General features: G+C 35.5%; 2 protein-coding genes across 2 annotated transcripts; both read left to right on the top strand.

The window, feature by feature from the left end:
• The first annotated feature begins 4,764 nt into the window (after positions 1–4,764).
• LOC115066083 (uncharacterized) lies at positions 4,765–5,463 on the top strand. Its single transcript, XM_029549779.2, has 2 exons — positions 4,765–5,151; positions 5,209–5,463. The coding sequence occupies exons 1-2, from the start codon at positions 4,765–4,767 to the stop codon at positions 5,359–5,361; spliced, it is 540 nt and encodes a 179-aa protein (XP_029405639.2). The 3' UTR covers positions 5,362–5,463.
• A 27,988-nt stretch (positions 5,464–33,451) lies between these two features.
• LOC105225230 (chitin deacetylase 1) lies at positions 33,452–49,137 on the top strand. The gene is made up of 5 exons (XM_011203602.4): positions 33,452–34,413; positions 39,674–39,834; positions 40,720–40,969; positions 46,916–47,234; positions 47,396–49,137. Exons 1-5 carry the CDS (start codon positions 34,362–34,364, stop codon positions 48,222–48,224), a joined length of 1,611 nt encoding a protein of 536 aa, XP_011201904.2. The 5' UTR covers positions 33,452–34,361; the 3' UTR covers positions 48,225–49,137.
• Positions 49,138–70,593: the final 21,456 nt, after the last annotated feature.

The following is a 70,593-nucleotide window of genomic DNA, read 5'->3' as shown; positions in this document are numbered from 1 at the left end:
ATATATGTATGTATACAAATGAAGAAGAAATTAATATAACGGTATAAAACTTTGCACCTGCCACTTGGAGATAACCGCAAATTGTACAAATCGAACCAAAATTGTTCAAGCCCCTCGGTACTAAATATTTGGGCCCCAGTACCAATAGTTAACTTTTTACCGAAAATATCGGTTAATTTGTGAGATATATAATTGAAATTCCAAGAGAATTCTTTCCTGACAATATTAATCCTGAATGGGATCAATACTACTCTTAGATGCCATATACTTTTAAAAAGATTTCCGAACATCCGGCTGACTTTACTCCATAAGACTGTTGATTATATGTGAAGTATGTACCTGGGTGAAACCGTGGAAGCATTTTATGAGTTTGTGGAATGTATGTAAAAGTTATTTTATGTTGCTAATAGGCGGGAATATATACCCGTCTTACAATTATTTTTGTTTTAATTTACCTGTGTTTTGAACAGGGTTTTTTGTATATTGCCTGTTTTGTAAATACAGGACTTTTTAATTTGGCCGAGCTCCTAATCTGGCTCGAAGGACCAAAAATGTTTGATTTGTGGTGTCAAACATTGACCTCAAAAAAGAATTTATCATTCCTTACCACTGGTGGGGGGAAATGGAAAGTCTTATTTCGAGGGAGAATTTATTCATTCTGAATTTATTTCTAAAATGTAAACCTTATATACTATTTTTAAGACTATCTTAAATAACTAAATATATGTGTATGTGTGTATGTTTGTACGTATTGCAGCATTTATAATGATTTTCGTTATTCTAACAAGTTTCATGGTAAATATGTCGGCTAAATAGTATATATAAAATTGTTTCAAAATATATTCTCGAGTATACCTGTGCAATGTTAAAATGTATGCAATCAGGACGTCCCTTTCTCTATCTCTAATATTCCCCACAAAATGATCTCTACCTATATTAAGCCGTACAGATTGGTCAAAATGTCTGAAATTTTATAGAAATTATTTGTTTTAGCGCTGAACTATAATGGAATTGATCTAAACCTTTTGTCTAAACTTTATATTTCGAATATAAAGAATTTGATCCTTTGTTTAACGTTTTCTATATGATAATATATTAAAAATCGCCTCTTCGGTTGAGTTAATATCACATAAAACACATATGTATCTTATTTGAAAATGTTTTTAAAGTAATTATAGCTGACGCGATCCAAAAAATAGCAAATTGAACTAAGTTCAAGTTTATGGCTTTCAATATAAGTCAAGAAAATACAAAATTTATTCCCGATTTCATCCAATAATTGATGTTTAATTCTTTCGCAACATTTCTTTATATAAAGTTTTGCTAGCACCTGAAGGAAGTTGCAAGAGTATAAAAAGTTGTCAAGCCGATACGGTGATGGCAGCGACGTGCATTGCCCAGCTTGCACCCACATGGATGGCACAGCTAAAATAATTTCAATTTTAGTGTTATAAAAAATCTCCAGTATTTTTCAATGGAGTGCTGTAATGGTATGCGGAATTTCTTTAGATGCACTATGGTTAATTTTGATATATTCTAAGACCCCATGACATACATTCTCTCTGCTCCATGCAGTTGTACATTACATAAGCACGTGCGATCCCTAATATGATAGAAAGTGAAGTACCACAGATTATTTAACGCTTAAATTGTTTCCAGCAGTTTTGTGATTACTTAGCCTACAACCAATGTGAAGAGAGAACACAAAGAGAAGTTTTGTTATGCTTCGAAAGTAGTTTATTTCAAATTTTTTGCCGCAGCAACAACACTAGCGAAAGTGTTCACAGTGCCTTTTAACACCTATTCGCTGCAATTGACGCCTGCAGCGGCTTTCAATTTGTTTATTTATTTTATTTTATTTCATTTTGGGCTCTTGTGCAAATATATATAACAAATACAGTTATAACGGGTGATTTTTTGAGGTTAGGATTTTCATGCATTAGTATTTGACAGATCACGTGGGATTTCAGACATGGTGTCAAAGAGAAAGATGCTCAGTATGCTTTGACATTTCATCATGAATAGACTTACTAACGAGCAACGCTTGCAAATCATTGAATTTTATTACCAAAATCAGTGTTCGGTTCGAAATGTGTTTTATCGACAAATTTTGTTCAGCGATGAGGCTCATTTCTGGTTGAATGGCTACGTAAATAAGCAAAATTGCCGCATTTGGGGTGAAGAGCAACCAGAAGCCGTTCAAGAACTGCCCATGCATCCCGAAAAATGCACTGTTTGGTGTGGTTTGTACGCTGGTGGAATCATTGGACCGTATTTTTTCAAAGATGCTGTTGGACGCAACGTTACGGTGAATGGCGATCGCTATCGTTCGATGCTAACAAACTTTTTGTTGCCAAAAATGGAAGAACTGAACTTGGTTGACATGTGGTTTCAACAAGATGGCGCTACATGCCACACAGCTCGCGATTCTATGGCCATTTTGAGGGAAAACTACGGACAACAATTCATCTCAAGAAATGGACCCGTAAGTTGGCCACCAAGATCATGCGATTTAACGCCTTTAGACTATTTTTTGTGGGGCTACGTCAAGTCTAAAGTCTACAGAAATAAGCCAGCAACTATTCCAGCTTTGGAAGACAACATTTCCGAAGAAATTCGGGCTATTCCGGCCGAAATGCTCGAAAAAGTTGCCCAAAATTGGACTTTCCGAATGGACCACCTAAGACGCAGCCGCGGTCAACATTTAAATGAAATTATCTTCAAAAAGTAAATGTCATGAACCAATCTAACGTTTCAAATAAAGAACCGATGAGATTTTGCAAATTTTATGCGTTTTTTTTTTTTAAAAAGTTATCAAGCTCTTAAAAAATCACCCTTTATATATCTTAACTCCGTGATCTTTTCGCCAGCATACAAATGTAGCGTTGGCCGTCCGCAAAATTTTTAGCCACAGTTGCTTAACCGAAACCCCATTGTTCGATTGTCTCAGCTCTCTGCTGCACTTTTACCTTTTGCTGTGGCGTGTTTTTAGGCGCTGAAAAGCAATTCCTGGTATTAGTTATTTTCATCTCATTTTCCATACATCTGACATCTCCATTTCCCTGCTTTTGTGTCGTCTACCGTGCAACGGTATTTGATACTTTTGTCGCTAATTTAGCCTCAGGACATTGTCGCCAGACCGGCTTTGTTATTGTTGACATATTTCTGCTTTTTTATTTTTGTTGTTGTTGCTGCTGTTTGAGACCTGAGCTTTTGTGTGTGCAATGTTTCAGTTGGCAAAATTATTTTCGTTTGCTGCCGCCGGCTCAACACTAATTGGTAATACTGTTGCTAGTGTTGTTGCTGCCACTGCACTCTTTGTCTCTGCCTGTGTGTGATGTGTATATCGCTTTCGTTTTACGTGCTTTCAGTCTGTCTCTTTGGCTGCAGGTGGATTTATGTAATTCTGCTCCAATTTCACCCTGTCGAGCAAAACAGACAAAAGTGTCAATCATGCTTATAACAGCAACAACAAAATATGTTAAATGCCACAAATTGAGGGTGCCTGACCTAAAGGACAAGGTATATGAGCTTAATTTTCTATGGAACCGCAGAATGCAGTGCATTTTTAGAATTACAAAAGGAACAAAACATCTTAGCTGTTACAAAAATAATTATTATATTATTTATCTTTTTCTAATAAATTCAATAAAATATCGAACTGTGAAATAGATTTTAACTTGAAAAGAGATTTAGGTAGATAATTGTAGAAAACTTCATGAAAGCTAAATTTTTCAGGATGAACACAGACTCGTTATTATATTTTTTCTGTAATGTGAATATTAAATTTCCAAAGAACAAAGAGCAAAGCGAACTGTGATCTAATAACGCACATTTATAATATATTTTCATATTAAGTGTCTTCGATTTGCCATTTTTCTGCTCTCGACGTATGCGCGATGTTCCCGTCTAAAAGAATTAGCTTAACTGTTTATTTTACTCACTTTAGAGCAGAATTACCATAGTGAATGGCTCAAGTGACAAATTACTCTAAAATATGAAAATATTAACATTTTTTTAATGCTTTTAAAATTGGAAAAATTTAAAAAAATATATAAAATATTACTAAAATTTTTCAATCGAAGAGAAAAGCGAAACATATTTCACATTCGCTGGCCAGTTTGGAACCAGTTTTGAAGTGCAATTGGTTCGATTCACCATTGGACGACAATCTCAACATCGGAATTAAAAAATGAAAATTAAAGTTTATCCCCATTCATTTTTTTGAACATAACGCAGCTCTCATTTTTATTACGTAAAGGTTTGTATCAAAATTTCAAGAACTAAGTAGCGAGATAGCGATCTCCGATTAAAAAAATATTATAAATGCATGCGCAGCAAATAATATTATTCACTTTCGACAGTGAAAACTTATTATAAAACAATTAGAATTATCAAAATTTAATTAATTATAATTGCATCGGTGAGTACGTAAACAAATACAGTTCCTACCGCTTAATTCGTACCAAGTATTACCGAAATTGCTTGATTTACTTCAAAAGTGTCAACTACACTTGAACATCTCCGATATTTTTCAATGTATTTCTACAATAAAATGATTAATTCAAATAAAATCACTTTAATAACTAATAATGATTAAAATCATTTGATTGTTTGACCAAAAGTTTTTATGTAGGCTGCAAGTATGATTTTTTTTAGTTAGGGGGTTGACTGTGTTGATACGTGAACTAAAATGCTTTATGGAAGATCTACAACCGCAACTTTTTGTCAAATCAGTGTTTCGTTCTATTCGTTGCAGTCAAAATGAGATTGAAAGCACAAATTTTTAAATACATTGTAGCCTTTACTATTTTGATTCAACCTGCGATTTTTGCCTATATAAAATTTATAAATTTGAAGTGTGTTACGTACGACAAACCCTTCGCCGATTTCCGACAGTGCAATCTTAAGGCTTTGTCTCGCAATGCGGTCGCGCTTTCCTTGCATGTGCGACTTTTCCAAGTGCCAGTAAATAATGTCAGCGTTAATTTGGATGTTTATAAAAAGGCGAACGGCTATCGTCCTTTCATGTTTAACATAACAGCGGATTTTTGTCAGTTCCTAAAAAATAAAAAGCGTATACCATTCGGCAAATTGTTAATGGATACCGTGGAGGCCTATTCAAATATTAATCACACTTGCCCATTTGACGTAAGTGGCGTGACATTAAAGATATGCAAAAGTTTATAGAAACACTATAAATTTCAGAATGACATTATTGTCAGGGATATGGTGTTAAAACCAGAACAAATGCAGTTACTTCCTGTGCCAATGGGTGAATACATGTTGAGAATTTCCGTTGCAGCATACAATGACTACAAGGCAACAATCAAAGCTTATATACAAGTAATGGAGGATTAGGCAGTCTACCGATTTGTCATTCGAATAAGTTGTTTAGCTCCATGTCAGGGGGAGCAGAATAAAACTTATTAATATTTAAATAAAATACATAACCGTTCAAACCATAACTTAATTAAAAGTGGTACATCTCAATATAGCTTGGTCTAAGAGATCCTAGGAATCCTGAGGTTGCAGAAGGAAGGAAGTGATAATAAACTAACTGAACAAAAACAAGAAAAAAATCGGATTAAAACTAGAGCCTAAAGCTGACTTTTTATGGAAAATGTCAGTCTCTGAGTTATCTATATGAAATTCAGAATGCAAAAGCTTAGGGCCCTTATAACTTACATTCTTCCAAAAAAACCCACGCACTTTACAGACTGGCTAAATATGGCGCAAAACTTAGGTTCATGTTACCTTAAGTTAAACAATTTTTTTTTTTTAAAGTCAACCATTTTTATTTACTTAATGCTTAAGCATATTTATATAATAAACTTTTTTTAACTCTGGCTTTAGTAAGGAATGCAAGCACACACATATAGGAAACTTTAGAACTAAATTTTTTATGAAAAAAAAATATATTTTTAAACAAATTATTTACATATTTTACTTTTTATATGATCTGTATTTAACAAAAGAATACATGGCAATGCAAAATACTTATAATTATTTGTTTAAAAAGTCCTATTATTTTGCAGAACACCTCCTCCTCCTAATAGCATCGGCTATTTGTTCAGGCATGGATTCAAACAAGCGCTGAAGATAATTTTATTAATTTCTTCATTCCACACGGCTTCTATAACTTTTTTTCAATTTATTTTAGCCTTTTTGGAGGGGTTTTTTCCCTCTTGCAACCAGTTGCTATAAAATATTATAGTTTTGCCCATCTAACGGTTGAACGTATCACCTAAAACTAATCGAAATAGATATAGGGTTTTATATGTATATAAATGATCAGGATGACGAGAAAAGTTGAAATCCGGTTGACTGTCAAATGCCACGCCCACAAACCGCCATTAACCGAAAACCTATAAAGTGCCATAACTAAGCACTAAAGTAAGATATAAAATTGTTATTTGGCACAGGGAATCGCAGTACCAAGAGGAACTTGTGAATAAAAATTGTTGAAAAAGTGGGCGTGGCCTTGTCCCCTAATATGTTTAATGTTTATATCTCCTAAACTACTTAACCTACAATAACCAAATTCGCCCACCACGAATATTATAACAACTTTTACCTATAGTGTGAAAATGGATGAAATCGGATGAAAACCCCGCTCACTACCCATATAACGGTACTATTCAAAACTACTAAAAGCGCGATAAATTCACCGGGACAGTATGGCAAAGCTTTATTTGGAACGTGACATTCCTTTCATATTCTTATGTCACTCTGTGAAAACGAGTCAAATCGGACAATAATCACGCCTATTTCCCATATAGCACAATTTTCAATTTCACTTGGTTCGTTCAGTTTCCAGTACACAAATCAAGAACTTTGCACGAATAATGCCTTTAGTGTATGCCACCTTATGACAAAAAATTATTCAAATCCAACCAAAACTCTTCAAGACCCTAGGTACCGAATATATGGACCCCAGTACCAACAGTTGACTTTTGTTTGAAAATTTCGGTCAATGTGTGAGATATGCAATAGAAATTCAGATAAAATTCTTTTCCTGCAGTAGTAATTCTGTTTATCCAAAATGGGTGGAATCGGGTCAATACTTCCCTGAGCCCCCATATCTTCTTTTTTACTGGCGTAGGCACCGCTTATGCGATTGTAGCCGAGTTAACAACAGCGCGCCAGTCGTTTCTCCTTTTCGCTACGTGGCGCCAATTGGATATTTCAAGCGAAGCCAGGTTCTTTCCACTTGGTCCTTCCAACGGAGTGGAGGTCTTCCTCTTTCTCTGCTTCCCCCGGCGGGTACTGCGTCGAATACTTTCAGAGCTGGAGTATTTTCGTCCATTCGGACAACATGACCTAGCCAGCATAGCCACTGTCTTTTAATTCGCTGAACTATGTCAATGTCGTCGTATATCTCGTACAGCTCATCGTTCCATCGAATGTGGTATTCGCCGTGGCCAATGCGCAAAGGACCATAAATCTTTCTCAGAACCTTTTTCTCGAAAACTCGCAACGTCGACTCATCCGCTGTTGACATCGTCCAAGCCTCTGCATCATATAGCAGGACGGGAATTATGAGCGACTTATAGAGTTTGGCTTTTGTTCGTCGAGAGAGGACTTTACTTTTCAATTGCCTAATCAGTCCAAAGTAGCATCTGTTGGCTAGAGTTAAGCCCCCATATACTTAATGTAAATATGTATTTTTGTATTTTCGAACTGCCTGTTGACTTTATGCTGGATATATCGGCGATTATTTGAGTTATCTCAATGAAAATTTCAGAACGTATTTTAAATAACAGTAACAGTCATTGAGCCTAAAATGGATACAATTGGGCGAAAACTTGACCTAGCCCGATATAACTATGTATTACCAGGATTTTTAACCATCTGGCTGATTTTGTATGGATAATGACAAAATGGTTTTTGTAACAAATCTTATGCCGAATAAATAATATATGTAGGTCAGTTTATGAGTTATATATGGGGTATATATATATAAAGCTGCTTATCGCTAAATAGTAAGGTATTGTCATGGATTTGATTCCTGCAAGTTGTAGAAAATAAGTATAATTTGGTTGCACCCAAACTTAGCCTTTTCTTACTTGTTTAAATCTTTTTTTTATTCAAGGGTGTTTTCACGCACCGAATGGAATTTTTCAAAGGAAAACAGCAGTTTTCACTTTGAATGACCGCCAAATTTTTTAAATGAAGAAAAAAATTATGCAAGAACGATGGGGGGAGATTTGATTATAACTTGACTAATTTTTTTTGGTTTTTATTTTCGAATAATTTTCAGCCGAGTTATGGTGAACACCGCAAAGTGTTTTTTCTCAAGACGTTCTGGGTTAAGCTCTGTTAGCGGCATATGCTTCAATATTCTTGCATAAAAAATTACCCTAGATTGACAATGTACAAAAGGTCCGAATAAAATTACTCACTCCATATTTAAGAAATAAATTCGCAAAAAATTTCGGCTGCATGGGTTTTTTCTGGTTGTAATTTACTATAGGTGGAAATATGTTCTCAATATGTCATTACTTTGTGTTTGGCAGCTGTTTCCTTATGCCGAAAGTTTGATGATTTCATGTATTATTTTATTAATATTAACCAAAATGTTGAGCAGGATATCATAGGAGATGTTTTTTTCAAGCACTATTTCTTTAATTTTGTCGATATTATAGTAATTAAAAGAGGTAAATGACTACACGATCTTCACTGAATGCTTTGTGCAACTCAAAAACTTCGTGTTCGTGGGAAAATGGACTCCTCGAAACACTTCTGAAAAACTTTCAATAAATACGTAGCCAAAAGCTCATTTTCTATTTTTTTTTGTCATGGTGAAAATCGACAAATAAACTTTTCGCGTCGTAAACAAACAACTGTCAAAAAACACACACTAATTAACATAAACAGTGTAAACATACAAAAGGTTGTCATAATCTAGGAATAAATTTTTAATAGTCCGAAATGAGCCCTTTATTAAAAAGAGTTTTTTAAAAGAAATAATATATATATTGTCTAATATATGAATACCAATAGAATATACATACGTATAAGTTAAATATTAAATACAAAAAACAGCAATTGAATAGAGATTATTTAAATTTTTTTGTCACTTTTTCTTAATGTCATTCGCTTATCTAACATTAACACATTTATTTACATACACACTCATAAATTACACGGAACCGAGTTCGAACATAAATTTCGAAATTCAATTTCCCGCTAAAACTTTTTATGCCTTCACATTACAAAATATTGCTTCTGTCAGCTATGCCCCTGCCAGCCCTTCAACTCAATTATTGTCACACCTTGACAGAGAGATATTTAATTTTCGTGACAAGCGATTTTCCACCACACCGTTATAAAGGAAGGTGTAACGAAATGTATGGCATTGCACCGGCATTGTAAAGACCATAAATGTGGCATTGGCACTGGTACTAGCAGTGTTGTGAAATCGTACTGGTCACCAATGACACTCGACATGACCGTTACAATGAGTTTCTTTTTCGCCTTCTCCTGTTTGTCGGTGTTGTTGTTACCGTTATACTCTACCCTGGCGTGGCATCTTCGATGGCATTCCGCTAAGCAGCAAGCAGCTAACAGCGATGACAGGCCATGAAACGATATGCAACGGACAGCGAGTCCAGCCGACAGGAGGTGTACACAGCAAGCAGCAAAGAACTTGACTTCAGACTGACTTCGACCATGAACTGAAATATCGATTAACAATTTAAAAGCGACAGTATGTATTGACAATGGTAAACGTTTGTGGAGGAAAAGCAATCACAAAATATTATACATTCATGTCGGTATGTACAAGTATGTGGAAATCAGAGAACAACATTGGTGGAGTGTCAGGATAGCGATGGTAATGATTAAGTCGGATTTCTTTAAATATCAAACCAAAAAGTACAGAATTATCAGCAACAAGTTTACTCTATTTGTTTTGCTTGTTTGATTTTCTATATTAATCTTTTAGTTTGAATCATTAGCCATTTTTTAGAAAAAAGAATAAAATCTATTAAATAACGGCAACTCCAAAAAAATTAAAAAAGGTTCATGTCCGTAAATCAAATCACCATAACTGAAATTTGCGATGGTTAATATGTTTAATTGAAATATGTATTTACTCTCGATGTGATAGGAAACAGGCAATTAAAATTGTACAGTTAAAATTTACCGCCGTTGACTTTGACGGTTTTGACATAATGCAATCTGTGGCTTTGTCCGTATTAGGCTGACGTAATACTTACGCATGTCACCAATTTTTTGTTTGAATATACAAATATATGATAAGTGCTCAGTTTTTAAAAATTTCACAGTTAATTTAACAAACAAAGGCACTTTTCAACTTTTATAAATAACGAATGCAAAATTTATTTCTGTTAACTACGTGAGTCAATTTTGCATTTTGAGGAATAAATACACCGAGCCTCCTAGTATCCACAGTGTAATACAGAGAAATTTCATCTATCATCATCTATCAGATATTTCCATAACTCAGATGATAAATTTTAAGTCATGTTTCGCTATTAGCTCTCGTCATCTCTTTTTCAAATACAATTCTTCAATTTCAACCAGGGCGAGAGCCTTTGAAGTTGGTTCAAAGTGAAAGAAATTCATAGTCTGTTGAAACCCATTGGAAACGAAATGTAAAATATCAAAAATTTAAGGTACAAACAAGAAAACCGTTAAATTCGGGTATAACCTAACATTTTATATTCTTTCAACGTGCAAAGGTCAAAGTCCGGGAAGTACCTTCAGGTACATAAGGCTTGTTTGTTATATCATGTTTAGGGCGAGTTTTCACCCGATTTTATTCATTGTAGACACAAATAGGCACCGCTCTCTCAAGTTTATTAAGATAATTCACATATTAGTCGATACATGTCGAAATCAGGAAGGAAGTAATGACTCCATTCAACCTTTTTGTAGAACAAAAGCATACTATTTTAAGGATTCTCTCTGAATTTCAATTGTCTACCTCACACTGACCGATATTTTCGGTAAAAAGTCAACTATAAGCACTGGGTCCATGTCTATGGTGTATTTGGATATTAATTTATCGCGCTTTTTATAGTTTTTATCAGAACCGCTATGACGGTAGGATTTATTATATTATAATATTAGCCCTGGGCGAATTTTGTTGTTGTAGTTTAGTGGTTTAGGAGATGTATACATTAAACTTATTAGAAAGTGGAGCCCCGCCCACTTTTTAATTTTTTTTTCATTATTTCATTATTTATTGGATCTGCCTTTTTTAAGCCTAACAATAGGCAATATAGGTAAAATCATAAATTTATTTAAAAACTAGACAAGCTCAAGCAAGTGATTGAGTTGTTTGATCAAGCAGGCATATCGCTTTTTTTTAGGCGTGTTTGATCGCAGAAGTGTACTAAAGCATTAGCCAAAGGTTTTGGGTTATCTCGAAGTTTATATGAAATATATATTTAATTCTGCTATCTTCTACTTCGTTCATTTTCTGCTATCTTCTACTTCATATTTTCAATGCGCATGTACCATGGTGAACACGTGATCGTTATATGCATTTTCGATTGGAACCTTTGTTTTATATCAATATTAGTTCCACAGGTTCCACAGTTGAATGCCATACATCCAAATTGGCTTATGGCCGCATTATAGTTATAAAATAACTTTGTTGTTCAGGCTAAGTTCAAAGTGTTTATTTAAAAGCCACTATTTGTATCAAAGCTATTTCTTAAAAAACCAATAAAACCAACGGTAAATGCATTTTTGCTCTATCCCATTTGTTCGCGCCTCGAAAAGCGAGAGCAGTGAGACAATAAAAACACGCGGACGCAGTGAAAAAAGCTTAAAAATTATCTCTTATAACAAATTAAATTGCAATATAGAATCATATTTAATCGCCATAAATCAAAAGGAATATTGAGAACAAAGGTATATATTATACAACAAAGTGGTTTTTATGTAATAATATGTTGTTTTATTATTTTAAAACTATTGTTTTATAAGTGCCCTTTTGAGTGATATGTTTTTATTTATATGTACAAGTACATCGATTTAAGGTATATAAAAAGTTGTGATCCCTGTCTCGCCCTCAAATGTGTTTACACCAATATGATGTGCCCGCCTATATATTTATACTCTCGCAACAAAGTTGCTAAAGAGAGTATTATAGTTTTGTTCACATAACGGTTATTTGTAAGTCCTAAAACTAAAAGAGTCAGATATAGGGTTATATATACCAAAGTGATCAGGGTGACGAGTAGAGTTGAAATCCGGATGTCTGTCTGTCCGTCCGTCCGTCCGTGCAAGCTGTAACTTGAGTAAAAATTGAGATATCATGATGAAACTTGGAACACGTATTTCTTGGCTCCATAAATAAAGATATTAAAATGAAATTTGGCACAAAGGATCACATTAGGGAGGGGCATATTTGGATGTAATTTTTTTGGAAAAGTGGGCGTAGCCCCGCCCCCTAAAAAGTTTTTTGTACATATCTCGGAAACTACTATAGCTATGTCAACCAAACTCTACAAAATCGTTTCCTTCAGGCACCTCCATATACAGTTCAAAAATGGAAGAAATCGGATAATAACCACGCCCACCTCCCATCCAAAGGTTATGTTGAAAATCTCTAAAAGTGCGTTAACCGACTAACAAAAAACGTCAGAAACACTAAATTTTACGGAAGAAATGGCAGAAGGAAGCTGCACCCAGGCTTTTTTTAAAAATTGAAAATGGGCGTGGCGTCGCCCACTTATGGACCAAAAACCATATCTCAGGAACTACTCGACCGATTTCAATGAAATTCGGTATATAATATTTCCTTGATACCTTGATGACATGTACGAAATATGGGTGAAATCGGTTCACAACCACGCCTTCTTCCAATATAACGCTATTTTGAATTCCATCTGATGCCTTCTCTTTATAATATACACATTAGGAACAAATGATGATAGCGGAATAAAACTTTACACATACATATATATAACTTTTCAAGGTCCCTTATATCGAACACGAAGAACTCAGTGCCTAACCTAACCTAACCTAACCTAATTTTTCACCGAAAATATCGGTAAATCTCTCAGAATTTAATTCTAATTAATTTTACAGCTGAATAAAAAAATATGAAAATGACGGATAATGAAATCTCGATTATCACTTTATCATGCGAGAGTATAAAATGTTCGGTGACACCCGAACTTAGCCCTTCCTTACTTGTTTTGAATTGTGATGTTTACAAAATCTGTGAAGTAATACCACTTATCACCGAAGCAAATTTAATAAAGCATCAGTATCTCTTATTAGAAGCTTCGTTAACAAAAGACTTGATATTAACTTTTTACCTTCTATGATGACATTTTAAAAGAAAAACAGATATCCTGAGCGAATAAGGGTCTCAGAATTTGATACTGAAGTTGAAATAAAAAATTGCGTCACGAATGTAATTAATGAACGCAATGAGTCCTCTCATTGCCTATTATTAATAGGAAAATGTGGCTTTGATTTCAGTTCTTCTGGGTAGAGCGACTATAAACAGAAATTTGAAAATAATAATTTGAAAGACAATAATTGATTTGTCACGACATATGTATGTCGCTCTACATCTGATAATAAAATCGCAAAATGATGAAGAGCACAAACAAATTTGGAAAAACTACAAACCTTCGTCCACCACCCGCTATTGCTAGATTAACTAAATTAACTAGATTTACGCTAGATTCTGTAAGGGAATTAACTTCAAAATATTCCTGATATTACCTTCCTTCATCAGTCTATAAAATTTTAATTAACGCTCCCGATTTTAATCAATATGCACCAGTTTCAATTGGAAAGCTCTCAGAAGAATCTGCCGAGGCAAGCAATAAGGGCGTTAAGATGTATCAACGTCATCATACACGAAATAACTAACGGGTCGCTACAAATCAGGACTTGCTAAACCGATTACTTTTGACCCTTAATCATTTCATCACCAGTCAAAGAAAACTATCATGCAAAAGTAAATCAATTTTATTAAAATCGGTTTTTGATTTAGTCGAATAATATTCAAAAAATTCCTTTTTTCGTTCATCAACTTTTTTAATATAATATAATTAATTATAATTCGTTACCATCGGGGTGTGGCGGTGTGGGAAACGGGATATGGAGATTTTGAAAAGTATTGACAAAAGTTTCACTTTTATTTAGGCAGTGGAAGTATCTTTGGCCTCTGTTTCCATACAAGACCGACCAATGTGCGATCGTACAAATTTTTTAAAATTTTTCCCACGCTAAGGATACGAGTTCGAATCTTATTTTCGTTGTTCTTCTTGCTGCTCTTGTTTATTAATTTAGGTTTATTTCTAAAGAATTTTCAATCACTGGGCCTTCTGGCTTAGTATAATATTTTCTAGTTACCTTTTTGTTAGTTCTAGCAGAAAGGTTTTGTATATAAAAGGTTATGATATCGAAATATCTCACACAATGTCGATGCTAATGGCCAAATATTAAGAGTAATATGGAAGTTTTAAAAATCCAATCGGGTTTATTTGGATCAAGCCACATCAAGTAGCAGTTTAAATTTTAGTTAGTTAGTTAGTTGTTAGGAAATAATCGCATTTTTAATGTTATTGTTTATAGAACCATTGACAATCTTAAGACGGAATTCAGATTCGATATTTCCAAGGCTACCTATACTCTTCGCTGGTATTGTCATTTTCTCATAAGAAAAAAATTAATATTTCAGCTTGAATGCTAAAGAGTTATGGGCTTATAGCACGAACCTTCGTTCAGCGGTAGTACAAAGTATATGCCAAATTTTAAAAAAAATTTCACACATACTATTGCAAAAGAAATAGTGGACCAACTCAAAAATCAATTATTTTATTGATTCTTTCTAATACTGAGATCATTGTTACCCCCATATATCTCTTCTTCGTTTCAACGTTGGGTGAATGAAACTTCCAAACAGAATAGTTCAACCCCTGCTTCTTCTTTGGGGAAAATGCCACCCACTGTGGTGGCAATGTGAATGAGTAACAAAAACTGCGGAAACGCAAGACATTGTTTTGATATCCTGTCAACACAGTAAAATTTATTGGAAGAGAATTTCGCTTTCTTTCGCGTTCGCTTTTTTAAAGATAAAGTGTAAATTGTGAAACAAACAATTCGCTGCCAAAAACTCCATAGATTAACGGCAAACTACGAGTAGGTGCGGCGCTAAAACAGCAACAACAAATGTCGTCATCTCTGCGCTCAAACACGAATTTGGAAAATTCAAGGTCCCCCAGCCGGCAATATTGTTTTATATATTTACAGCATATGTATATTCGTATTATATAACCAAAGAGCTCTACAGCGTCTACTTCAAGTAAATGAATCTCCAAGGCTCCGCCACAATAATTTTGTTCCTAAAGGTGTATGTTTATTTTTACTTCACTACATACTAAATTTCCATATGCATGTACACTAGAGTGGGTCGATCTTTTTACTATAAAATCACGTAAGCGGGAAATGTTCCACGGATCACTCTAAACAACTTTTCTTAAGATACTATAGATATCAAGACGGTTTCGTATCATCAATTTTTAAGGTGAAGCTAAAAATATCTGTATGAAAGGTATGTTATATACAAAGTTGCCCGATGTTGCCGATTCATGATCAATAGAATATAAAAATTCACCTACGTATTAAATTAGAATTGGATACTTAAAACACTGACGAACAAATTGTTATAATCCCTGAAAAACTTTGCCTTGTTCGAAACCGATTTTAGACCCAATAGTGTCTTAAAAAAGACAGTTCTTCTGAATGATCAGTAGAACATTTCCCTCAACACGATTTTTTTGTTTTTTTGACGCCTTGTAAATCGACCCGCTCTAAGGTACATACATGCATACCGAGCACTTTCTCTTGCTTATAGTGTTATTATACTACCGCGCAAATCTAAAAATCGTAAACTTTCAATGTCAACCTATGTCGCTGCCACACTACGACTTGAGCAGGTGGTCGAAGCTACTTAGTGCACATACAGGCAAGTACATATGTAGGTATGTACTCGTAATTCAACTGCGGAATATCGGAAAGTGTCGCCGCTACCGCTTTCTTGTTCGGGCGGAAGAAAGAGCAGAGCTAGACGTAGGATAATGGCAACCTGTTACAAGGCGAAAACAGTAAAAAGGTAGGGAAAGCACACCAAAAATACATATTCACACTCACATACATACATATGTAACTCATTTGTCACTGTAACAGGTAGTTTGGCACGACACGACTCAGCTTGAGTGCTGCTTGGTTGCTTGCTTCTTTGTGCGAAAAAATCGCCGACCGTTGCTGGTCGCGTGCAATGAATCATTTGTCGTAGAGCTTTTAAAAGTTTGAATAATAGAAAATGAGAACAAGAGAAATGTGGTAATGAAGCTTTTCAATTTTCAACAGAGAGCGAGAGAATGCACGAAGTGCAAACATAGCCGAAGAGAGCCGATCTGACTTCCTCTCCTAGAATTCGGTAGCTCGTAAAATAAAGAGAAATAATAAATATTGTATTGTCTCTTTGGGATGGGTGTCAAACTGAAGAGGCTGAATAAAACAAAAAGCTGGAAAGATTTAGGACGAGCCATATGTATACCCTTAAAACATGTTGCTACAGAGTATAATAGTGTTGTTCACCTAACGGTTAAAAATAATGAAGTTAGATATAGGGTCCGTCTCTCTGCGATAACTTAAGTAAAAATTAAGATATCTTAATGAAACTTGGTGCACGTGTTCCTAGGCAAAAAAGTGAAAACAAGTTCGATGGGCGTAATGGGACGCTGCCTCGCCTAAAAACCGCCATAAAATGGAAATCTATAACTAAGCACTAAATTAAGATATCTAACTGTAATTTGGTACAGGGGATCGCAGTACTAAGGGGCACCTGTGGGTTACAAACTAAAAAAAAAACGGACCCCGTCCTCTAAGAGGTTTAATTTACATATCTCCCAAACCACTTATAATACAATATCCGTTTTCGCTCAGAACAAATCACTTAAGTACCCCAACCGACACTGTACGTATATAAGTGGCTGTAAACCCGACATTATTAAGCTGTCCATATAACGGTTCCGTTAAAAACTACTAAAAGCGTGATATATAAGAACCGAGGTCAAAATTGGACGATGAGCTTGGCGGAGCTCACATCTGGTCGGGCGCTCAGGACCTACTCAGCCAAACCGACTCTATTTGGTACATTATATTACCTTGAAATTCCTAAGTTCCAGTGTGAAAACAAACGAAATCGGTATACAAGTACGCCTACTCAACTTTAAGATTAATCAGAACCTTTCACTTTCCAGTACGTATATCAAGCACGAATGAATATATCGCTTTAAAAGTAGGCCATCTTATAACCAAAAAATGTCCAAATCGGAACAAAACTAGTCAAACCCTCAGACATCGATATGTGGATCAAAGTTCCAATTGCGAACTTTTTATAAAAAATATTGGTCAATCTGTGAGATATATACATATTTGAAATTCGGAGAGAGTCCTTTCCTGATAATAGTTTGTCCGTATGTTAAAATGGATCTATAACTTCTTTAGCCCCCATATACCTGATAGAAGGTTTTTTAAACTTCCTATGAAATATGCGGTTAAACCCGAACTTAGCCCTTCCTTACTTGTTTAATTCAATATTTATTTAATTTCTATATAATGGGAAAACAACAGATCTGATAGACTCCATAAATGATTGCAAAATAATTAGTTCAAGTGTCAGCAGACATGCAAAAGAATTATCAAATTATGGGCCGAACCCATTAATCCAATACACACATGTGGCTTCGTTTGGTGGGCAATGTTCAAACTTTTGTATTTTGTAACTTGACCCTATTACAATTCTTGGCCGTGAAAATTAAATCAGAAAAGGTAAATACGCAATTATAAACGATTTTAGATAGGACAAATAATGAAAGTATTTTGATCTATCTGTATAGATGTGTTATGTTCACCTAACCTCCAAGTCCATCCAAACATTTTTTTCTAGGTTGGTATGACTGCCAGTGACATCTGTGCTAAGGGTTTCTTCAAAATAATCATTAGTATTTATATACGATTTCTTTCTTTCTGAACATAAAGAAAGTGAATTCAACAAAAAAGTTCCATTAAATTTTCTGTGCAAAATCTAATTTCTGGTGTCGAAACGTTCAGAATGTTGGAAAATTTAATTGTTTTTCGCGAGCTAGTGTTCTTGATTGGCACAAATCATTCAAGTGCTGATAATGCGTTGACGACAAACCACGTCCAAGACGTCAATTAACATTATGATCACCACTTCAATAAAACAAAGGAATTGGTGCTTAAAAATCGACGATTAACATTCAGTGATTTTCTGGCACCGTTGGAATATCGGAAGAATCAGTGAATACCATTTTGAAAAAGGCTCAAATAGCCTAAGCAAAGTGAAAACACGATTGGTTCCATAATTGTTGGTGCATATTGTGGGGTCTATCTTTTTGTAGATTGGGCAGAGCACACATAAAGTCCAATTGTCTGGCATGCTTTCGTCTGACCAAATCGCTATTCAAACTTCTTTAACCATCTCCTGGTGTTATACTTTCAGCAGAAGATTGAAGCATTCCCTCCATAATTTCCCTTTTTTTTTGAGCATTAGTCACAAGGTTTCTACAAGAGTATCTCCCACTGCGTCACGGCACTCCTCATCATACCAGCTGGTAAGGAGCTTGAATTGTAATTGGTGATGAAAAATAACGATATCGATAAAAATCGATTTTTTATTTATGAAGTAGAATATGTATATGATGGTTTACCATCATTTTTTAGTAAATTCGGTCAAAACATTAAATTAAAACTACATCGATTCAGCATTTTCATGGGTATTGTACAAACTCAATTTATTCAAACGATTGAGTTGACGGTTCGTCGTTTTTTTTTTTGTTTCAATGATGAATAGCATTTCCGGTTAATTACATATTTTTCGGATATATAGCATTTTATAGGACAGCTGTTGCAAGGTTTCAAAGTCTAAAGTTGTATATGTATGAATAATTTTCTCGTCTCAAAATATTTATGTTGGTTTTAATAAGGTTAACCGTAGCTCAGAACAGAACAGCATTGACATAACATAGCCCATAATAACAGAGTCTGACTCTGTTAGCACAATTGGCAATGACCAATTGGCAAACCCACTTCTTGAAATAGTTCAGATACCAAACAAGCGTGCATGTATTTGCTTTGAATTTTTATTTTTCCTATTTTATTATTCGAAAATAATTTTTTTATTTAATGAAAAGATCGATTTCTAAATGTTCGAATTTAATGTCAGTTTTATTGTTTTTTAATGGCATTGTTGGATAATTATTCCATACATTTATGTGTGGTCTCCAAATTGATTTTCATATTTAAATTCAATCGTTTAATTGTATTTACGAAAGAAAGTTTTTCTGAAAAAATTTTGATTGCAGATGCATCGTTATTTTATCTAAAAATAGTTCTTATATTCGAATATGTTTCTTTTTCATAACAAGTCAGAAAGTACTTCTTACAATGTCGTGGGATCTTCCATATTTTGTTTATCATAAAATAATATTACTTTTATTAATTTAAATTCCTGTTATATTATTTCTTTTCGTGTGAGATTATTATTATTTGCATGGCGAAAAATAAGCAGAACTTTACTTAGCCACAACTTCAAGCATCATGTGCACCATCAGAAAAACAAGTGTCGCGATTGATTTATTTTAGATTTAATTTACAATTCAAATTCAGCTGTACTCGGTCTATAAAAGCCGGCTTCCCGCAATACCAGTTCATCTATTTCTTCCATTGTAGCTTTGTTAGACGTCACGGCACGTCTTCGTGCTACAGCACGACATGCCACCCGGCGTATTATACGTACGCTAAACTGGTGTGCGCAAGCGCCTTTTGACAGATAAGTATGTTCGTTAACATTAGAGTGCACCATTGTTTTTATAACACTTTTCGCCACAGAACTTTGAATAAAAGTTGTGTAAAAAGGGAACTTGTAATGTAAAAGTATATTTCTAAAATAAATATTATTAATTCTTTAGTTCTTCAGCCGAACGCGTTATTATCAATGTATGCTGAACTGAGCTCCGTGTTTACATCTATTTACGGAAAAAATTAAATAATTAGAAGTACTCACACCAGCTATGTTAATTCAATAGTCTTTTATTTGATACTTCTATTTGTTCCACAAAGGACTAACCATTAGGCAGATTCTCAAAGAACTGCAAAAGTATCGGTTTAAATTAATTAAAAAATAAAATTTATAAGTACATTTGTCACATTCTTTTTCTTTACTGTCGTAGACACGGCTTACGCGATTATAGCCGAACTAACAACAGCGCAGTCGTTTCTTCTTTTCGCAATGTGGCGCCAATTGGAGATTTCAACCGAAGCCATGTCCTCTCCACCTGGTCTTTCCAACGGAGTAAATGTCTTCCTCTTCCCCGGCGGGCACTGCGACGAATACTTTCAGAGCTGGGGTATTTTCGTCCATTCGGACCACATGACTTAGCCAGCGTAGCCGCTGTCTTTTAATTCACTGAACTATGTCAATGTCGTCATATATCTCATACAGATCATCGTTCCATCGAATGCGATATTCGCCGTGGCTAACGCACAAAGGACGATAAATTTTTCGCAAAACCTTTCTCTCGAAAACTCGCAACGTCGCCTCATCAGATGTTGTCATCGTTCATACCTCAGCACCATATAGCAGGACGGGAATAATGAGTGATTTACAGAGTTTGGTTTTTGTTCGTCGAGAGAAGACTCAGTCTGAAGTAGAACCTTTTGGCAAAAGTTCTTCTGCGTTGGATTTCGAGGCTGACATTGCTGGTGGTCTTAATACTAGTTCTAAGTTATACGAAATTATCTACGACTTCGAAATTATGTCTGTCAACAGTGAATGCGACGACTGTTTGTTTGATGACAGGAGGTATTTCGTCTTGCTCTCGTTCACTACCAGACCCATTTGCTTCGCTTCTTTTTGCGTTCTGGAGAAAGCATAACTAACGACGCGGTTGTTGAAGCCAATAATATCATTATCATCGGCGTACGCCAGTAGCTGTACACTCTTATAGTAGATAGCACCTTCTCTATTTAGATCTGCACTTTCTCCAAGAGTAGATAAAAGAAGTCAGAGGAAACGGAGTGGACTAAAATCTCGTTTGGTAACGAACAGCTCGGATAGGTTCTTACCGATCCTAAAGGATCTTTTGTATTGCTCAACGTCAGTTTACGCAGCCGTATTAATTTTACGGGGATATCAAATTCAGAAATCGCGCAAAGCACACTTTAATTCCAGTCGTGGGACATGCTATCGTCCGACCATATTCTACAAAGAAGCTGATGTATGCTCCTTATCAGTTCTTCGCCGCCATTTTTGAATTGCTCGGCCGGCAATCCATCGGCCCCCGCCGCTTTGTTGTTCTTCAGATGGGTAACTGCTTCTTCATGGTCGGTTCGAAAGGAGTATGCTCCGGTCTTGAAACCCTCTGTTAGTGGACGCATCTCTTCGTAGAATTTTCGACCTCTTCATACCCACTTATTTCGGAATCTCTCGATTTTTGTCTGCAAAAGCGTCTCGCTCCCCTCTTCAGCTCCGGGTATCTTTCCTATCTTGCACGTGTTGTGGTCGATTGTAACGTTGCGAGGTCGGCAGTATCTTTTCTCTCCGCTGTGACACGGCACTCCTCGTCGTATCAGCTGTTCTTTTGCCTTTTCCGAAATCCATTGATTGCCAATGGGCCTCTGTAGTAAATCCCACAAGGACCTACTCGTCTTTATCCTTGTCCCGTCCATCGCACTTCTTGGACGGCGGTGATGTCAGCTTTTATTTTTACGAGAACATCAACCAGCTGAGCAGCGGCACCTTCCCAATTAAGGGACCGGACATTCCAGGTGCATGCCCTCAATTATTAGTCCTTATTTCGTTTGCCATGGTCGTCATCAAAAAGGGGGGTCTCTCATCCGAGGCTATTGTTGCTTTTTCATTGGAGTGTTTTTTTACGTGGCGGGTCACAAACCCAGCGCACAATCCTATGCATGGGATGTTTCGCCTTCTCACTTTAGGTCGCCTTCAAACGGATGTTCTTAGGCTACCTAGGGGATACTTGGTCTAAGGCCGGAAATCGAGAGCTGCTTGAGCCAGATGTAAAAGAATCATTTCTGGCCACTCCAAAATGAATGGCGAATGATGATGAAGTAGGTTCCAAGATATGGTTATTTAGTTAAACGTGGGCTGCGCCACGGATATCGGTCTACCTATGACATATATATGTATACGTGTATACATATGATAATAATATACCCTTGTGTTGGAAATGGATTCAATCGGATCAATACTTCCCTTAGCCCCATGTACCTAATATAGAGATTACCGAACTTCCAGTTGACTTTATATCACATATATCGGCCATTGTGCTAATTTAATATACAGTTTTTTCAACACCTATAAGTAAGTATTTCGCCAAATTTGATCCTTTGTTTGGTTACGCCGAATAGCTGCCATACAAACTGTCTGGCCAAATTAAATGGTTGTAAGGAATATTTTTATGTGTGGAGGTTATTATAGCCGTGTGATTTTGATAGTAATTTCATACTAAATAATACCTTATTGTGATGTGGAATGTCAAATTTTCACCTGGTTGTGTTTCAACTTCAACAATCATCAAAACTGTTTTGTTCTAATAGTGGTTGTAATAGAACACCTCTGAGTTTATTTTCACCGTGTTTTCTTAAAAGGTTCGTAAAATTAATCAGCAATTCGAAGGTGGATATTTCCTTCTGTCGGATAACATCAAGCAGGAATCGTATATGGATACAATTCCTATTTTCGATAGCTGTTCACAAGAAACCCATCATAAACGAATATTTTGCACCTTTGCACCTCTGCTTGCAATCTCACTGGGGAAGAAGTTTTTGCGGATGCTTCGCCAAGTGAAAAAACTAATTTGAGCAATGAGAGATGTCGAAACATTGCGAGTCTTCCGTATTACACAAACCACCGTCACATAAAGCCACCAACTCTGGCTTATCATGACATCGAAACATCCAGCAAATAATTGGGTCACTAAAAAGTCAAAAATACTAAAACAAAAGGTGTTAAATAATCGAAAAACAAGAAACGCTGAACAGCTACTAATTATAGAGTGTATGGTGAGCTACTAATAAAATATTCGGCACATTACGAAAAAACAGCTATCATCCACACCTTCGAAATACTCGCGCTTGCGGCAAACGCATTTCTGTTTTGTTTACAATACCAACAAGCAACCAACATGAATGATTAAAAATGCAAGCTTATTAAATGGCAAAAGACAAAGAAATTAACGAGCTTACACAGTTAAAAAGTGACAAAACTCGACAAAAGGAAAATAAATATTTATTGTGATGATGCTACTGGTGGTGGTATGTTTGAGTTGTTGCTGTTTGTGGTGTGCAGAGCGCGGCAGACGCTGCTGCTTTCAATTCATCGACTTCGGGCTCTAATGCTGATGACGTTAGCAATGCTATAACAAATTGTTGTTGTTGTTTGTCGTATTTTTATTTGTTGTTATTGTTCTTGTTATTTTAATATATTTTTTTTTTTGTTGCTCGCGTTGGCAGATTGATTTGTCAAGGTTGACTACACATGTTTCAACAAAGCTGTGTCTAAAGCGAAACAAGAAAAACATTTAAATGACGCCCAGCTATAACAAACAATGGCAACACTTTAAAATCGAGCTTATTCATGGTAAATCGCAAGCGTTTTTTTCTCGTTTCCATGCTTATTATTTTTTTATTTTAATTAGCTTTGCCAATTGAATTGTGCTTTGGACCAGCAAATAAACAAAAAAACAGTAAAAAAATAAAAAAATAGCGCAAAATTGGCACAGCAACAAATTAACGATCTGCACAAAATCAACAAAATATTTCAATGATCAATTTAAACCTGTAGGAATGACAACTAGTTTGGTAAACAAAAGCAAAAAACTAATAAAACCAAGAAAAAACGTTAACTTCGGTTGCACCGAAACTATAATACCCTTCATAATTACAAAAGATTTCTTACAAAAACCTTACTGTGATTACTCAGTTCTTTGCCAGATTTGGTGAAGCTATCCCGTCAAACGAAAAAGTCTTTCGATCATTCAGTCTGTGTGTCAACTATATACTATAACAGTCCGAAATCGGTGGTTTCAACAAACGAGCAGCTTCTTGGGTAGAATAATCCAATATTATACCTTCATCTCACTTATTACCGATATATACGTTCTAAAATCAACCGGAAGTTTGAAAATCTTATATTAGGTTTACAAGAGATAGGAATAGTATTGAACCACTTCTATCTATTTATACATTTGAGCACAAGGATACCTTATTGTTACAGAAAAACGCTTTTATTAAGATAAATAAATTTAAATACTGACCGATCTGATTAAATCCATTTTTGAAATACACTGCTGGTCTTAAGTCAGACGCACCAACTTTTTTTTTTTTAATAAATTCTTATATTTGTAATCAAACTTCTTATTATCCAAAATGCTTTTTATCAAAGTTTGAATCTTGTCCGAAAAATATGTCCTCATATTATTATATTATCTCATCTCAAATAACAGTTTTTATACTATTGCGGAGCTTAGTTATACTCGTAGTAATATAATAATAATATACTATGTAATATAATTTATTGGTTTTCGATTATTGGTGATTTGTAGACGAGCCAGTGGTCCGCTTACGGCAATCGATGGCCTTATACGAACCTGTCCTCAGTTTTGTGCCAGGGAACACCTCTACCAAGTTTCATTAAGATATTTAAAGTTTTATTCGAGCATATCAGCGTGATCATTTATATATACATATAATAATATCCAACGACTAAATGAATGAGTTTTTCATAAGTTTTACAAGAAATATTATACCAAACATTTCCCGACAACTACCGATCTTAGTTAGATTTATTGGTTTTAAACGATTAGTATATGGGGAAGGTTTAACCTGGAATTCCAACATAAATGATTTGAGACTAAAAGTAAAAATTGTTTTTGAACAGACTCTAACTTCTCCGAATGGACTTGGTAACTAGGGTTCCATATCATACATATATAGAAGCATATGCTCAAAGATGTAAAAAGAATTTTCATAGTAAGCGCATCTCTAAGTTCTTTAGTGCAACGTATAACAAAACTAGAAGAATCATGAAGATTAAAATTGAGTTTGTGGTCCATAGTTACTCCCAGATCATGCGACGATAAATTTTTTTTTAAATTTGTTTTGTGTACTCTTCTAAGTTTAACAAACAAATAATAAAAAAATGGATAGTAAAAATATCTAGTCCTTTTTTTTATTAATTGTTGAAAAAAGCTCGAAATTCGAGCCTCTAGACTAGAATACCCAAAAGTGAACAAAACTATTGTACTCTATAGCAATGTGTTGCAAGAGTATAAACTCTAAATCAACCAATTAAAAGAAAACTGGAAATCTCTTCTGCCGAATTTAAACGCTTTCTGTGCGTTGTTTTATTACTTAACACCACACAAAATGTAAATTCATTCGCTGCCAAAGCGTAAAAATAAAATGTCTATGAAAAAAAATGCCAAATAAATTTCCAACAGCAGTGTAGTCATCGTAAACCACAATAACAACAATAATAATAGCACAAAACGCATAATGGCTTTGATTAGCAACGCCGCTTTTTATAACTCACGCGTATCTTTTGCTCTATGCGCGGCTGGCCGTTTACTGTTTAGGCATGTTGTTGCTCTGTTTATTGGCTGGCTGGCTGGTGGTTCGATGCGTTTTCGATTCTTTCGATTAGCTGGCTGGCCGCCGTCATCGAAAAGTGTCAAAAGTGTAGCGTCCAAGGCCACTGGTGACGACAAAGCAAAACAACAACAACAGCAAGACATACATAGAAGCAGCAACAAGTGTGCGCATGTAAGCGTCTGGCAGCAAAATTGCAGCGTATTGTTGCGCCAACAACAGCATCTGCAACGCCACACCAAGGTGACCACCACTGCAGGCGCAGTGAAGCGGATCGTGAGTGACACAGCGGCGAACGATTGAAATCTGAAAGAAAAAAGCTAATGCAATGTTTATTTGTACGTGTGTATCTGCGCATGGGCGCACTTTTGTTGGCTTCCCGTGCGTTCGATCGCATAATGCCAATTCGTCCAATTCGTGACGATGTCCACATAAGTAAATGTAGCACTTTCAATGGTGGATGGTGGAGAAAATGGGATCCAAATTATCGCGGACCGGATTTGGGTTCACAATAGTTGACAACATATATCAATAACAATTAATTTGTGGTTACAATAACAGTAAACTGGTTGCCGAGATTCATTTTAAAAATCTTAAGTTCATATTATAATCACAGCTGTTTTATTTCTAAGAATTTCCGCTACCACCTGAATGAGTCAACAATTGCAGAATAAGTCGCTTTTATGGAGCGTTGGTGGTTTCCCTTCCAATTCTTCTATAAAATTCATTTTAATCAATAAGGATGGGCTAATTTCGGGCAAACCGAATAGGGAGGCGTTTTAGCTAATTTTCCTTACATACGAGTATTTTATTTTTTGCTTATTTTTTATTTTATTTTATTTATTTCATTTTTATATAATATTAGAGGACCCGCCCAAGTTTTACTGTGGCTTTACATAGGCAGTACTACTAATACCATCTATATGATTTCTATTAGTTAGATTATAAATATTATTTAAGGAATAATCGCATTTTTGGTGAAGGAACTTGTGTTAGTTCATGAAGAATTTCGTGCGTTAAGAAAGAATTGGTTTTTGGGGTAAAAATACTATTGAATTTGGGCTGTGCATCAGTGAAATCAATCGAGTCCAATCGACTGTCAGCCTAGTGGACTGCATATTAATAAACGGTTCTCAAGCGTGGAAAGACAGAAAAAATCGGCTGGCAAGGTTTGGCATCAGTCTTTTGGGATGTCTGTGGTATATTATTTATCGAATGATAAATGAGTCAGTTTTAGTTCATTGCATTGTGTATTTGATTGCAGTTATATTCTACCATTCCTAATATTTAGCAATTTTATAATTTTTCAGGAAGGATCAGTTTGAAATTGTACGCATATATGTATTCAGCGTTCCCGTTTAAATATTGCATTGCTCTGTGCAATGCTTCGAAAAGATTTTTGTATATCTCAAATTTTAATAGACCTTTTTATCAACACTTCAGTTATGCCATTATTTTTTTATGCCAGGCCTTTTGCAATTGTAAATTGCCTGTCAAGATACCCCCTCCAATAGTTATCAGGTATGAAAAAAAAGTTATAATACACGTTTACGCCAATTTAAGGTTTGAATATTGAATACTGCGATGGTAGCGCCATCCATCGGTCAAACATTTAAAATTAGCAATTAATTACAAATGAAAAATTAATGTAAAAAAACATTTTCCAGTGGACCAAATTGTAAATCTAAACCATTCTCGAATCTCCTTGAACATACACACAAAATTTCATCAAAATCGGTCCATCCGTTTAGGAGCAGTTCAAATGCAAACACACGGTCAGAAGATTTATATATATAAAGATACAAAATTTGTAGTTTCATATTTTCGCATTTCAACAGAAGTTGTAACCAACAACTAGAGTTCGTTAATTATATCCTGATCAGGGCCACGATGTGTGTAGTACCCAAAAGGAAACGTCAGAGACCCTATAAAATATCTAAATGATCAGCTTATTTTATTTAGCCATGACGGTTAATTATTCAGTCTGCATATCAGCTTTTAAGACAAACGATCTGAAATTTTACGCACGTCCGTTTTTCTGTGAGAAACTGCGCATTTGACGAAATCTATGTATGTAACGGGTGATTTTTTTGAGGTTAGGATTTTCATGCATTAGTATTTGACAGATCACGTGGGATTTCAGACATGGTGTCAAAGAGAAAGATGCTCAGTATGCTTTGACATTTCATCATGAATAGACTTACTAACGAGCAACGCTTGCAAATCATTGAATTTTATTACCAAAATCAGTGTTCGGTTCGAAATGTGTTTCGCGCTTTACGTCCGACAAATTTTGTTCAGCGATGAGGCTCATTTCTGGTTGAATGGCTACGTAAATAAGCAAAATTGCCGCATTTGGGGTGAAGAGCAACCAGAAGCCGTTCAAGAACTGCCCATGCATCCCGAAAAATGCACTGTTTGGTGTGGTTTGTACGCTGGTGGAATCATTGGACCGTATTTTTTCAAAGATGCTGTTGGACGCAACGTTACGGTGAATGGCGATCGCTATCGTTCGATGCTAACAAACTTTTTGTTGCCAAAAATGGAAGAACTGAACTTGGTTGACATGTGGTTTCAACAAGATGGCGCTACATGCCACACAGCTCGCGATTCTATGGCCATTTTGAGGGAAAACTTCGGACAACAATTCATCTCAAGAAATGGACCCGTAAGTTGGCCACCAAGATCATGCGATTTAACGCCTTTAGACTACTTTTTGTGGGGCTACGTCAAGTCTAAAGTCTACAGAAATAAGCCAGCAACTATTCCAGCTTTGGAAGACAACATTTCCGAAGAAATTCGGGCTATTCCGGCCGAAATGCTCGAAAAAGTTGCCCAAAATTGGACTTTCCGAATGGACCACCTAAGACGCAGCCGCGGTCAACATTTAAATGAAATTATCTTCAAAAAGTAAATGTCATGAACCAATCTAACGTTTCAAATAAAGAACCGATGAGATTTTGCAAATTTTATGCTTTTTTTTTTTTTTTTTAAAGTTATCAAGCTCTTAAAAAATCACCCTTTATATACGTAGCAAATAGCTGTCATTCAAACTGGCCGATAAAAATAATTTCCTTGTATTGAAAAACTTTTTTATTTAACAAGTTATGAGATTTGGCAAAGCTTATTATCCAAAGCATCGCTACAACATTTGAAGAAATTGTTGAAAAATATAGCTGACTGTATTCAGTTTATCCAACTTAAAATATAGGATACTTTATATCTAAAATTGTTAAAAGCAAAACAATGCATGAATGAAAACAAGAAAAACAGCTGTACTGAAAATATAATACCTTTCAAATTTTTACAGCATAAAACATAAAAGTGTATAAAGGTTAGCCCTGAACAATATGTTCAGAGATTGTTGCGACGCCTTGGACAAAAGTGAGAACATAATTTCTTGCAGAAACCTTTTATAAATATATTTGATCTATGAAAGTAACAAGAGCGTCTATAAAAATTTTAAAATTATATAAACGGTTTGCTAATCCTTATATTGGTTAGTTTGTAAAATGGGCATTTCCTTAGGTGAAATATTAAACCTCAGAAACCGATTTCCCTGTGCATATTTTCCCATTTTATACATAGACAATTTATCGTCCTTGGCATATACCAAATTCTGCGACCCAATAAGGCCTATATTACCTTAACAACAAAGTTTATAACTTTCACTCACTCAACGACGTGATTTTGATCCAAAACTAACATTTTTAACAGCTGTTTACATTTTGCTTTCTCCAGGACGAATAAGGAAGCGAAGCAAATAGGTCTGGTGATGAAAGAGGGCAAGACGAAATATTTCCTGTCATCAAACAAACACTGCCACTGTTGCCAGTCATAACTTCGAAGTTGTAGCTAATTTCGTCTATCTTGGAACCAGTATTAACAGCAACAAAAATGTCAGCCTCGAAATCTAACACAGAATATCTCCTACCAACAGGTGCTACTTCGGACTAAGTAGGCAATTGAGAAGTAAAGTCCTCCTTCGACAAACAAAAACCAAACTCTGTAAGCCGCAACGGCTACGTTGGCTAGGTTATGTCGTCCGAATGAACGAAAACACTTCAGCTCTAAAAGTATTTGACGCAGTACACGCCGGGGGAAGCAAAGGAAGAGGAAGACATTCACTCCATCGGAAAGATCAAGTGGAGAAGGACCTGGTTTCGTTTGGAATCTCCAATTGGCGCCACACTGCAAAAAAAGAAAAACGACCGCCACGCTGTGAAGAAAAAGAAGAAGTTTACATAAATAGAATTATATTTCTGAAACAATTTTCTTGGTTTTTTTGAGTCTATGACTCATTTCATCTAATATACTTAATACGAAGCTGGGTACCTATAAGACTAAAGTATTTGCATTCAATTTTGTTAAGAGGTTTTCCGCAAATTATGATAAGTTAAGTACGAATATATTGGCAAAGGGTCTGTGTGAGTGTGAGTGTGAGTATGTATACATACAGTAGAATCCCGATTATCCGAACATCGATTATCCGAATATCCGATTATCCGGACTCATTCGTCTCGGCTCTAATTGTCAATCGGATCCAAACGATGTGATTCTTTACGTCAAAGACCAATAACAAGTTATTTCCAACCAAAATTTTAAATTACATAGGCATTATGTAATACATTATTTATCGTTATAGCTCGGTTTTTATATATCGTACATATTATCTAAACTACACTTGTAAAACTTATTACATAATAAAACTTTATTATATGTAATTTAAATATTGTTTGATTTGCTTTGAAATCGATTATCCGGATTTTCGATTATACGGAATACCCCCGGTTTTATTTAATCCGGATAATCGGGATTCTACTGTACATAGTTTTATCATCAAAGAAATTAACCCAACTATTTAATGTAAAATTTCGAAAAAATTTGCGTATTTCTTCTGCTTGGAGATATTGATGACGATTTCTTGATAATGTCTGAACATTTCTTGCGTGTCTGATTTGCTTAAAGGTGATTTGCTTTAAGAAGATTCTTGATGGGCTGCCACAGTTAGCCTTCTTCCACAAGCAATATTTCTTCTAAATAAAATCTGAATAAAAGAACACAGCAAATGTTATTTAATGAGGTCCACAAACATTGAGGGATTCCTTTCACCAAACCTAGTGTATCAAATGTTTTTGGGGTCGCTGAACACGAATCTAAAGTTCCCTTTGCCTAATCACGTCATAATTTGTTTAACCTTTGTGTGGCAAACTGAACCTTTTTTAATTTTTGACGAATTTGCTTGAAACTTCTTAGTCGGGTGTTTTTGTGATCGCAGATTACGAATTTTATAACAGATATTCTAAATTAATACCCAATACATGGTCAAGATGTTTTTTTATTTTAAGTATCTACATTCAGTCACATCCAGGAACAACGACCTGGACGTAGCAGGCCATTTTCCCTTTGGGGTGCTTGGTTAAAAATTAGGTTGGGTTCAAAAGTGTATATATAAAATTTCATATGTGTTGACTCAGTGATAAAAAATTCTTTTAGTTCTGTGACTAGTGATCTTCGTGGTTTTCTTTTATGTTATGTCAACCTTACTTGCGTAATTAGGATCTATAGTATTTTCTAGAATTTTTTTTTGTAATTTCTCTAAAACTTTGACACTGTTTTCCACCGTAGTCATTCTTTCTTCAAATTCAAGTTCTCTTATCTGTATCTTTCTTTTGTTTTCGCTTCTCATTGCTTTAATCAATTGTTGTACAAGGACCAGTTTTATATTGAGTGGTGGAAGAACTTTTTTACTTTCTGCTATTAAACTCTCTTTTATGTATTTTTGGAACCTGGAGTTAAAGTTTTCCGAAATTGCCATTCTTTTTGCACATAAGTAATGCTTGTAGCGGCCTCGACTGGGGTACATAAAAAGCATGTAAAGTCGCTTTGTTGACTCAATAATTGTCATTATCTTTAAATCACCACATAATTCCTACTTGTTTATTATATCTCAGTTTTTCGAGTAAACATTGCTGATTGCGATATTCCTTTTTTAATATTACGGATTGTGCAACTAGGGCACACCTAGTGTGAAATTTTCAAAAAATCAATTTCGATAGGTTATACCTTTAAAAATAACATACTATTTCAAATCGATATCTGAAACAGTTTTTGAATTACAGCCATTTAAAAGAGTAGCCGCTCGGCAGTCAGATAGTTGCATTGGAACTTAAAACGCGTTTTTCTCGAAACAGCATTTTTCGAATTTGCTGCAGTGATTACTCAAAAACAAATGATCCGATCACTATCGATTTTTTTACATGTTCTATATATAGTTCTCCGAACAATGACCTCTCGATTTTTGATCTGACTAAAAATCGAATTTTGGCAGGCCAAAAACAACCAAAATTTTCGGTGAAGTTCGACTATTTTTTTTTTAAACGCCGCCATATTGTAATTTTTTGATTTTTTTATTAGCCCGTACAGTCATCGTACAGACAATATGTTTTAGTTTAACGAGAATTTTTTTTAGGTTTCATCAACAGAGAAGGCTGCAATCATGGCAGCAGTGGAGGACCTTTTTTTGGCGCCGCCGGAGATCGCTTGTCATTTAAAAAATATTTAATATTTTCTTTCAAATTTTTTTTTGTGTACTCTTAAAACATGTATAAATATACACTCACAATTTTAAAATGATTGATTGACTGGTTTTGTTTTTTTTTTTCTCCCAAAAAATGCCTTTTTTTACGCTGTCACACTAGGTGTGCCCCTTAACGAAGCATATTGGGGGACATTATGTAGCAGGACTTCGTGTTGAGGATCAATAAATATGCGTAAATCATTCGCTGCATAGGGAAAATCATATTCGTTTATTTATTATTCAATATCGCAGCAGAACTCTGTATTGTCCATATCCATGATTTAATTTCTGAATTTCACGTCTCGATTACGACCGAAACTTTTATAAGTTGCTGGAGCTAGACACTTTTTCTCTTTTAATCTTGGCACTAACAATTCAGAAACTTCTTTCGAAAGTCCTGTATCTCGAACCAAGTCATTTAACTCTAATTGAGTAAGACAATTATGATTTCCATTAGCCTCATCACCTGTATCTTCTGATGTTTCATCATTAAAATAAGTATTTATAAACTAAAGGTTCACTTTTAACTGCATGGTTCAGAAAGAATAGATGATTTCACGGCGATACTTTCAAGTTTCATTTTATGTCATTTAATTTATTTTATTCAAAATTTAGAAGAAATAATTAAACAGTAATCATGAAGTCAACAAAATTGCACACAAAAGAGCTCCGTAATATTCATGTTGCTACTTGCGATGGCATAACACGGGTTCTTTTGCTGAATTAGAAGTAAATTTTCGATGGAATAACCGCCTTTTCTTTTTTTTCTTCCTGTTAATGTCGAAATCTTCAATCGCATCACAATTCATGAAATCACTCTGTAAGTTTCTGGCGTCGCTCATGACATATGTGGTATAACATAATACTCATTATCAATACCCAATGTACATATATTGAAATCGTTTAACACCTGAATAGTTGGCGTATTTACCATTTACGTGTATGCGTCTGCGTCGGAGACTCACCACATTTGCTAAACCTTCAGCAACACCAACGCTTCACATTTCCCCAACAACTCCAAATGAGTAATGCCAGCATTACCCCGCCCAAACAACTACTACCAAAGGCAGAAGAAACTCAACACGGCAACGCGCAGTCTCCCGGCCGGATCTCGGAGCCAAAAGCATTTCAATATAAAAGCGTGTTGTTGTGTCAGACGCTCTCTTAGGCTGACACGGCGCGACATGTAAAGATTTTCGTAGAAAATTCGCAACGAACGCGTTGAATATATGTATTTACCTCTAGAAGTTGCTTTAAAATTCGATTGAGAAATTATAGTTTTTTCCACGCAATAAAAAATCCACATACGAAATATCCTCGTACACTTACGTGAGTGTTGCATACACGACTACGTTCCGAAAGTGCATAACAATTTGTGGAACGCAACTGCAGCGTTCGCACTTCCCCTGCTGAAAGTGGTGAAGAGCTGAGAGTAGCCAACAAACAAGTTCAACATATTCAACACTGCCGACTCGCTGCGCTGTGCTCAAATCTACAACTGTATATGTGCCGTTAGTGTTGTTCTTGTAATTGTGGAGTTTGTGTTGGCATTTTCATTTCATTTGCTGTAATAAAAGTAGAAGAAGTCAGCGATTCCGAAGGCTGACACCCATATACCAGATACATTTGGCCATACGTTAGTCGTCTGTACGTACAAACGTTGTTACGCGGTTGTTTTGTGTACGTGTGTGTGTGTGCGGGCGCTCGTTGCTTTATTTACTTGTCCGCGACAGTTGCTGCGATCTTTGTGGTGTTGCGCTGGCGCAGTGTAAGTGGAACTCTGCTAGTGATCGGTAGGACAAATTTGCTATAGTGCGCTTTGTACTGAAACGATCTCTCCTCTTCTGCTTATAAAGAAAAAAGCACAAATATATTTATTTTTAGTGAGGTTCGCTACGTCGTCGTGAGCCCCACTTAAACATTTAACACTGAAAGTTTGTGTGTGCTTCGAGTTATTGCAATTTCTTACGTTGAAACGTGAATACCGTTCGTAGATAGTTGCTGCGGTGATTGCTGGTGGTGCTTCAGACTCCATCGTTAGTAAATAAAAATAAAATCGAATAAACAAAGACACACAATGGCAAAGCTCTTTGTGGTTTTTGCCATTTTAGCTGTAGCTGCTGCGACAGGTGAGTGATTTACGAAAAAAATTAAGTGCTTAAGCTATATTTTGAAAGTGTTTATGAAAATATGTGTCAAAGTTATATTTTAAAATTTTTTAAGGAGCTAAGTAAATAATTTGTACAAGTGCATATTTCTTGAAATAATTTTCTATTCATATTTTTGAGCACTTTAATTTTATTTCGTGCTTAAAATATTATAATTTCTTTTATTTTTTTGCTAAATAACTTCAAAACTATTTTCGTGCATCCTAGCATTCTAAGTTCTTAGTAATTTCATTTTGTTTCCAAACGTTTTACGGTTCTTGCGGTACATACAGTTTAGCGAGCAACCCGAACTAACTAGTAGAAAAAAGTATTTTTCTGTTAATACGTTTAAAACTACATTCCATAAGTAATGTACAAAAGGTTAGGTCAAGTACTTTCTAAGTGTTCTGTTTTATTGGAAAAGAAAATTTCAACGATCTATCCACTATGAAACTACTTTCCAGTAAAGTTGAGAACTAAGTCATGTTTTAAAGGATAGTGGATAGTCTAACTTTAGAAATCCTAATTAGGATAAATAATTGAAAATAAGAATTTTTGTTAGCGTCTATGTCTGGAAATAAAATTTATACACGCCAACTGTGTATAATATGCAGAACTTAAAACCAAACAGAGTTTCCAAGAAATTGTATAACAAATTTTGGTAGAAAACCTTTAAAGCCATGAACTCTTCAGCATTAAGAAATACTATTATTGTATGTAGAAACTTTAGCTTCAATAATATAAAAGTTCAGTTTCCTAAGAGAATCCTCCCTCATCCTCTTCCGTTATGTGTAGAGACATTAAATGCTCATTTTGTGTTCTCACAATATTTTCATTAATTTCGGTATTCAAAATTAATCAAAATTATTTGCAGTGCATCTAAAAGCTATTGAGAGCAAAGGCTTTCTTTTTTTTCTGCACACACTTTGCATTGCAAGTCGGAACCCGGACAAATTGTCTTGCATAATTTATGTAAGCCAACTTTCACTGCTAGAGATCTGCGCATGGCATAATTATACACATTTCGAATGTGTATGTCATATAGTCAACAACATTAATAACATTACAATATACCGTTATACTGCACATTTCCTTTGAATGCGTTGCAGTTAACTACACAACCAAAATTATGGTGCCGTCATTTGTCATACTTCACCCACTTTTTCACAAGCAACAAAAAATAAACGGTTAGAGGTAGTGGAGTACGAGTATATGCTGCTACTAGTTTGTATGAAAGTATATGTGTAGGTGTTTAAGTACAGCCGGCCAATTTGTATAGCTGTGCAAAATACCGGAAACACTTGGTTACTCAGGTGCGCGTGCACTTAGCGGAGTGCACGTGAACTCAGGCAGACATAGTTGCCAGATTTCAACTGAGTTGGCGGGTTTGGCAAGAAACTAGTTTTGACAACAAAAAAATCTTAGCTTAATTTTATTGCATATTCAAATAGCTTTATGGCAAATTTTAGAGGGTTTCTTTAGCAACTTACTTCAGATGATTTCAGAACTAACACACCAGGGTAATTAAATTGATTTAATAGTAGTGGACGAAAATAATTTCCCATTAATAGCTATGGGAAATTTATTGTTTGGGGATTTTCTTCAACTCAGATACGTTTTCTATGATTTTTCCTTAAATTATTGAAGTTATATTATGGTATTTGATGTATATATATATAGCTTTAAATCAAATATAATTTTTTAAATTTCCTGCATTTTAACACTTTTTTTTTAATTTATTATTATTGATATATTATTTATTTTCTCTACTACACCTATATTACAAATTTTTTAGTAATCTCTCTGGTACTTATGTAAATATGTCGCTAACTTTCTTCTAATACATATGTATATTGGAAATGAACTACAGCAGTTGTTGTAAATGCGACATTTGCCGCATTCATATAAAAACCGTGCATAATGCTTTAAAATAACCGATATTTACTGCACATACCTTTCAATATAACCCTTCTATATAATATATGTATGTGTGTATGTATATAATCTCAGATGAGATAAAATATTCACAGCTAAATTTAAGAAACTATGTAGTAAATAATCAAACATTCCAATCAAAGCAGACTTACAACCGCCTAATGTCAGAAAAGCGGCATTTTATCCTTCCATAAATTATACCCATCTGATTTGTCAAGCTGTTCAAAGGTTAATCGTTTGAAGCTCTTGCCAATGTCAATAAATTATTTACATGGATTTGTTGCGAGGTTTTCATCACGTAAAATTTAATGACAATAAAATCAACTAGGTCGATTTACTTACAAATTTCATGTAAATATGTTGGCGCAACATGTAGGTTGATAATCGGCGCGAATAGTATTCTCGAAGATAGCAACAACAATGAATTAATAAGCGTTCTAAAAAGGTTTATAAATTATTGATTGTTAAACGCCCTTAAAGACGGGCAAAAGTCTCAAAATGCCAAAAATCAATAAAAGTTTTTAAAAGAAAACTTATTTTCAATCATTTACAACCCATAATTAAGACAAGAAGCGTCAGATACACGAATATAAGTGGCTTACATAATCTTAAGTGGCTGAAAGCAATAAAACTGAATGGAGTACAAAACTATAAAAAAAAATATTATTAATTAATAACTATATCCAATTTTACTTTTAATTTCTAACAGCAAAATAAGCATAATTAAATTGCTGCGAGTTTCAAAATGTTGTATTCAATCTACACCATCCCGTTTCATAGTTATTTTTATCAAAAAGTAACCTTGCAACAAAGCGATTATGCAAAAGGTTGCATGTTTGTAAACTGCAACACAGACATTTCATAATTGTTGCATCTGCTCGTTTTACCATGTACTCACCGTAAACATTCACCACACACGAACCCAAACAAACATGTTCATGTACATATTTGGCTTTCCACTCTCCTTCTTCATTTACTGCATTCCCTTTTAATAAGCCTGACACATAGCATCGCTTATATTTCGTTGCTCTAGTCAACCTTGACAACTCCACTGATTAAAATTATTGAGTTTTGCTTTTGTTTGTAGTGTTTTGCGTGAGTTTTTTGTTTTGCATTTGTGAAAGGTCGTTTTGGTGTTGCAGTGAAACAACTTTTATTTTTATGTGACAACGAGAGTCTGTTTCTATAAATTGCAATAAACAAATTTGCAATAGTGCAGCTGGCATCTAGTTGCAGCTTGTATTAAACCAGTTTTCAAATAGAAATTCCTCTCGAAGAACCGGTGGAATTGCTTGTGAACGAAGACGGCAATTTTCATAAAAATAATTTAATTTAACTTATAAATGTTGTCTAAGGAGAGGTTGCTTTAAGTGATTCGTGTGGTCCTAAACTGGCTTAATGAATACAGTGCAAAAACTAATTAAGACGGGACTGGCTCTATTTAGAATATAGCTACGCATTCTTCTTCGTTTTAAACACTTTAATTGTCCTAATTTATGTGTTTATAAAATCGGCTGACCTCGAAAATTCAACGACACGAAGAATTTTTAAGCGCTAGCAAAATCGTTTTAGAAATTGAATATCAGTACCTTTATCCTAATATTTCTAACTTCCTATTCCTTCCTATTCGTTTTCATATTAGCTAACTATTTTCACGTCTGCCTTATTGCCTGCCATTAAACTACAAACTTAGAAGCAGCCTTAACTAACCGAATGCTATTTGTCGAATCGAACAAGCAAGAGGTAAAATAAAAATATAAAGAGCAAACGCTACTTTAATGCGTTACGCCAATAATATAGTAATACTTATATAAACATATTTTTTTTTTGCTTGCACATTTAATTTTTTTGAGAAAAGGGGAGGGATTGAGAGGTCAAAAATATTCCAAGCTCAACAGTCTTTTATTCACTAAATATGTCTGCTAATCATCTGTAAAAATACAAACCCTACAAAACAGAGGGTGCCATACGATGCTAGAGACTCTTCTTTAACATATTTGCAGGGTTTCAAATCTTACATCTGGTTCTAAGATCTCCAAGATCTCAGATTAATGACAAGATACAAATTTTCTCTAACCGTATGTAAGGAAAGATGTTTAGGAGCACCCAACAGGGAATAGACCAGCTCTTCGAAGTATTAGCTTTTATTATAGAACCATTAAACATTATCGAACATTTGTGGCAAGTTGATTAGTTAACAGCAATTCTTTATTTAAATAACCTTGTCCTTTCCCAGTACACCAACCCCAAACTGCCTTGAGATCTAAGAATATTGAAGAACCAACAATGTCTCCATCTCTTTTTAGTGCACTTTCGCTTTCACATAACTCTTTCATGCGCAAGCCACAGCTTCTGCTTCCCTCTACACTTTGTTGTTGATCAAACTAATTAACCACTGTTTACAAGCTGTTGTTACTATAATAACCAGTACCTTCTTTCACTCCGCCTCAATTTGTCCATTGCCGTTGCCCATTCAGTGTGTTGTTGGTTTTAACACCTTTATAATTGTCACTTAAATCGGTGCCAAGTCGTACCATGTTCTATTTATCTTAAGTAACAACAGCAGCTAATCATCAGCCATCAGCCCAACGATCAACGGTGATCAAAACAACCGGTTACACCAGTTTGCAGTTTGGCCGCCCAACAACAAGCGCTTTAGCAGCGGTTGGCATTAATGGTCGCGACGAGCGCTCAAAACGGTGTTGCCGAGCGCACACGTGTTGCCAAAAGCAAATCATTAGTATATGCATACTTGTATTTTGGGCATTATTTGTGCGCAGTCATTTGACATATGTCAAGCAGGAAGCTTTAATCATGGCATTCACTTGAAACCCACTTTTCGTGCGCGCGCAGACGCACTTAAACAACATGCCGCAAATGGTTACTTATAGATGCCTGGCGGTATTATACAAATCGAATCGTTGTCACAAGTGCTTTGTGGCCTAAACTACTTCCGGTTTGTTGTTCCTACACACGACGCCAATCAGCCTAACATTGCGGCTTTAACTAAAACGTCAAGTATGTTTTCAATTTCTCACTTGTCACTAGTTGATGAACTGCAGTAGCTGGTCACTAGTGCCGCTTTTTACGGCACCGTTTAAATAATAACATTATAATTTATTTCGCTTATTAATATTCATAAAAATATGCTTAAAATAGCCGATGAAGCATTATTTCTGCTCAAATTAGCTCGTTTTGCATAAATGCAAAAAAGTAATTTATAAATGTGAATAATTAAATGCATAACTTGACTCATAGTTTATGAATTAATTAACTTTTCTTATAAATTTGCGTTTTTACGTTTCAGCTTCTGCCGATCGTGTGAGACGTCAAGCCGCCACAGAGGAGCCCAAAAAAGAGGAATCCTTCGAAAAGGAACTCTGCAAAGATAAAGATGCTGGCGAATGGTTCCGTTTAGTCGCTGGAGAAGGCGATAACTGTCGTGATGTCATTCAGTGCACATCGTCGGTAAGTTAAAACTCGCTTATAGGTGATAAGAAGTTAACGAAGAACACGAAGAATGCAAATAGAATATATGAAATTTAATTGTCCACAAATCTTGGAAAGATGTAAGCATTTGTGCGTCAGTGCTAAAAGATACATAGTAGTTTCTCGCAATCTATTTTGCGTACAATTGATTATTTGAGCACAAGAAAACTGATTAATTTCAATCACCCAAAAACATCGAACAAATAGTCAACCGATATTTGAGAAATGTATATAGCTATTAAGCTGACACAGAGCATCAATACTCTTTCGCTGAAGAATTTTGTAGAATTTTATTATTCTCTAGTTCTCAAAAATCTATTTCTTTACATGTTATTCTACATTCGATATATGTATAACAATGTTGAAGTTGAGAACAAAATTTGAAAATTTTCTTTAGTTCACTCTTTTCAAAACTTCTTTAAGGTAATTGACACTATTAACCTTTGAGAGTAATTTATGGTCTTATAAGTTCTAGACAGGAGCTTTGCTTCTCACGAATGCTGTATTTGTTGAACTTTTGTTTTTTTCTGGAACCGCAACTAATTTCAAGTACTTTCAATACTACCTGGTCTCAAATAAAAATAAATGATGACAAAGAGAACACATGTAAGAGAAAAGCTCTCTGTTTTATTCATCATTTCATTTTCTTTTCTTATATTGACCACTGTCACTCTGGGTTCTGATCAACAAGGTTGTATCTACTATAAGTACATGGTATTTAGAAATAGTTGGAAACTCAGTTAATCTTTTAACTTTTCTTTTCCCTTAAGATACCTATTTATTACTTAAATAAGCATAAAATGTTTTTCTAATGAACCTCTTATAATTTCTCCCTTTCTCTCTCTCTCTCTTTTATGCATACAGGGTCTGCAAGCCATCCGTTGTCCGGCTGGTCTGTACTTCGACATTGAGAAGCAGACTTGTGACTGGAAAGAGTCCGTAAAGAATTGTAAATCGAAGAACAAGGAGAGACGTGTCAAACCTTTGCTACACACAGACGAGCCACTCTGTCAAGATGGTTTCTTGGCTTGTGGTGATGGCAACTGCATTGAGCGCGGTCTCTTCTGTAACGGCGAGAAAGATTGCTCAGACGGTTCCGATGAGAACACTTGCGGTGAGTACTACTCAAGCTTAATATAATATTCAGTAATTAAACTATATAACAAAATATCTTTGTAAATTATAAAAAAATTATCCCTGGGTTACCATAAAATCGTGATCTGAACGCACTTTGTAGCTTCGCGTGTTTAATTTTCAATATTGGTGGCTCACCTAAAAATGTCAAAAGCCAAAACGTGACAAATCGGCCGCAGTTGTTGTTATAGGCGGAATTACTCAATGCGAATCTGTACCTCGGTAGCACTTTAAATATAATATATGTACATACATATATAATACATAGGCTGGTGTTTACGGATAATTGGGGTTCCGCCTGCGCACTATTCCCGAATTACGAACGGGGCTTGCGGATTTTGTTGTAAATCAAAATTGAAAGCTTAAAATTAGCCGAACATACGGATATACATATACATATGTATATATGTATATATGTATATGTAATATATATATACAAATATATATAAATATATATATATATATATATATTTATATATATATAAATATATATATATATACAAATGTATATATAGATCTACATGTTCTCATTTATCTTCATATCTGTAAAATGCGCAATTGATTGGGGTTCCGCCTGCGCACTATTCCCGAATTACGAACGGGGCTTGCGGATTTTGTTGTAAATCAAAATTGAAAGCTTAAAATTAGCCGAACATACGGATATACATATGCATATGTATATATGTTAATGTAATATATGTATATATACAAATATATATAAATATATATATATATATAAACATATATATATATATATAAATATATATATATATACAAATGTATATATAGATCTACATGTTCTCATTTATCTTCATATCTGTAAAATGCGCATACCTGATTTTGGTGTGCCTTAAGCCGTTGTAGAGCTTAACAGATTAAAGTTTTTGGTTGCCTATAAAAGAAAACTTATACAGTTTGTTGTTGTTGTTAAGTTAAATATCGCTTGTTGTTTCTTTTTTAAAACCGCTTTGTCGGTGCGCTACCAATTTCAGCCGCACATGCGCTCAGCTTGAACAGTATGTGCTTACTGCCACATCCATAGTAACAACGACAGCAAAAACATACAACATTTTTTACTCAAGTATATTCAAAATATTATAAATACCGGTTTCAAGATTGCAGCAAAAATTCGATGACTTTTTTCTTTCTTGCCAAGAGTTTTGGTATTCAACTGCTGCTTCTTCTTCTCCTACTGCTGGATATTTCGACACAATATTATGTTGTTGTGTTTAAAAATAAACACGAACTCAACTTGCAACCTCAATACCGTTGCACTTTGCTCGGCTAAGTTAACCTGTTGTTGATTATACAAAGTTTCGGCAGATAGACGATAACAATCAATATTTGGTGCCGGTACACAAATTTACCGCAAATGTGCCTCGAAGAAAAAACTGCCAAGTATTAAAAGTGTGGCAAAACCAAAACATAAAAAAATCAACAGAAAAACCTTTCAACGAGCTGATGAAAGTATAATTTGAATGCGGTTGAATTTGCAACATTCGAGCATATAGCGAACCGTGGAAAATTAGACGCGCTGTAACAAATTGACTGCGAAAAAACTGTTGGTAATTATCAAAAAACAATAAAAAAAGAAACAAAAACCATAAAAAATTGAGCAAACTGAAATTAGTGGCAGAAAATGTGAGAACCGCCAATTAGGTGCAGAGGTACTGATTAGTCACGAAATCGGGATATGATTTTAATGATTCTGCCATGGACAAATGAAGAAAAAAACTCTGATAATAAAGAAATAATATAAAATTGAAACAAATACAAATTTGTAGAATTGTTTAATAAAAGTAAGATGTTGCAGAAGTATTTCTGATGACTTGTTCTTTTGGTATAGTTTTTAGCAACTTTGTGCTAGTATCTCAAAAGTATTGATGTTTAAAAATATTTGTAGTTTGGTCTTATTCACCAATAAGCATATAGCTTTTGAACTAAAACAGCAAACGAAATGTAATTTTGGGTTACTTATACGCCATGCTGTACGGGTTTTGAAAAGTGTAATTCTCCTCTTTTAAATCATTCAGTTTTGTAGACATTACATCAGTTTTTATTAAGTTTTACATAACAACTTTACTTTGGACCAATTTCACTTGCTGAGCTCTTTACTCTGACCATACTGAATAAATTTAGTAATTTTATTTTGCAAATAAATTTCGAATACTGACAAAGTTATTAAAATTTCAAACTCAGGCAGGCAATCTCCCTACCTATAACCAACTATACTTATAAAAATACCTGAGAAGCATCCGCCTTTCCAAAATTGTGTATCCCATTTACGTAATTCATTTAAACAAAGGTCAGTTGCATTGAGTGAATATTGTACAGTTTTGTACACAGTTCAGGCAATTAATCATATCTTCGATAACAAGAGTCAACCAACACTTACACATTTGCATATACGAAGCAGAAGCAACAAGACACTGAAATTCGTAGGGATACAGTGTATTTGCATTCATATATATATTCGTTCACTCATATATATGTTTACATTCCAAAAATATAAAGTTATATGTAGTAAACAAATAGCGACACAATCGCCTACAGCTGCGTTAACCTGCAGGAACTGGTTCGATGACATAACCGAAATGAAAGCAATTTCAGCTTTCGGCATGTTTCAGCACAAATAAAAGCTAAAACGAAACAAAACATAATAAATAAATTGAAAAACAATGGAACCTGACTTAATGACTTCCTTTTTTTCAAAAGAGTTAAAGATAAGCACACAAATGTACAAAAACATTACACAAAAAAAAGAAAAAATTATCAGAAATCAACATAAATGGTTATAAAAAAGTCTTTAGTACCCTTCGGCAACGAGCAAATAATACATTCGCTTATATAACAAATACTCTCCATATACGAGAGGCAAATGAACAAAAGAGAGGTATAGTCGAAATTGTATTGAAAAATTAAAAAACCAATCGTAAAAATTAAGCATAATAAGGAAGAGCCGTACCTACAGTTATTTAATAACAGTGTGGTCCAGTGAAAGACTTGCAGCGAATATTTCATGCAAAAACTATTGACAATTTCTTGCAACCTCATGCACCATTCATACACGCTAGTATTCAAAAAATTAAGTTGCATAGAAATTATTTCAAGCGCTGCCACTCCTCATGAGTTATCATACCTACATTAAGTAATTATACATAAGTACATATACTATATATAAATTAATATAGCAAGAGATTTTGTGATATTTTGACTTATAGAAATAAATCTAGAGCTTTGAAAAAATAACATGCAAATACAAAATTATCCGCTCTACAAATATAATATACATATTAGGGTGTGTCATTCTGAGGCAACCTTTTTTTTTTCAACTGAAAAACAGGCTCAAAACTTTCGAAAATGTGTAAAAAAAAGTCACTCAAAAGATGAGCTCTTAATATTAATATTAAAAGGTGCCTATTTCAAATTTTCTGTTTTCCATATAAATTAAAAATCATTTTTTTTGTGGTGGTTATTGTGCGGAGGTTTTATATGTGCCCCGATGGCTGCCAGTAGGGATAGTAAACTCGTTTCCGATTCTACTCGAAAATCGAGTTTTCTCGTAAAATAATCGATTTGTCTTAGCATGCGGAGAGTACGTAGTGGAAAATCTTTACGTTATTATATCCAAAATTCCAGTATTTACGTCTTTTCGGCCAAAAGCTATGACTATGTCCATGAAGTCTTTGGGAAAAACTAGGTTGTAAATTATATTTCGCCACTAGTGTTATTGCGAGTAACTGCATTCAACATTTTATCATGAATTCGCACACCTTTGTTTATAGTTTAGTCATGCATAATGCCTAACGCCAGCCGAGTGGCCACCCATTCATCAAAATTCAACTGTGACAAGATATTTCACTTCAGTCAGATGTAAATAGTTATTTTTGCAACACTTCGATAACGCAGCTTTCATTTCAGTGAAAGACTCTTTATACAAATATTTTTTAAACTCTCCGCAGTTTATTTCTTAGCGATAATACAGCACACAATCTGTCATGTGAAAATGCCGCGTGAGCAAACAAAACTTAGCAAACGAATGCGATTTGCAAAGTAAAAGTTGCCATTAAAGTCCGTCCGTCAAATATTTAAAAATGCACAACAATTGAAAAACACACATCAGCAATGCACAAGGTGAAGACTGCGTGGACTGAAGGCGTATGCCGGCCTTAGACGAGGCTTTCATGCTGAAATTTCTCAAAACGTTTGCTATGCCCCAAGTGATTCCCTTCCAATTTTAAGTATATACTCGTATGAACGAATGAATAACTGCATTTACGTATATACATATATTCATATGTATATATCTGTATGTAAATATTTAGGGGTTCAGCGATTTTTTACATTTACTTAACTGCCGCTTTTCCAAGCGTTTGATGTTCAAATTTCCACACACGTACCGCTCGCTACCACAACCAACGCATGAGTATGTATGTGCTTTTATATGAGGATAGTGTGTCACCCAGCGCTTTAGTCGCACTTGCCTACAACTATTCAACGCACAGGCCTTTCTTTAATTGAGAAATGTGTTGCACACACGCTTAAATTGCCATATTCATGCGTGACAACGCATACATCCACATGTATACACATCCATAATACACACATATAAATATTCAGTGATTTGCATGCGTGCACATATTTGAATGCTTTGGCGACGTGGCCGACGACGCGCTGCCCATAATTGATGATCCACCAACATAGTCGCCAACATTTGTCAGTAATTCACATGCCAAAAGCTACGCCTAAGCCTGGGCCCCGCCGCACTTGGCCACTGACCGCAGCGGCGTCAGCACGCCTACAATCCATTGGCGCAATAAAAACAATAACGGTACTATTTTCAATTGTTTTTAACAATTTTCTGTGTGCGTATGTATGTGTGTGTTCGCATACCAAATCAATTTTTAATTATTTATTTCGTTTTCATGCTATGTGTATAAATTATGTTAGTGGCGCTGTTTGAATAACTAATATGCGTTAACGAATTTCCACTTTCAAACCGTTAAGTTCATTGACATAAGTCTACCATAATGATACCGCTATTTCTTCAACTGTTAAAATTACACAAATAATGTACACCAACAAAACAATAATAAATAATAAATTCAATTGCATTAGGAAAAACGGCTGCAAAATGATTAGTTGGACGTTGAACTCTTGCATTCGGTCGCCGCGCCGACTCTTTGGTGTTATAGGTGAATGCATTAGCGGTGGCCAAAGCAATTAGCGCAGCCAACAAACGATCGATGAATCACCACCGGAATTTCGCAATAGTATTGAAACAAGAAAAATATTCAAATGTATTCATTACCGTTACAATAAACCCTTAGCAGTAAAAAATATACAAATATTTATATACTAATGAATTTTGTTAATGCACAAGGCATTTAAGGCCTCACGTATAATAAAAAAATACAGAGCAGGAATACCGTTCCTATCAAGTACTTAAGGTATGAGGTATACAACGCACCATCTCTAAGTATTTTAACCTTTTCGAGCTTCCACTTCAACTGCTCTTCGAAATATATCATGTGAAGCTTCATTGTTACTTTCAGTGAACTTTTAGTTCCTTGCGCTTTCAATGCTTCTAAGCTCAATTTCGGATCCCGATCGAAGTCAATCGCGTAACTATAAAGCACAAGTTCTTCATCAAAACACATGTCGTAAATTTAGTAGACGATATGAAAGCTTAAAAAGCTTTTAGGTAGCTGTTATAAGCATCTGATACTAGTGAAGAAAAATTTCATATACACTAAGTATCCCTAAAAAACCTTCACTTCCAATAATTTTGAATTAATTTTATAAAACTTTCAATGTTTTCATACTTTTAAACATACCCTTTTCTTTTCCTAAACTTTTTTCCGTAAACCTCTTGATTAAGCACAATGTATAATTTTCCTTATCCCCTTACTTAATTGCCTTGCAGATATCGACAATGATCCCAATCGCGCTCCACCCTGCGACCCCACTGTGTGTGTGTTGCCCGATTGTTTCTGCTCTGAGGATGGCACTTCGATTCCCGGCGATTTGCCAGCCAAGGATGTACCTATGATGATCACCATTACCTTCGATGATGCCATCAATAACAACAATATTGATTTGTACAAGGAAATCTTCAAGGGACGCAAGAACCCTAACGGTTGTGACATTAAGGCCACCTACTTCATTTCACACAAGTACACCAACTACTCAGCGGTGCAGGAAACAGCGCGCAAGGGACACGAAATTGCTGTGCACTCTATTACGTAAGTGGACACTTTAAATTTAGACCACGCTTTCATTTTACAATTTATAACAAATTCATTATTATTAAAATTTAAATATTAAAATCGCCATATTTAAAATGCATGCCCAATAAAATGTTCTTCCCTCTCATCCTTTCTTCCCACTCTCTTCTTGTACACAGTCACAACGATGAGGAGCGTTTCTGGTCGAACGCCACCGTCGACGATTGGGCCAAGGAAATGGCTGGCATGCGTATCATCATCGAAAAATACGCCAACATCACCGATAACTCAGTGGTGGGTGTACGCGCCCCTTACTTGCGTGTCGGCGGCAACAATCAATTCACCATGATGGAAGAACAAGCTTTCCTCTACGACTCCACAATCACTGCACCCTTGTCGAACCCACCGCTATGGCCATACACTATGTATTTCCGCATGCCACACCGTTGCCACGGCAATCTGCAGAGCTGCCCAACACGTTCGCATGCGGTGTGGGAAATGGTCATGAACGAATTAGATCGTCGTGAGGATCCGGCCAATGATGAATATTTACCTGGTTGCGCTATGGTTGATTCGTGCTCGAACATTTTGACCGGTGATCAATTCTATAACTTCCTCAATCACAATTTCGATCGTCATTACGATCAAAATCGTGCACCATTGGGTCTCTACTTCCATGCAGCATGGCTGAAGAACAATCCCGAATTCTTGGACGCTTTCCTCTACTGGATCGATGAGATCTTGGCCAATCACAATGATGTCTACTTCGTCACAATGACACAAGTCATCCAGTGGATGCAGAATCCACGAACCATCAGCGAGGCCAAGAACTTCGAACCATGGCGGGAGAAGTGTGTGGTCGAGGGCAAACCAGCCTGCTGGGTGCCCAACACCTGCAAATTGACCTCCAAGGAAATTCCCGGCGAGACCATTAACTTGCAGACCTGCGTGCGCTGCCCGAACAACTACCCATGGGTGAATGACCCAACCGGTGATGGTTTCTTCTAAGTCAAACGCGCTCACCTGTAATTGCACAACCAGAACTTTATTTTTGTTTTAACTCATTTTAAGTCCTCTGACTTTTCGTAAGGTTTGTGCCCTAGCTCACTGTTTATGTTTTTAAGTTTCTTGTACTTATTTTACACTTCTCTTCTTCTTCTTCATATTTTTACCTATCGAAATTGCTGTGTTATAATTTTCTTTTCCTTACTCTTACTTTTTCTATAAATTTGCTCCGTATCATTTGTAAATATTTTTACTGTTAATGGCCGCACGCAGATAACTAAGCTAAACATTAAAAAATAAAATCAAGATTATATTAAGTTTAAAAAATGCCACTTTATTTTGTATTTTTGTTTTCGATTTCGTTTTAAGATTTCTTTCTTTGTTTTCACTGCCTTTTTAACCATATGTTTGCTCTAATTTTGCAAGACTTTTATTATTTGACTGACCTTCGAGCTGTCAAGTGATTATTGGCAACCATTTACACATCTATACGGGCCGCACATAAGTATTTGGCGCTCAAGGTCGTTGCTGTGTTAATTTTAAAGTTACGTAAAAGCCCAACAACATATGTACACACAAAGAAATACACGAAGAGATACAAGAAGAAGCCGGAACCAATCGATTCCACACATGATATCAAATAATTTCGACAAATACTCACACTCACACAGACACACATATACACAAAGTGTTAGGGAGAAATGAATTGAGACGCAAAAGCGATATTGCGAAAGTGTTTAATTTGTAGTATGTTTTATTGTACGTATATTTAAATATTTTTTATGACATAATTTTTAATGTATGTGAAACTTTCTTTCTATTATCCATTAATTTAATATGTTAATCGATCGATTGATATAAAGATCTGTGGAAAAAAATAAAACAACCAATTAAAAATATAAAATTAAAATCAAAATGTTTCTTTTATCATCCAATTGGTTGGGGTTGACAACTTGGTAAAATAATGAGAATGTCTGCGATCTGGAAACTTCTTGTAACATTACAGTAGAAGGTCTATTGCTATTGGCGATTACCTCTTCATCGTAGCTTAATTTCTTTTCAGCAAACATTCGACTGAAGTCCGAGGTACAAAAAAAGTGACTCGGAGAATACGTTCGAGTTCGATTATATTTATAGCGACCTGTCAAAATCCAAATATCGTTTAGAACCATTCACATTAGGCTATATACAAAAATAAGTGTTTCCATATGCGAATTGCTGATAAATCGCAACAAAATCTAACCATTTCTGAAAAATGGGTCATTTTAGAGAACGTCAAGCGAAAATTGTCGAACCGCGGTGAGAAAGATTCGTTATGTGCCTGGTGGAATTAGTAAAGAATCATCTTCATTCGGACCCACCCCAATAGGGGAGAGCTCCAGAAGCTCCGAAAGTTTATCGGACGTTGTTATGCATTCTCCTTATATAAAAACGATGACTTTGCTTGTAACGAAGCTAGTGTACCCTTAAAAAGCAGTGGGCAAAAAATAGTAATACTTTTTAATTTAAATTTCGCACGAAAACATCTGTGTCAAATGTCACATTAAAATAATCATTAGTGTTTAGTATACGCTTGACTTCCTAATGTACATGAAGGAAAATTATTCAACAAAAAATTTCCTTTATATTATGTGTACGAAACTTTCAGAACGTTGGTAAATGCCTTCGGTGATGATTCTTCTTCTTTACTGGCGTATACACCGCTTACGCGATTATTGCCGAGTTAACAACAGCTCGCCAATCGTCTTTTTTTTTCGCTACCTAGCGCGGTGGTGATTGCTACAAATTATTCAGAGAGGGCAGAGAACGTGTTGACGACGAACCACGCCCGGGACAGCAATCAACATCAAACGATGATCAACACGTCAACAAAATAAAAGCAAGTCAAAGTCACTAAATTTTTTCGAAAAACAGCATAGCGTTAACGTCTGTGAAGCAATGTTTTCCGACTATCAGGATGTAATGAATCATATTATTACTGGCGATGAGTATTGGATCCATGCTTACGACGTCGTGATGATTAATCGGCCGAATATCGTTCTAAAGGTGAGACAAACCAAAAAAAAAAAAAGTAGCAACACACAGCAAGGTTATGCTGACAGTTTTTCTTCTTATCCTGTCTATATTTTGCTCAAAGTAGTATGTCCATCTGGAAACTTTCGTCAGATATTTTAGCGTTGCCTTAAAAAATAATTTGTTCCAAATTTTCTGACAATATTTTATCAAACAAAAAACAAATTTCATACAAGATCTTAACTTTGATTGTTTAGCTTGTATAGCCGCTAGTTATTTGGCTATAGTGTGCTAATATCGGCGGCTCCGACAAATGAGCAGCTTCTTTGAAGGACGCGCTCCAAATTGCAGATATATATCACTAAAACTGAGGTTATAATTCACGTATATAGAGACGTTGGACTGACGGGCATAGCTAAATTGATCATTATGCTGATCATTTATATAAGTTAAAAACCTTTTATTTAGATTTTTACAAAAAAAAATTTTTTTTTGGGAGCAATGCTCCTTTATTTGGAAGCTATGCTCCTTTATTGAATTCTGTGTAAGTACTAAAGTTTATAATTAATTACACTTAACTTTTAACCTATGTTTGCCGCTGCAACGGGTATGGAGTTTACTGACGCTGCGCTTTCTACAGGTTGCCACTACACGTATCGCACTCTCAACGATTTAGTTGGTGTCGTATTCAATTGCTTTGTATCATATGATATTAATGTATCATATGATAGTTTTTAAATGTTTGGGGTGCTAACTAGTCTCCGTTTGAAATTCAAACGTCCTCGTTTAAATCTTTAGGTGTATTTGGTTGAGTCCTTCTATTGCCAGTTGTGACAGTTTATTGGGTGCATATTCTTTTTGTTTTATTAAAAGATTTTTTCCCGAAAATTAAGGCGATTGCTATTAACATAACGATTAGGATGATGCTGATTGTTGACAGCCGTGCAGTTTGTCAAACGACGTTTTTAAAGATTATTTATACATGAATCATTACTTAAATCTACTACATTATTACATAAGCATTGCAAAGAATTACATTTTTTACAAAATTTTTTTATTCCTAAATTTTTTTTGCGCAATTTACAATTGTATTGAAATTTATTTTATTAACTCTCCTATTATCTTTTAGATTAAAGCTGTCTAAAGGTTTACAAATTTGGTTTTCTGCGGTTATGAGGCTTACAACAAGATTATAATTTCTTTTCTTAATTGTTGGAATTTTTATTTCGGAATTTTATTTATCTTTTTAGTTTTTTCTCTACTTTTAGATTATTTATTTGGGCTCTTCTTTACGAGTATGTTATTAGGTAGAATATGAAGGGGTAGTTAGGGTTTTTGTTCAAAATTGATTTCCTAATCCTAGTTGATTGAATATAATTCTTATTAGATCTGGTATCAAAAGAAAATCTACTGTGTCTCCGCGCCTTATTTTAAATTCGTAATAAGACAACGAAGACGGCGAAGAAGGCGCTAATCTAAAAAATGGATAGTATCAAGCTCATTTTTACTTGCATTATTGTAATTGGTATAGTGGGAAATGTCATCATATATTCCGTTCGGATCTAATTCTACCGTGTTGGTAAAAAAATTGTCTTGTATTTTACTTGGAGAGTGAGTCAGTTGTGCGGAAATCGGGCGTTTCGGTGGTCGATTGTCCTGGAATTTATTGGGTCTATTTTGGTAATTAATCTGGGGGGTAGGAGGTTTAGGTGCTAAGTTCGGTCTGGTGTTAAAGGTGGTATTTCCTGCATATAATTGGTGAAGTGTGGGGGATACCGATTTGATTGACGACCAAATGCATGTTGGTCGAAATTGGGAATATGTTAGTTCGGGGTAAAAAGCTCTATTGTAATTAAAATTATTAAAAGTATTATTTCGGGAAGGTTGTGGTTATTGAATATTGGCTTTCTGCGTATTATTCGTATGATTAATTCCATATGTCATGTTTTCAAGTTTTTGACATAAAAGTAGTGGTTGGGGCAAGGTTTGTCGGTTCTCCCATGCTGAGAAGACGAGGTAAATTGCCTTTTAGTTCTCTAAGGAATGTGCAAGGGCATTGTCCCTATATGAATTGGTTATAGTCCTTATGAACTCATCGCTTGCCTCGAGACATAAACTTTTATCTAATATAAGGAAAAAGTGTTGGTAAATATTTTGGTAGAATGTCGAAATGTCATCGTGGCGTTGGATCACAGTGGTCTCTGGTATTCGAGGGTACCTATTGTCCCTTTCATCCGAATAATGCATCGTAAGACATTTTCGGGTTTGACTGCAATCAAATGGAGTATTGTACGATTCCAATGCGGTGTCGGCATCATTGTTTTCATTTACTACTCCGTAGCAGCAAAATTTCTAGAACTATTGCTATGCTATCGCTAAAGCTCTCACTTTGTCGGGAGCCACAGCAGAGCCATAACATAACATGTAAAAGTATGTACTTTGCTCTGCTCCTAGTTTTGTTAGGTAAAAAACAGAGCTGCGTTCGACTCCTTCGTATGATCGGATTCGGTAAAGTCAGTTATAGTCTGGGTATTCATTCGTTCGAGTACTTCTCGAACTATTGTCGTTATTAGAGTGGGGTTAGGGGTGGGAGGGTATAAAAGATGGGTGGAAGGGTTTGAAGGATGGGTGGTTTGCCCATAATCTAACTTCATCTGGTTTAGTTGTTCAATCAATTCTTCAGCAGTGTCTGGCATTATATTAAACTTTTTATTTTTATGTAAATTAATTAAATTTGTTTTCTTTTGCAATAGCACTCGATCTCTTTCCTTTTATTTTTATGTCAATTAATTAAGTTTCTTTTTCTTTGTAATAGTACTTTCTTTTTTAATATTAGGATTTTTTTTTTTTGTAAAATTTTACAGTAATTTAAGACTTTTTTCCTTTCTCTTTTTAGAAGAATTAAATTTCTTATTCTTTGTAATAAAAATAATTTCTTTAATAATATTAAAATATTTTGTGAAAGCTTACAGTGGTGGTTTCGAGCTTTCCATAGGATTTTTCTAAGACGTTCCGAGGTTGTTCTTTTTTCTGATTATACATTTGTTATTAGATCTCACACGCGTAGCCTTACTTTTTGGTTTTCAAGCTGTTAACTACTTTCGTGCGCTGGTCCCTGCTCGGGCGCCAGTTAAAAAATTTTAGTTAGGTTTTTATAAAAAAAATATATTTTGGGAGCTATGATTCTTTTTTTTTTAGAGATATGCTCCTTTTTTTGGGAGCTATGCTCCTTTATTGAATTCTGTATAAGAACTAAAGTTTACAATTAATTACACTTAACTCTTAACCTATGTTTGCAACGGATATGGAGTTTGCTGACACTGCGCTTCCTACAGGTTGCCACTACACGTGTCGCACTCTCAGCGATTTAGTTGGTGTCGTATTCTATTGCTTTGTATCATATGATATTAATGCATCATATGATACTTTTTAAATGTGTGGTTGCTAACTTACGAATTAACGAATAGTTCGGGATGTAAAAATGCATGTAATTAAAGTGGAGTGAGAGGTCCAGTTGTACACAAGTTCCAGTAATAGAAACCATCCATCACAGTTGAGTAAAATAATCAACAAGAAACTTTTGTTTGGTAATTTTAAAACATTTATAGATTTATCAGTAAAGGGATTTATCAATAAATGGAAAATATTATACAATTATACTTATGTAAATACAGTTCAAATATAAAGTATAAGCACAGCACAGGATATAATCCAAATTTGTAATTTTTAGCGTTCAACCTTCCGAAAAACGATCGTTAGAGATAATATTCCATAAAAGAATAACTTTATTCAAACTACGGCATAATGAAAGTGAAGCTACAACTAATTATCACATGAAGTAAATTAGCATGTTTAATTTGGTTCTAAAAAATACGTTATACAGGGTTTGTCCGGAAAGAAGTCTGTGAGTGGTGCAGGCCGAAAGTGCAGCGTTCGTTAGAGCAGAGGTAAGCAATTAAATTCTGTGTAAACTCGGTAAATCTACGTTTGATATGATAAAGCAGGCTTACCTAGATGTTGCTTTAGCAAGAAGTGGTGTGTATCGGGGGCACCAGGGCTTTTTGGAGAGCCGGAAAGAGGTCGCTGATGAAGACCGTGCTGGGCGACTTGCGACTTTTTTCTTTAATTACCCAGATCTTAAATTTATCAAAATATGTGGTTCATGACTCGAACGAAGAGTCTGACAAGACATCGCAGCAGCTCACACCGCCTCTCTTGTGAACAGATATATCTTACCAATGCGGGCATCCGTTTCCGCAGCCGCTCTACAACCTTTGGTCTTTTTTTGTTTCCTTGCATGAAAAGGCCGATGAAAGGCAAGCATTTTCAGACCACAGAGGGGATCCAAGCAGCATGCACCTCGGCTCTCAAGACTATTCCGGAGAATGCCTTCCGTGACGCTTTCAATGCTTTAAAATCGGGCAGGCAGCGCTGCATCGACGCAGAGGGAGACTATTTTGAAAATTTTTAAAGAATTGTAACGATTGGTTCAACAATTTTTTTAAACCGACACAGTCCTATTACTTTCCGCACAAACAAATATACATCTCAAGAAGAGTTGCCAAGTACAATATTCGCAATACATATAAATTAAATTTCCATTCGATATATTCGTTGATGCTTGTGGTATGTATAGTTAATATATAGTAAAATGCTGGTGAGGAGTGCATTACATTAGAAATGGGTTTGGTTATTGCCCGATTTTATCTTTTTTAAGCCGATTTTAGAGAGCATAGGAAAAACGTTCTCAAACAAATGCTTTCTTTCCAATCTTTTAAGTACTCAGTGAGTAAACGGTATCACAGCAGCAGTTATATTTTAGAACTTGTCCATAATCATTTCTAGCCAATGCTACGATTTTGGTGTTATCTTTCGTAGAATTCTCGCCTTTTTGTTGTTCAACCCTGCAATTAACTGATATTTTCACCAATTTCTACACTGTAGGTGTTGAGTAATTTATCGCTTAACATTCTTAGACGATTCGATTCGTTGATTAAACTTATCAACCACAAAAGCTTCTTCTATCTGAGAACCCCATTTTGATTATTTTTTTCATACATACATATATTACAAAATTATCATGCGAACTTGCAAACAAACCCTTAAGTGAACAAATTATACTTGATGTCAATACATTGGACGATTAGAAAAGGTAAAATGGGGAAAAAACGTAAATTTTTGTTATAAAAAAGCTATATTACCCTACATACTTAAATACAAAAATTTCCTCAGAGATCTTATTTTCCATCGGACAGAATAATTTTTTCGAAAATTCCTCCGTTGCCATTCATAACAATGACTAGATTTTGCTCAGTTCGGCAAATGAACAGTTCTTGCAGAGAAAAGAAAAGAAACTGAGGACTAGGTCGCGTTTATGCACACAGACAGACTGACAGTCAGCACGCCTAATCGAGTCAGCTCGTCACGCTGATCATTTATTTATATATTTTATAAGATCTCCAATGCTTCCTTCGGGATGTTAAACACTTCTGAACAAATTTAATATTCTCCATTCAGGATACAAAAAAAATCAAATATCTACATTAAATCGTAAGTGTTCCAGACAAAGTCTACGAGATCGATTAATGTATGTAGCACGATTAAATTTTGTTATCCGTATCATCGAAATTAATGATCGTAAGTGAGAATTTATGATATGAGACTTTGAGAACGTTTACACAATCTTTAGCCAAATAAAATTTTGAAACAGATTCAATTTAATTAGGATTATCTGTGTCTGAAATTGGGTGAACGAGTAAGTATTTTCAGAACATTCAATAGATTAGATCCATAACTCCACACTCAAGAACTAGCAGGAGCTTAGGATCTCATGATAATTTTATATTATAGAGATCTTGCAAGCACATGACTTTGCAAAATCCCGTCGTTGGTTCAATTGCGCACACAAAATGTTCCATGAAGCTGTTATCTTTCCAAGCCCATTTAGAAATAGCTCAAATTCTACTGTGTGCAGTTATAAGCTACAGAAAACACGACTCTCCAAGTTATAAAGAATTCCTGTTCCAATTAACTTCATCTTTATTCAATAGCCCGAATCCCCCGACAACAGCAACAACCAAATACAAAGTTAAGCAAATAAAGAGCTTGCTTCATTTCGACATGTTAACCGTTGCAGGCATAACTGCTTATTTCCATAAAAACCTACTAACTTACTAACCAGTTTCGTTCTTTTGTATATTTTTATAAAAACCTATAATTTTTCCAGTCTTCAAATCCTCTTTTAATTTATTTCGCTAAATTAAAATAATATGTATATATGTTTGTACACGTGTATGTATGTATGTTCGCCAGAGCGCTTATGTATCTAACGTGCTTTTTTAGGTTTGTGTAATCTCTGAACTGACATGCGGCAAAACCTGTACCACCGGCCACCGCTTCAACAGACCATGCGCACACCCAAACAAACACTTATGAGCGCTATGGTGTTGCTGCATAGCAGCTAAAGCCAACGTTGTGCTCAAATGAAATCGAACTCGAAATGTTATTTTCGTTAAATAAAAAGTGAAAATTTAAACAAAATGGCCAACATTAGCATACTGAACCATTGAAATGTCGTTATTGCTGTTGTTATTGTTGACGCACTGGTCTATTGTGCACACACAAGCCATAATCTAGGGGCGATTGCTGCGTCCGACCCGGCCAATACCTGCTTCAGGTGGTAGCACTACTATTAGCATGCCGTGTAGCTGAATACCAAATTAAAGCCGTCTTGCCGCATGCCACGTTGGATGGCATACGGCGGACTGCGGACTGTGAGCCACGGACCTCGGCCGACGTGTGGTAATTAATGGATGTACTCGCGCGCTGCCGCAGACTTCTACGCTCTGAAGACAGCCAAGTCAACCGCCTTTCCGCCTACCCTCCCACACATATCGCCGTTCCTGATTCGCAAGTCTCGCCGGTTCGCGCAATTTCAATTCATCCACAATATGTAAACGACGTAAAATACATTAAGATGCTATTTCTGCAACGCTGAATGCGCTGCGCAGCATTAGGAGGTAATTCCACTTTAAGTACGCTTATTTTGTATTCAATCAACGCGAATAAATTCGTTGTTGCTAATTTGTAATCCAAAATGAATTTTACTTTTTATTATCTTTAATTTTTTCTTGTTGTTTTTTTTTTGTTTCTGTTCAATAGTCACACCAATAAACCTACTACAACGAGTTTTTAAGCACCGAATCAACATCAAACAAAATCTTAACAAAAAAATGCTGCCATATTTAGCGTCATCTTTTAGTTTTTGTCTTCATTTTATGCATTTTAATTTTTAATTTTTTCATTTGCGTACCAACTTATTCATCAATATCTATGTATGAACTACTATTTGCTTGGTTACTGTACAACATGCCAGCGATAACTGGGCGCGTTAACGAGTTAACGGTTTGCTTGATTGCCTGGTTGGCGTGCTGATGTTGAAATCAATTCTGCTATGATTGAAGAGTACAAACTCAGTTGCGTCCCAGGTCCACTGGTGCGCCGCCGATTTCAAAACATTTGCATGTGACAATGTTCGAAAACAAGTCGCGAGGTTCGCTAATTGGTCGCCAAAACCAAATTCTGCAGCTACTTAAGTGTCAGAAAATCATATGCAGATAAATATTCAAACGACTATATTATATACATATGAGAATGTGTGTTAGTTTCATATATCTTCTAAAGACTAGCACGGATTTGTCAGCCGGTGAAACGTGCTTAGCGATTGCGAAAAGTTCTTGTTTTTTATTTATGAGTTTTTAATTAACTTGTCAGTCGGAAAAATCGTAAAATTTGCCTAATTTTTTAAGTTTCTAAAGGCGTTACTTGTGCCACCCTTGTATTTAAAGGCAGCTTAATTAGTTTATATATTTATTTGTATTAGCCAGTGTGAACGCAATAAGCAAAGTAATCACATTAGAAATCGTTTTCCAAGGAACGGATGAATTCAATTGCCCGCCCAGAAGCAGCTAACATTAGTTGATCTCTGATGCCCCAGATAATACAATATTTTCCGTACAATAATAAAAAAAGAATATCAGAAACCTACTTAGATTCACCACATCTCCGCCCACGATCAATTGTCAAAAAGAGAGAGAGAGTATATTTACCTCTTTAAAATGTTATAAGTCTTTGGGAGCATAATTAGTTTCATTATGTATTTCGGGCTTATTCCAGATCCCCTTTAAAACAAACAAGCAGTCGAATTCTGTATATCTATTTTATTATGCCAGTCTTAAAAAGGTATGAAAGTGACTTATAGGTTTTGCCACACAATGCTGCTTGTTAAATATATGAAAACTGTGAAGATCTTCTTAAACAAAAATTCATTCCACACCAAATAGACAACACCAAACAGTTTAAAAATCCTTAACATTTTTTTCACAATTTATACTGTCTTCCAGAGTTGATGAAGATATAGCAGACCAAAGCGTATGATTTTCAAACTCATTTACTAATTAAAGGCTCATCAAAGTAATATAATCACTATGGAACTGTAATGACAATTTTGTAGTCTAATTTTTAATGTTAGTCATTTTATCCTAAATGGGGAATGCAGACAAGACGAAATATTTCCATATATCTTACCTTATACCTTATATATTTCGTCAAAGTAGAATGTTTTTGGAGAAACCATATTTCGGGTATTGTTAATCACCACGAATAATACTTTTATCGGTATTCTGCGTGAGACGATTGTCTCATGTCTCTAATAGTGACTATAGTAATTTAGTGATTCTGTTAGTCAGGAGTCTTATTTTGGTATTCTGGCAAATAGAGTATACTACTTTACAGTATACTACTATACTGTAATTGCCAGAATACCAAAATGAGACTCCTGACTAACAGAATCACTAAATTACTATAGTCACTATTAGAGACATGAGACAATCGTCTCACGCAGAATACCGACATTAATGTAAAAATGCTTTGAACTAGATGTTGGATTTGACATAGTAACATTCAAATTGTTACGCCTAATAAACACATTGCATTATAACTATCTGACAAACACTACTTCCTGTATGGTATTCTTAGTATCCAATATAATTTAATGTCATTCAAAAATGAGCTGTAAACTTCACCGCCACCGCAATCCAATAATAGTAAAAGATAATGTGAACAACAGAATTACATACAAGTATGTACATATGTAGTTATTTTTATGTATGTACCATACATTATACGTTATACATGACCAAATCTGTTGCCTGAGGAATAAGACATTTGAAAGATCAGAATGATCTTCGAAATTTTAATCAATGTTTAAATAACAAATTCCACAGAAATTCATTTTAAGATACCTTTTTATATGAAAACACGTTTTAACGTATTTGAATTGACGTCAAAGAACTATATTTGCGGTTTCATTTTCGGTTCGCCTATAAATTAGATTAGTATAAGAAATTTGTTAGTAGCTAATGCTTCTACATATATTTTTATTAGACATCCGTACGTGGGGTGCCTTTTGCACTTTTTTGATTTCATAGTACTTAAATAATTATTTAATACAGGGTGCGCTATCTTTTATGCCGGTATGCAGACAATTTATTATTTTTTTTTTTTTTGGAAAACTCGTATGAGAACCATAGGAATAATGAATTTGAGACTTATTTCAGATTGTCTGGCTAGCTATCATATTTGACTGACTAAATGAAACGGAAGCATATCTGTCAGTATTTGAAATCGATTTAAAGATTTTACTTCAAGAAAAATGTAAGGATGTTAAGGCAGCAAGTTCCCTTCAAAGGAAAATTATACAAAAACGAACGATATAAATACAGATTATGACAATCCTTCCTGTTATTTATTTTTCAAATTGCGTTTGACTGAAAAATATATTTGTTCGTGAAGTTTTGAATAAAATAACAGAAAGCTATGGAAGTTTAACAGTTCAATTCGTTTACGACGTAACTTGCTGAAATTTGCTTGGGTACAAAATTATGTGAGAAAATTGTCTAATTAAGACTTCGAACATAAAAAGTGCTCTTGCAAAAAATAGAAGAATTTTAGTTAATGAATATAGATTGTAAGCTTCATATCCCAAATATGGTAATAAGGCACTTTAAACGTTTATTCACCGGTTAAAATATTCCGCTCATAAGAAGTCTTATTTTGAGCTTCAACTAAATTTGTCAGCAATTTTTACCAAAAAGCTTATGCACCACAAGTGCCGAATTGTATCAAACCTAAATTATATATTCATATATCTTTATTATCGTAAACCCGCTTGCAATTTCAAGATTTAGTGGCAATAGTATTTCACGCGTGTCTTGTGCTCAAACTGTTTGAAGGACTTCTTTTTATTATTGTTGTACTTGGATGTATACATAGATTTGTGCAAAAATGGCATACAAGTTCGTTGAGCAACTGCGAAGATGCCGATGCCGATGCCGTAATTAATTATGGTCGTTGGATTTATCTAACAAACCAGCAAAATAAGTTGTTATGTAGCGCTTGTAGGCCTTGATTTTTTATTAACAGCGTTAGCAGCTTATACAATTTAAATTGGGTAAAAAATTAATTTTACGATTATTGAATTTAAAGTTGCTCTCAACGAGGAATTTTAGGCATAGATGCTGTTTATTTGCATATAAATGTGTCTTAAAGAAACACATAAAAAGGCGCAAAAACCTATACGCATGGCCACGTGTGAATAATTATGTGCCCTTTTTCATAAAAAAATACAAAAAAATGTTGAAAACTGTGATTTTATGAAAGGAGTATCAGAGCTATTTTTGGATCTTCTCCTTTCCTCCGCTCTTAAATTTCTCAGCCAAAAGGCAACCAAATAAGTTAAACAACCAAAGGAGATGTTGTTAACAGTAACACGATTATATTGAATAGAATATTAAATAGAGCATATTGGACAGTTTAAAGAAGATAATACATATTCTCCTATCCATCAACTTCCAGTCGAGATTCAAATAGTTCGAATGTTTTCTTCAAATTAACTTATTCAAAGGAATGTTTATAAACCTCTAGTAGGCATTTATAAGGCAATATAAACGCTGAACATTTCCAATAAAATTATTTAGAATGAAAAAATAGTCTATAGACAGGCACAATTCATATTATATTATTACCTGAAACTTAATTACTTACTTAATAAGCCTATAGAGACTTACGATTTATTATCCGTTCTGCTTGTGCATAGAAATTCAATGGACATCTACATACAAGATGCGTTCCACAGTAAACAGGATAACGCTTTCCTTTCATTGGTAAGTAAATGCATTTTTCCGAAAATACGGGGTGTGGTTAATGGTTAAAATGTGATTTTTAGTCAAATAATCGGTCACAAGCGTCGATCGATGAGACGGTGCAGTATCGTGCAACAAACGCCAACTTTCATCTTCGCGATATTCGGGCCGAACACGTCGAATACGGCGCGCCAAACGCTTCAAAACTCCAATGTAGAATATCGCATTAACGTTTCAGGCGAGTGGAACAAATCCTTTGTGGACAATACCCTTGGAATCATAAGAACAAATCAGCACTGTCTTCACTTTTGACTTCTCCAAGAGCTCGTCCGATGCCTTCATTCAGCACTCTGGCGTTTCGTTTCGGGATCATAATGGAAACACCATATTTCATCACCAGTCACAATAATGTAAAGGGAGTTTTTGTCCTTTTTGGCCTCTTTAATAATGTCCTTCGAATGTTGGATTCTGAACAATTTTTGGTCGCCAGTCAATTTGTGGAACAAACCGGGCGCACACCTTTCGTAAGCCCAAATGTTCGGTAAAAAGCGATAAATCGATGTTTTGGAGATGTTCAATTCCATTTCCATCAATTTCAATGATGATTTCGGCTTTTTTGATGAATTCACGCACAGTTTCGATTGGATTTCCGGTGATTACCGATTTCGATTGGCCCACATGTTGATCGTCATTTATGTCCTCACGACCACTTGTTTCATCATTTGAAACGTTTCGGTAAAAGTTTTACCAATTTTTAAACAAAATTTAATATCGGCTCTTTGTTTGAAGCTCATTTTCGCACCGATAACACAAACATACTTAAAACGCAATAACTTCACTTCCAATCAATGAAATGTCATGAAATTCTCACTGGACAATCGATAAAAATAGCGATTTCTAACGCACCAGTCGACATATAGTGCCACCAGAGTGCACTAGATTCCTGTTTATTTTGGAACACCATTGTGTATGTATCTTCTTCTTAATTGGCGTAGACTCCGCTTACGCGATTATAGCCGAGTTAACAACCGCGCGCCAGTCGTTTCTTCTTTTCGCAACGTGGCGCCAATTGGATATTCCAAGCGAAGCCAGGTCCTTCTCCACTTGGTCCTTTCAATGGAGTGGAGGTCTTCTTCTTCCTCTGCTTCCACCGACGGGTAGTGCGTCGAATACTTTCAGAGATGGAGTGTTTTCGTCCATCCGGACAACATGACCTAGCCAGCAAGCCGCTGTCTTTTAATTCGCTGAACTATGTCAATGTCGTCGTATATCTCGTACAGCTCATCGTTCCATCGAATGCGATATTCGCCGTGGCCAACGCGCAAAGGACCATAAATCTTTCGCAGAACTTTTCTCTCGAAAACTCGCAACGTCGACTCATCCGTTGTTGACATCGTCCAAGCCTTTGCACCATATAGCAGGACGGAAATTATGAGTGACTTATAGAGTTTGGTTTTTGTTTGTAGAGAGAGGACTTTGCTTCTCAATTGCTTACTTAGTCCGAAAGAGCACCTACTCGTTATCGAGAATCTATATTAACTCACTTATAAGAGCACGAAAATGTTTATTCAAAAATTCATTTAGTGGCAATTAAGAATAATAAAATGTAATTTTGATCTTCGTCTTCCTTACTGGCCTAGACACCGCTTACGCGATTATAGCCGAGTTAACAACAGCGCGCCAGTCGTTTCTTCTTTTCGCTACGTGGCGCCAATTGGATGTTCCAAGCGAAGCCAGTTTCTTCTCCACTTGGTCCTTCCAACGGAGTGGAGGTCTTCCTTTTCCTCTGCTTCCCTCTGCGGGTACTGCGTCGAATACTTTCAGTGCTGGAGTTTTTTCGTCCATTCGGACAACATGACCTAGGCAGCGTAGCCACTGTCTTTTAATTCGCTAAACTATGTCAATGTCGTCGTATATCTCATACATCATCGTTCCATCGAATGCGATATTCACTGTGGGCAACACTCTAAGGACCATAAATCTTTCGCAGAACTTTTCTCACGAAAACTTTCCCTCTGTACCATATAGACTATGGTTTTTGTTGGTCGAGAGAGAACTTTGGTTCTCAATTGCCTACTCAGTCCGAAGTAATACCTGTCGGCAAGGGTTATCCTGCGTTGGATTTCCAGGCTGACATTGTTGGTGGTGTTTACGCTGGTTCCAAGATAGACGAAATTATCTACAACTTCAAAGTTATGACTGTCAACAGTGACGTGAGTGCCAAGTCGCGAGTGCGACGACTGTTTGTTTGATGACAGGAGATATTTCGTCTTGCCCTCGTTCACTGCCAGACCCATTTCTTTTGCTTCCTTGTCCAATCTGGAGAAAGCAGAACTAACGGCGCGAGTGTTGAGGCCGATGATATCAATATCGTCCTCGTTTGGTATAGAACGGCTCAAAGTCAACTTACACAGCCGTATTAGTTTTGCGGGGATACCAAATTCAGACATCGCGGCATAAAGGCAGCTACTTTTTGTGCTGTCGAAAGCAGTTTTGAAATCGACGAAGAAGTGGTGTGTGTCGATTCTCCTTTCACTGGTCTTTTCCAAGATTTGGCGCATGGTGAATATCTGGTCGATTATTGATTTGTCAAGTCTAAAGCCACACTGATAAGGTCCAATCAGTTTGTTGACGGTGGGCTTTAATCTTTCACACAATACGCTCGATAGAACCTTATATGCGATGTTGAGGAGGCTAATCCCACGGTAGTTGGCGCAGATTGTGGGGTCTCCTTTTTTAAGGATTGGGCATAGCACACTTAGATTCCAATCGTTGGGCCTGCTTTCGTCCCACCATATTTTAGAAAGAAGCTGATGCATGCTCCTTATCAGTACTTCGCCGCCGTGGTTGAATAGCTTGTTCTTCAGGCGGGCAATTTCTATTCTTCATGGCCGGGTAATGGAACGTCTGCTCCATCGTCATCGCTTCTGTAAGCCGCCGCATTTTTTTGTAGAATTTTCGAGCATTCAAGCTCTTCGTGCTCATGCATTTCGGCCTCTTTCTTCTTCAGTCTGCAAATGCTTCTCTCTTCCCTCTTCAGCTCTCGGTATCTATTCCATCCCGCACATGTTGTGGTCGATCGTAACGTTACGAGGTAGGAAGAACTCCTTTTTCTCTCCGCTGCGAGACGGCACTCCTCGTCGTACCAGCTGTTCTTTTACCCCTTCCGAAAACCAGTGGTTTCAGTTGCAGCTGTACGTAAGGAGTTTGAAATGCCGTCCCACAGTTCCCTTATATCGAGTTGTTGACGAAGTGCTCTCAAAGAGCAGGAGTACAAGCCGAGACAACACTGGAGACGTGTCTTCCGTCTATCACAACATGATTGATCTGGTTGGTAATTTTTCGATCCGGAGACTGCCAGGTAGCTTGATCAATTTTCTTATGCTGGAATCTAGTACTACAGATAACCATATTTCAGGCCCCGGCGAAGTCGATCAGCCTCAACCCATTTGGGGATGTTTCGTCGTGGAGGCTGAATTTACCGACCGTAGTGCCAAAGATACCTTCTTTGCCCACCCTGGCTTGAGGTCGCCAAGCACGATTTTTACATCGTGGCGGGGGCATCTCTCATAAGTGCGCTCCAAGCACCCATAAAAGGCATCTTTGGTCTCATCGTCCTTCTCTTCCGTCGGGGCGTGGGCGCAAATCAGCGATATGTTGAAGAACCTCGCTTTGATGCGGATTGTGGCTAGACGTTCATTCACCGCAGTGAATGATAGTACTCGGCGACGGAGTCTCCCTCCCACCACGAATCCCACACCAAACTTGCGCTCCTTTTTATGGCCACTGTAGAAAATGTCACAAGGACCTACTCGTCTCTGTCCTTGTCCCGTCCATCGCATTTCTTGGAGGGCGGTGATGTCAGCCTTTATTTTCGTGAGGACATCAACCAGCTGGGCAGTGGCACCTTCCCAATTCGTAGTCCTTATTTCGTTTGCCATGGTCGTCATCAAAAGGGGGTCCTCATCCGAGGCTGTTTATGCTTTTTCATTGGGGGTGTTTTTTTACGTTGTGACCCAGCGCACAACCCTATGAAGGGCATGTTTCGCCTTCTCATTTTAGCTCGCCTTCAAAGGGATGTTCTTAGGCTACCCAGAGGATACTTGGTCAAAGACCGGAAGTCGTGGGCTGCTTGAGTCACATGTAAAAAAATCGTTTCTGGCCACTCCCAAGTGAATGGCAATCAGAGAACTTTCCTCACTTGCGTGAACTTCTAAACATGACTCCATCCTCCATTGTATATGTATATCGTCACCAAAAATACAAGATAGTGCAAAACCCCTCATAAGTTTACAGGTGAAGGAAAACGATATAATAGAAACTACTAATATTGAAACAAAATTTAAGTTTTGGTTATAAAATGGTTATATATTAGTTATATCTGACAGCGGAAACTGGAAATTTTATGTTACATATGTACATGCATAAATGTAACATGATGCAGTGAATCGTAAGCAATAAAAAACTAAATTTCAATTTGATGATACATTGTTTTGCAATTTAGGCAACGATATTCAAAAATTATTTGCATCGTATTAAATGTTATATCAATAAAGACTCTTTGGGTACTTTTACATTTCCTTAGGCCTTTAACTGCTACTTTACTGTATTCAGGTTTCAGATAGAGCAGGTTGATGGAATTTTCGCAGATGGCTTGATACCGAATAATTTACCTTTATTGTTTCAATTCTTCAATGTATAAATATGTCACACTTAACGGAAGTTGATGTTTACATATGTATATACAGCATTGAACTGTCACCGCAGCAATAAATAAGCAAAACAACTCGAAGAATGAAGACAATTTATAAAAGTTAATACGAAATAGATAGCTGCAGAACGCTGATCCTCAACTTAAAGGTGCAGTTACTTTGAAGAGGTGTGCTAAAACACATACCTAAACATAAATATATATATTTACTTAATTAATTCCGCAATGGCTTCAAATACGATTGGAAACACTCGATCGCACCATCAATGACAAATCAAATACAATAAAATATACAAGCCGATCAGCTAATAGATTTGCTGTATTCGCACGATTCACGCTTCAAAAATGTTTTTTCTTTAATCTCTGACGGCATCATGCTGCTTGATTATTTGTGGGAGTGACAGGCACTGATGAAAGCCACAAACTATTACACAAGCCAACATCATTATGACCGATGTGCCAAACCCATCACAGAAGAAAAAAATATAAGAAGTAAAATTAAAAAACATAGCAAATTAAAAAAAATTTAAATTAGAAAAAATGGGTAATTTTATTTTCAACAACAATTTCAAAATGGTTGACAAATTTACATATAAGAAATTTCAAATTAAATCAGAGAAAAATGTTAAATTTAAAAATGTTTACTAACAAAAAATTTAAAGCAATTAATTCTATAAAAAAGTATTATAAATCCAAATTGAAAAAAAAAAATCTCTGAATAATTAACTTTAAAATACGAAAACATTTGCCAAATATTGTATTTCAAAAATCAAAATTGAAAAAGTATTTATTAAATTAATAATTTTTATTTATAAAAATATGAAAGTGTGCAAATAAACATAAAAATAAACAAATTTAAGTTTACAATATCAATTAAGTAACAATAAAGGAAGGGCTAAGTTTGGGTGCAACCGAAGATTTTATACTCTTGCAACTTCCAAGAATCAAAGCTAGGGAAATAGACTTAAAACATCAACCAGAGAATCGGAATCTCAGCAATTTTATATAAACATTTACTCTATGTATCTGACCGACAAATTCTGCATTAGATTTGTTAGAAAAACAAAAATCATTATACGTAGTTTTTTTTATCTATTAACAGTTATCATGCCACATACTAAAGAACGTTCCCTGGGTTTCACCAAGGTATCTCACGTACAATTAGTAATCATATGGAGTAAAGTCATCCGGAAGTTCAGAAATCTTGATAATGGTTACGTATATGGAGCTAGAACAAGTTTTCCCGCAATTGTATATATTTAAGTTCCAAAGAGCTGTTATGAGCAAAACGTGTTCTGTAATTTTCATAGAGATAACTCAAATACTGGCCATTATATCCAGTATAAAGTCACCCGGAAGTGGAGTTTAAAATTGTGCTATATGGGAAGTAGGCGTACTTATTGTCTGATTTCCAGTTTCATTTGGTGATTTCATGATATATTGTAATGTAAGAAGAATGCCACATACCAAATTTTGTCGAAGTCGGTTGATCGGGCGCCGAGATTTCAGATTTCACCAAAAAGTGTCGTCCAATTATCACTCCGGCTCCCATAAAGCCTTCTCATACCACCTCGGAGGTAAAATTAAATGTGTCTGGCGGAATTAGTTATTGAGTTATCGCGGTTTTAGTAGTTTTAAATAGTACCGTTACATGGGGTTATCCTTCGATTTCATCTATTTTCACACTGTCGGTAGGAGTTCTTATATTATTAGCGCTAAGCTGGTTGTTGTAACTTTAGTAGTTCAGAAGAAGTGTACATTAAACTTACTACAAGACGAGCCACTCCTACTTCTGGAGATTTTTTTTGCCCACAGGTACACCTTGACACTGCGATCCCCAACACGCAATTACAGTTCCATATCTTAATTAAGTGCTTAGTTATGGCACTTTATACGTTTTCAGTTAATGGCGTTTTGTAGACGTGGCAGTGATCCGATTACACCCATCTATCGAGCTCGTAATTTTTTAATACTAAGGAACTAGTTTCATCAAGACATCTCAATCACGAACGAGCTGACAGACAGTCACCCGGATGTCAACTCGCCTCTTTATTTTGATCACATATGTATATATAAACCTACATCTAACTCGTTTATATTTAGGTGATCGCAAGAGTATAAAAATGTATTAACAGAACAATTATAAATTTAAAAATAAAATTTAAATTGTAAATTTAAATACAAAAAATCAATAATATAAATCAAAAGAGAAATATCTAATATTAAAACACTTCTTTATAAAACTGTTTTAATTAGAAATTGTTAATTTATAAAAAAATAAAAAAATTAAATAACAAGATTTCAAAATGAAAACTGAAAACAATTTTCTAATTATAAAAAAATAGAAAAATATAATTTAATTCAATATAACTATATTTTAGTTTTCAAAGTTTTGGCAAACTCTTGGATTTTTTTTTTAATATTAACAAAAGTTAATAAAACATGTGAAAATAACCTAACTGTTTTTATGTAACAAATATTGAACAAATTTTGCCACTATAAATCGCTCTGCAGATTTTGTTATTTTTAACAGTTTTCTATAAGTAAATAACTTTTTGGTAGCTCTGACGCCAGCGAATACTGTACTATTGTTGTTGCTGGTGGTATTTTAGTGGCCATGCAGCTAAAAGTGATGGATTGAATGATTATCCGCCAAGCAAAATGTGTGTTATTTGCAATTTTTGACTTTGTTGCTTTTATCCGCTTACGAACGCACCGTACATCATAGACATCACAACGCGCACCCAATTTAGCTTCTGCACAGCTCAGTGTCATCTGCTACCGCATACAAGTTTCTTCAGATGTACTATATGTGTGTATGAATGTGTAGAAAAAATGGCATGCAAGCTAGTTATTTGTGCAAGCGACATTCCAGCGATAATCTTTTCACTTCCCGCACCGAAGCTGCCTGCATCACCAACATCACCAGCAACTTTGTTCATTGGCCATCAGCGCCAGCTCTAGCTGCAACAGCAAGCAGCGAGCTCTAGCAATTACAGGTTTCGATTTCGTTCAATTTTAAAGCTACATCTCTCCATATGCATACATATGTATATACACATATGAACGAGTGTGCTTGCATGCAGGCATAAATTAACCTCACCTAACTTTTGCTGACGTGCATACACACACAGCTACCCGTAAGCTAGCATCACCGTTGTCTTATGCAATTTGACTTTGGTTATGCATTTTGGTCAACTTTTTGCGATTCAATTTTTCTTCTTCATCGCCGTACAACAACAATAACCACATACAGCTTCATCAGCATTGCTCGCGCTGTTTGTTTTGCAGTTTGCTTGAATTTCCTTTATTAGCAACTCTCGCCTGCGAAGCTTCGTAGCTAATGTGTTTACATATACTCGTATGTATGTTATATATGTACATATGTACATATTTACAAAAACATATGTGCTTGTTTTTATATTTTTTTCATAAATATCAGAAATCTACCACACCACACTATCCCACACCTTTCGCCTCCCAGTGCGTCAGCTCACGCCCAGACATGCCGACATGCCAAAATTTGTAACGCTATCGTCGCCTCCGCTGTGCCATCGTCGAACACAACTTTATCCGGCATTCTCTGGTGGCCACGGCTGTCTGCTCACGCATGACTGCCTGCAAATGTCTTCGCACTCGAAATCCATCTTCAAGTTTATTTCGATTTTGTGCTGTTTTCCGTTTTTCGCCATTTCTTTGATTACTTCGATTTTTTTCTTTCTGAATTTTATTTTATTTTATTTAATTTTTTGATTTTTTGTTGCTGTTTTGGGTTTAATGGTGCTTTCACAATACACCGCTGCACCGTTTTTTGTCGCTTATTTAAAAACTCATTTATAAACTCGTTATTTTTGCTCGACTTTTGCTTTTGTTTCTGTCTTCGACTTTGCATTTTTTAAGCTGTGTTTATTTTTCGTTATTCTTGCGAAATATAATTAAATTGTGTAATCGAAATGAGGACAGGAGCAGCGAGCACACTGCTCCGAATTGATGCTGCTCTACCGGTTTTTCCCATATTAAAATATTCATAAATAAAATTAATAAGACAATAACAATGCTAAATAACAGTTAATATGCTGTGAATTATATTAAAATAAAAGCTTTTAGTGCTCCTCACCCGTATATTTTTAATTTAAAATAAAATCGAAATTATTGTATATTAAGCTAGATACAGGCATTTCTGACGTATTACCAAGCATGAACGGTTATTCTGCCGAGTGAAAAATCCTGACCGAATAAAAATTATTGTCAGAATGACAAGAACAGCACCTTGCAAAAATTACATTACGCAGATTCATGTAAGATTTTAATATCCTGGATATATTATAAACAAAGAAATCAATGTTGTTGTTACTCCCTAAACCACCAGAGAGAATTTCTATTACCTAATATGCAGATGATTGTACAATATGTATCAGACAATGAAATCGTTGGCTTGTATTTTAGA

The sequence above is a fragment of the Bactrocera dorsalis genome, chromosome 5, assembly GCF_023373825.1.
Source record: "Bactrocera dorsalis isolate Fly_Bdor chromosome 5, ASM2337382v1, whole genome shotgun sequence".
Taxonomy (NCBI): domain Eukaryota; kingdom Metazoa; phylum Arthropoda; class Insecta; order Diptera; family Tephritidae; genus Bactrocera; species Bactrocera dorsalis.
Note: the sequence above shows the minus strand (reverse complement) of the source record. Positions and strands in the feature narration are given on the sequence as shown.

Bases quoted from the DNA above. Each gene is read 5' to 3' on its own strand.
- LOC115066083 (XM_029549779.2), top strand. From the start codon at position 4,765: ATGAGATTGAAAGCACAAATTTTTAAATACATTGTAGCCTTTACTATT. The intron at 5,152-5,208 runs GTAAGTGGCGTG...TATAAATTTCAG, and splicing joins ATCACACTTGCCCATTTGAC to AATGACATTATTGTCAGGGA.
- LOC105225230 (XM_011203602.4), top strand. From the start codon at position 34,362: ATGGCAAAGCTCTTTGTGGTTTTTGCCATTTTAGCTGTAGCTGCTGCG. The intron at 34,414-39,673 runs GTGAGTGATTTA...TTTACGTTTCAG, and splicing joins AGCTGTAGCTGCTGCGACAG to CTTCTGCCGATCGTGTGAGA. The intron at 47,235-47,395 runs GTAAGTGGACAC...TCTTGTACACAG, and splicing joins ATTGCTGTGCACTCTATTAC to TCACAACGATGAGGAGCGTT.